This window comes from Eleutherodactylus coqui, chromosome 9, assembly GCF_035609145.1.
Source record: "Eleutherodactylus coqui strain aEleCoq1 chromosome 9, aEleCoq1.hap1, whole genome shotgun sequence".
NCBI lineage: Eukaryota > Metazoa > Chordata > Amphibia > Anura > Eleutherodactylidae > Eleutherodactylus > Eleutherodactylus coqui.
Window position 1 is genome coordinate 87,464,006 of NC_089845.1, and position 72,089 is coordinate 87,536,094.

General features: G+C 43.1%; 1 protein-coding gene across 2 annotated transcripts; it reads left to right on the top strand.

Annotated features, from left to right (window-relative positions):
- The first annotated feature begins 18,778 nt into the window (after positions 1–18,778).
- Positions 18,779–50,772, top strand: AQP4 (aquaporin 4). 2 transcript variants are annotated; one of them, XM_066578974.1, is made up of 6 exons: positions 18,781–18,806; positions 32,418–32,535; positions 41,857–42,271; positions 43,348–43,512; positions 45,213–45,293; positions 49,518–50,772. In XM_066578974.1, exons 3-6 carry the CDS (start codon positions 41,891–41,893, stop codon positions 49,776–49,778), a joined length of 888 nt encoding a protein of 295 aa, XP_066435071.1. In that variant the 5' UTR covers positions 18,781–18,806; positions 32,418–32,535; positions 41,857–41,890; the 3' UTR covers positions 49,779–50,772. The 2 variants fall into 2 exon arrangements, with proteins under 2 accessions (XP_066435072.1, XP_066435071.1); XM_066578975.1 differs by lacking the exon at positions 32,418–32,535 and having other exon boundaries at positions 18,779–18,806.
- Positions 50,773–72,089: the final 21,317 nt, after the last annotated feature.

Below are 72,089 nucleotides of genomic sequence, written 5' to 3' on the forward strand. Positions count from 1 at the left end.
GGCACAAAGATTTCCAGACTATGCACATAAAACAATGTTTTCATTGCACATGCCCTTGCTTGGATTCAGAACTTGCAAGAGATGTTTCAGTCTAATATCATCCAAAAAGAAAAGAAAATGAAAAAAATACTCAGCTGTGGAGTCCCGTTGTACCAGCATTCTTCCAATATACCCAGGGCTACCTCCTCCAAGCATTTAACAGGGTGATCCTTGTACTCATCACAACTTGTATCCAACAATGCGGGCTTCTGCTGCACCAGACAAATAAGAACCTCCATATCCATCCCTCTTGGCATGATGTATTCCTATGTACCATACATAAACTTTCTTCCAACATGTCTGCTGTGCTACTTCCTGTTTTCTTAACTTCACTAAACACGTTGCATATACACATGAAAATTCCATATTACACACACATTAACAAGCAAATAAGCAACAAAACATGCAGCTTATTTTTTTCGAAACGGACCCATTGAAATGAATGAGTCCTATTTAGAGATGAATGAGCGTACTCGCTAAGGGTAAATACTCGAGCAAGTATTGCCTTTTGCGAGTACCTGCCAGCTCGTCTCAAAAGATTCGGGTGCTGGCGGGGAGCAGCAGGGGAGAGCGGGGAGGAACAGGGGGGAGATCTCTCTCTCTCTCCCTCACTCCCCCCCCCCCCCCGCTCTCCCCTGCTCACTCCCGCAAGCTCACCCCCGCTGTCACCCAAATCTTTTGAGACGAGCGGGCAGGTACTCACAAAAGGCAATACTCACTCGAGTATTTGCCCTTAGCGAGTACGCTCGCTCATCTCTAGTCCTATTCGTTGCGTATTACACGTGCAAGATTTGATACGCTGCTCAAATACGCTTGTGTAAATGAGCCCTAAGTATACTATGCAGTGATCATTGTTTGCTAAGTATCCATTTGGGTATATATTAAAATGTTCCATTATGCAACTATGTCTGCTAGCTCATAAAATCAGAGAAAGAGTCCCAGTAAAGGTCAGTTCAATTACTCTTCCACTAGGCAAGCATTTTTAAATGCATAAAACAATATCTGTTATATTAAAGAAAGATGTGTTTTGCATCGTCAGGGAAATGTAAAGAACAGCATTTCATCACTTGCGCATGAAGTAACCGGAAAAAAATCTAGAATGCCAAATATTCATCACTAAAAATGCTAATAACACTTAGGATTCATATAGTTAAAATGGAAAATAAATGCTAATATTGTGGAAGTGATATAAGCTATTTTTATGTTTGAGACTTCCTGTCTGCACATGAACTTTAGAGCTTTTAATCCTCCTTCAGACACAAATTAATCGGAAATCTTTGTTCCTGTTGAAAATATGTCCATAGGGATTTACTTTCCACTTTAGCTTCATGTATAGTTTATAGCTTGAAGACAGTGATTGAGATTGTGTCTGACAAGTACTACTATTTCAAACATGGACCATATATGTAGTCATTTGATATATTTAACCCTTTATGACCAAACCAGTTGTGGTTCTAAAGGGACCTTTTAACAGGGGGAAGAATATTCTACAACAGCATTCTGGAATATTTAGACCCAAAATTTACGATGCTAATGTGCAGTTTTTGGTGCGGAATTAAAAACAGCAGAAACGTGATAGCAATTCTGCATTCAGCAGTTGGGATGTTGGTGTGGAATTCAGGGACGGCATATTCCTCAATGCTGTTGCAGAATATTCCATCCCGTGTGAAAAGGGGTTGCACAGGATTAGAAAATCATGACTGTTTTCTTTGAAAAGCGATGCCACAGCTAGTTGTAGGTTTTGTCTGGTATTGCAGCTCAGGTCTTTTAGCAATACTAATCATAGCCTGTGGACATGTGTTGTACTATTTATCATAGAGAGCAGATATGGTTTATTAATTCTGCACAATCCCTTTAAGGGCCTATTCAGATGGCCGTTGGCGCTTTTACGCGTGCCTACGTTTGTGCGCCCATTCAGATGGCCTGAGCACAGCGAATATACGCCAAGCCCACAATGGTGTTGGGCAGGGGAAGACAGTTTAGCTCTGCTAAACGGCTCTCCCCCTTGACTGCTCTCTGCAAGGGGAGGAAGTGGGACGGGGTGGGAGCTAGTGTGCAAAGCTCCCGCCCCCTCTCTGCCCCCTTTTTACAGCCAGCAATGGGAGGGGGTGGGAGCTTAGCAGCTAGCTGTGCCCCAATCCCACCCCTCCCATTTCAAACAGTCAGCAAGGGGCACAGAGGAGCAGGGAAGGGGTGGGAGTTTAGTAGTCACGCTGCTAAACTCCCTCCCACCTCCCTTTTCCGGCAGCTGTCATAGACTCCCATAGGAGTCTATGCAGCCGGTGGCAGCGGCGTAAAAACACACTATCTTGGCCGGCTGGGCGCTTTTATGCCACAGAAATACGCTCATGTGCATTGATGCATTGTAAACCAATACATCAGAGGGGCAGCATATATTGGCCACGCGTAAAAACCCGGCCAATTTACGCCCATGTGAATTCAGCCTTAAGGGCCGCATAATTGTTTTGCTATATCATCTTGGCTTTATTATCTTCTGGATCATGGAACTTTATTTTTCCGTTGACATAATTCAATGAGGTCTGTTTTTTTTTTACATTAAGGCCGGCTGCACACGGCCGTGACGGGCTCCGCCGCGAAATTCCATGGCGGAGCCCGTCACGGCGCCCCCCCAGGAGACTCCATACTTACCTGCGGATCCGGCGTCCTCACTCCGTCATGATGCTTCCCTGCCCTCCTCCGCTGCGTCATGTGACACGCCCACCGCGTCACATGGCGCGGCCGTGTCCCATGACGCGGCCGGCCGCGTCATATGACGCGGCGGCGGTGGGCGGTGAAGCGTTTTCACGCTATCTTCCGCTGTGCTACAGCGGAAGATAGCGTGCATGGACGGCTTCCATTGACTGCAATGGAAGCTGTCCGCGCGTACACCCGCGGCAAATGGAGCATGCCGCGGGTGAGGACGGGTGAATTCACGGTGCAGAATTCCGCGATGGAATTCCACACTGTGAGCACTGAGCTATTAGGTTGAATAGAACCTAATAGCTGCGGGCAACGCAGCGGATTTCCGCCGCGAATTACGCGGTGGAAATCCGTTCGTGGGAAGGAGGCCTTAGGGTCCATGCACACTGCCGTTTTTTTCCATCTGATTTTCAGACTGAAAAATTGGTCCAAAAATCGGATGGAAAAAGGACCTGTTCATTTGAATAGGTGTGTGCACATAGGCATTTTTTTTTTTACTCAGACTTTCAGTCTGAGTAAAAAAAAATAAAATTGCAGGATGTCCTATTCTTGTCCAATTTTCAGACGAGAATAGGATGTTAACGTATGTCCTGTTGCATTTACTGCCACCCTGCCAGTAGGTAAGCTTATGTCCTGTGGCGTTAAGGGGTTAAATAACACTGCAGAATTGACAGCAGGATTCAAGTGATTAACAGCCATGATTGGAGTTATCTTGGATCCTAGCTGTTGCAGGCAAGTCAGCTGACCAAGACAACTGACATCTGGCTCAAGAACCCGCTCCATACAATGGCACCTGACATGCATACATGTATGGCACTAGTCGGGAAAGGGTTAATAAAGTGCACACTGTATACAGGGGGTATGACTTAATATCTTAGCCAATCGCAAGCTATACATGCTAGAGCAAATGATAGAATAAAAAACATTAACTGAGACAACATATCCTGGTCAGGTGTAAAGATCAGGTGGCCGTTTTCAGGTTCAGAGTTGGGGCGTGGATACAAGTATCAGCCATTTGGCCGAATAAACAAAGCAGCAATGAAGCCAAGAAAACACACCGACCTGCGGTTTTACTGCAAATTAGTGCATGTTTTAAATTGATTGTTAACCCTTTCCAATCCAATTTGTATCCTGGTTTTCCTAGGGGGCTTACTCTTTTTCTGCTGTTATGCAACGGCGCTATATGCTGGCTAAAGCCAGTACTGCATGAGGTGACACGTTGGATAGGCTCTGACAGCAGAGAGGCTGGGAATACAGAGTAAGAGAACCCCAATGGATGTCTTTCAACATCGGAGCTATACAGCCTTAAATCATAATGTCTTCAGAGGTCAGACAGTGAATTAGAAAGGGTTAATGATTGCATGATTTTGCAGCTGAACAGCAATTTTACCCACAAAACCTTGTAGTAACTGGCAATTAGTTTGAAGACCATGCTGATTTGGGGCAAAACTATACATGAGTGCAATTCTGGGCTCCAATGCAGCAGCTATGACCTTACCCTTAAGGTAACAGGATCGGTCATCAGGTGATCCCTTGTGAGGTGAACCACCCATGTAAGCATCTTCATGTAATAGAAAGGCTTCTTTCCCACGAGCGTATATCAGCCGCTGTTTTCATGGACGGCCGATATACACTACGTTGAGAGAGATAAAACTGGCGAACGGGCGCACAAATCAAACAATTGTGTGCCAGTTCAGACGGTATGGGTCCCGGCGCATACACGCCGAAACTAACATGCCGTTGCCCCTTTTCCCCTCCCTCCCCATTGCAGGCTCACCTCTGCTCTCCTACCTGCTCGTTCTTTGTAATGGAAGGGGGCGGCGATGGAGCTAAGCACCGGCCCGTCCTGCCTCCTCCCATTGATGGCTATGGACAAGGGGTGGTGGGAGGGCAGGAGCTTAGCTCTGCCCCTCCCCACCCCCTCCCATTACAAAGAGCCAGTGGGGAGGAGAGCAGAGGAGAGCCTGCACGGGGAGGAGGAGAGCAGAGGTGAGCCTGCACAGGGAGGAGGAGAGCAGAGGGAGGGAGTTTAGCAGCCACGCTGCTAAACTCCCTTCCACCTCCGGCCACTGCCTTGGGCTCCCTTAGGAGCTCATGCAGCGGCCGATGTACCAGGACTATCTTTCGGGACCCGCGTTTTATTGGCCTGGACGGGCGCTTTTACATCTCAGGAATACGGCCATGTGATCTGATGCATTGGAATCCAATGCATTAGACCACAGCGTATATCAGCTGGCCGTGAAAACTTGCGGCCAATATACGCTTGTGGGTAAGAGCCCGAAGTCAAGGTTTGCGGGTCACTTCTGAGTACGTAGGTTTCCACTGTAATTTATAATCTATTGTTTTACATTAATCTTTTTTACAAAGAGCTTCAGTCTTAATGGACACCAAGACAACATAGTTTCACATGTATTGCTGTATAATCTAAGCTGTGTCTTGGGTATTGAAATAAGATACACTTGAAAGAGCTTATTACCTTCTCTACGTACAGTAGGCATTTTGCATGGTTATGTCTATTGTAACTCAATTGTTCCTTGGAAGTATATACTGGTATATGAATATGTATTCAGCTTCACTGCATATAAAGGTATAAATCAATAAAACGACAGTCCACTGTAACTTCTTAAAAAATATGCTAGCAAAAATATTTCATTTTCCTTTATACATAATATCTTCTACAAAACAGGCTTGATTTATGGTTTTTTTCTGATATGCCCGCAGGATATCAATTAAACCTTATCAGTGAGGGTATAAACAAGGTGCAGATGTAAGATATTCTTTAACCAAACATTTTTAATCTGATAAGCAAAAACAAGAAAAATATGTTCTGTGAAAATGTAACATTTTGCAAGTGAGATAATGCAGAGAAAAGATTTAGGGTGCTTTCACAAGGGGTGGAAAAATCCACAGAAAGGTCTGCATGTCTTACAAAAGGAGAAATCCACAGCATTTCCACTGCAAATCCACATCAAAATCCACATGTGATGGCTCTTTCACACAAGCGTATATCGGCCGCACTTTCACGGCTGGACGGTATACGCTGCCCATCTGATGCACTGGTTTACAATGCATCAGTTCAAATGGGCATATTCCTGTGGCGTAAAAACGTCTGGCCGGCAAAAATAGCGCATACGGTGTGCATTCCGATCAAGTGTTTTTTTACGCTAGCCAGAAAAGATAGTTCAGGAACTAACTTTCGGCCGGAATACGATGGCGGCTCCCATAGACTCCTATGGGAGCTGCCAAAGAAGGGAGATGGGAGAGAGTTTAGCATCGTGTCTGCTAAACATCCACCCCCTTTCCTCCTCCTCTCCGTCCCTTGCCGCTGTTTGCAATGGGAGGGGGTGGGACGGGACTGGAGCTAGTTGCTAAGCCCCATACCCTCCCATTGCTGGCAGCTGACAAGGAGCGGAAAGGGGGCGGAAGCTTAGCATACTAGCTCCTGCCCTGTCCTGCCCCCTCCCCTTCCAGAGAGCCGGTGAGAGGGCAAAAAGGGTGAGGCGGTTTAGCAGAGCTAAACTGTCTGCCTCCACCCAACAGTATTCTGGGTGTTTCATATAATCGCCACACTCTGCCGTCTGAACAAGCGTTAAAATGGGAGTTTTAACGCCCGTTCACGTGACTTTCAGACGCGCTTTGGCCGCTACACGGCCAGTTGAAAATTGCCTAAACTCATGTGAAAGAGCCCTAAGGGGGGAAAAAATCAACAAAGTTTTTCAAGGCTATATGGCTTTTATGCTGGAAAGAGTAGAGATGGAAAGTAATTCAGCTTGGTTCGAGAATTCTGGTGAAATCACTGTATTTATGACACTTACATAGCTGAGTTTAACAGTTCTACTCTTTGCTATTTCCATTTCCATAAAAAATATTTTATTATTTCAGACACTGGCAAATGCAGTGCTAGTAGGCATAGAGTTAAAATGAAAAGTAAGTGAAACCTTTGGAAAAACCCAGATTTCTGCATCAATTACAAATAACAAGTGGTTTGATTGTTATCTAAGTCACGATTTTATAAACAAGCACAATCTAATTAAACTAGTAACACACAAAACAGTTGCACCCTTCACCTCTTTTATTGAACATACTGAGTAAACATCCACCATGTAGGGAGAACATGTAAGTGAACCTTGAATGAAATAACCTATAGAGTACCCTATTACTGCAATCAACTCCAACAGGCATTTCATGTAGCTGCATAACCAATGACAAGGAATTTTGGGCCATTCTTCGCTGGAAATGTGTTTCATTTGATCAGTATTTCTGAGATGTCTTTGTGCACGGTCATCTTCATGTCATGCCACCGCACCTCGATATGGTTAAAGTCAGGAATCTGACTTGGTCATTCCAAAACACAAATCTTTTTTTTAATCATTCTTTAGTTGATTAACTGTGTCCACCATGCTTCACAGATGGGATGAGGGTTTAGTGTTGGTGTTCTTTCGAAGGACAGTGGGGGCAACCAGGTCTTCGAAACTCTTATCTGGACCAATTAAGGATTTACCCTACATCGGTTATTCTGTCCTTTTTTAAATTGCCAATTAATCACACCATATCTCTGCTCTTTTGTGTCTATTTACAGTATGTGTTTCTTCAGATATACTAATGAAGTAGTCTCGAAAGCTTGTGCTATGTAACACCATATCTATTTGTTAGCCATTAAAAGTGTTCAGTGTTTTTCTAATATTGGATACATGAAGAGAGGTTTCTACTTTGTAAAGTCTTCTGTGAGTCTTTTGCTGTTACCCTTGGATTTTTTTCTTACCTCTTTCAGGATTGTCCATTGTACTCCATAGAAAGCAAAGCAACCGTTCAGAATTTTATCTAGTTGTTGATAATTTGTCTATCAATGGATTGATGTACACACAGACAGGTCTTTAGCAATGTTTTTCTAGCCTTTCCAGTCTCATGCATCTCTATAACATGCTTTCTGAGGTCTTCTGATTGTTGTTAAGCATAGTTCACACTAATTTATGAAGAAGAGATTTGTCAGTAAGCAGGAATTATGTGCCTTTATTTTATGGGCAAAGCACCTGAATAATCCACACTTCAAATCTTATCTTCTCAACTGAAATATCTTTTGCCAATTAGCTCTAGGAATAGTCATTAACACAGAGGTTCACTTACTTTTTGTCCTTGCACTATGAATATTTACCTAATATGCTCAATTAAAGGCATGAACGGTACAACTGTTTGTGAGGTATTAGTTTAGGCTCACTATGTATGCAATATTTCAGGCAAGTGGAAACAAATGTGTTATACTTTAGGTGTGCTATGTTATAAATAGTCCCATATACTATCATTCTGCCAGTGATTCTGCTGCTGGGAATCTAAAGTCAGGGAGGGATGGTTACTAGCCCAAAAACTGATTTAAACCAGTGTTCATGTTGAAAAATAGTGGGGAAAGGGGGGATGTTCGTGGTTCAAACTGGAGTCCAATCCACTTTTTTCACACGGTTGAGGAAATCATGCAAGATTTGTAAGTTGCAAAGCGCAAAAATACTAACCCCATTCTTTTCAATGGAGTCATATACATGAGCAATGCGGGAAAAAATCGTTGCATGCTCTATCTTTGCCATTCATCGGAACGCATCAGCCACTGTGTTTAACGGTGCAGGAAAAGACCGCATAAAAAATAATGAGAAACACTTGTGGATCCTCCAATGTGGCTCACAGAAGTGATGGGCGGCATTTTTGACATCCACAAGCGCGATATCGGGCTGAGTTTCATGGTCCAATATCGCGCTCGGCCGTGTGTAGGTAGCTTCAAGCAGATCTGAGACCTGTTTTTAGAGGAAATCCGCCATGTTTTTTTAATCCTAAACAACCCCCTTAAAGTAGAGATATAGTAGAGAATATGTTCTTCCTCCTAAGAATTACTACAAAATGTAACAGATTTTCAATTGTAATAATGTAAAAGACTACACTGGTGGATAGATATTGCTGTTATGTACTTGGTATGGGGCCCCTTACTGTTCTTCTGATTCTTTTTTAGAACGTCCAACTAATGTGTCCAGTGCTGAAAGTCACAGATGATCAGCAGTTCAGTCATACTGTATGGCTCCTTTTCTACATGAGTGGAAGAGTAACCCCTGCTATTGTGCAGGCCTGACAATAAGAATCAGTGCCCTAGAGATGGCTTCTTCTCACCAGCACTGGTTACATAAGGTGAATGTTCTGAAAGCTAATCCAAAAGAACAGCAGGGGACACTGTAAACAGTATAGAAAACAAATATCTTGACACAGGGGGATTTTTTTTTCAATTAATACATTAAAAAATTTATGGTTTGTATGATTTAACAGAATAAATTAATATTTAATCGTGGTAAACCCCTCTAGGGTGGCTTCATACCCAACATTTTTCAAAAAAGCACCAAGTTTTTAGTGATGTTTTTCTGGATAAAAACACTGCATCCAAATGTTAGCTGTACACCAATGGAAAATTGTGAAGTGTGTTACAAACAGTGATTTTATTTGCATTTTTTAACATGCTCTACATTCTTTGAGGTAGTGATGTTTTTGTGCAATTGCGGCAGGATGTAGACTGAATTTTTTTTTTTGCCTTTTTGCATAAGCTTCACTATAGGATGCGAAAAATGACAGAGAAAAACGCATGATAAAAATGTTTGAATTAAAAAAAATGAAATAATATCTCTAAAAATGCATATACCTGTAAAAAAAATTGCTGTTTTTTATATGCATTTTTTTGGATGAGTAAAAAAGGCATAATCAAAAGGTCTGTGTGATAGAAGCCTTAAGGTCAAATATAAATTTTTCAACCTGTATATGAATTTCAAATATAAGTTTTCAACCTGTGGTATATATACCCCAAATAGTACTATATGTGCCATATGTCTAGGCGGTTCTTACACTGGCTTCCTGCTGTCCAGCACAGAGGATGATCATAACCTTGGGAGGACTTTCAATACTTAGGTTAGGAGCACTGAGGAAAAACTCGATAAATTGTAACTAAGAAGTTCACTAAGTTGTAATAAAATAAACCATGCAATGTGCCAGCTCATTTAGAACAGGACAAGCACATTTTCAAAAGTACAACTACAGCAAGCCAAGAACAGTCCAGTTAAATTGATTGAAGGTGTCAAGTGAACCTCTGGATAAGGTCCATGGATGTTAGCATTTCTTAAATTGTTGGACAGAAGATACTTGCATTGAATGTCAGGAGAGAAATATTAATCTAGACATATCAAAATACAACTAGTGGAGGGATATCCTAAACCAACACATTGTACCTTACTAATCACAGAATATTCAAAACATACATCCATGAAAATATTGTAGGGGATGTAGAAGCAAAATATAGATATTATAATGTTATAGAAGTCCTAAGAACTCATAAGTAAGGTTCTTCACATTGCATGTATGCAAAACTGTAAAAAGAAAATTATGCCCCATACCTATTTTTTCCTCTGTATGTATATACAGTTGCATATATCTGCCCTAGCCTACCATCTTTGAAAAAAAATAAATAAATTAAAAAAAATAATAATTATATATATATGTGTGTATGTATGTGTATATATATATATATATATATATATATATATATATATATATATATATATATATATATATATATATATATATATATATATGTTTTTGTTTGTTTTTCAGCACTGCCTTACCTGTACCTAAACACTGTGAAAAAAAGTAAATTCTAACATAAAATCACTACTAGACCATGATACCAGGGATAAACTTACATAAAAACCCAGAAATAAGCACTCCTACAAATAGGTATGCACACGTAAAGGAAAATGAACTTACTCAGATATAATGTGTGCTGTAATCAGTGCAAGTGTTCAGCTGAGTATGAGTATAAAGTTCATTTCTCTGATGTGAATAGCAATGAGTGGTATACAATGGCTGTATAGAATCACTTCCCAATGTGTTTTAGAGGCTCAAGTCTGATTTTGTTTGACTTTATCGCCTGTTTGTGCCACCAAACAATGGCTACTCTAGGTGAGGCAGAAGAGAGCAGCTAAACACCACATCCCAGGTTTAGGGCTAATTCAGACGAGCGTATATCGGCAGGCGTTTTCATGGTCGGCCAATATACGCTTTCCCCTTACCGGCTCTCTGCCTCTCTCCTTTCCTCCAAGCGGTTTGCAATGGGAATGGGCAAGACAGGGGCGGAGCTAAGCTCCCGCTCTCTCCCCGCCTCTTGTCCATAGCCAGCAATGGGAGTAGGCAGGACATAGTGGAGCTTAGCTCCGCCCATCCCACCCCCTCCCATTGAAAACGCCGGAGTGGAGGAAAGAGGCAGAGAGCTGGGGAGGTGGAGGGAAAGGGGGAACTGCTTAGACGAAAGTGTATATCATCCGGCCATGAAAACACCCGCCGATATACACTTGTGTAAATAAGCCCTTAAAGGGGTTGTCCCGCGCCGAAACTGTTTTTTTTTTTTTCAATAGGCCCCCCGTTCGGCGCGAGACAAACCCGATGCATGTGTTAAAAAAAAAAAACGGATAGTACTTACCCGAATCCCCGCGCTCCGGCGACTTCTTACTTACCTTGCTAAGATGGCCGCCGGGATCTTCACCCACGATGGACCGCAGGTCTTCTCCCATGGTGCACTGTGGGCTCTGTGCGTTCCATTGCCGATTCCAGCCTCCTGATTGGCTGGAATCGGCACACGTGACGGGGCGGAGCTACGAGGAGCAGCTCTCCGGCACGAGCGGCCCCATTCAGAAGGGAGAAGACCGGACTGCGCAAGCGCGTTTAATCGGGCGATTAGACACTGAAATTAGACGGCTCCATGGAGACGAGGACGCTAGCAACGGAGCAGGTAAGTGAATAACTTCTGTATGGCTCATAATTAATGCACGATGTACATTACAAAGTGCATTAATATGGCCATACAGAAGTGTATAACCCCACTTGCTTTCGCGGGACAACCCCTTTAAAGTGTGAATACCTGTGAGCCCTAGGTGTTGCTAGCAAGAGTGGCTGGTGCAAAGACTGATCATGGACATGTCTTTGCTGGACAGGCTCTTTGTTTCCTTAATTAATATTTTACATAGCGGACACAAACAGAATGGTGATTGTAATTGGATGATGATGAGGATCAAAGTAAGATAATGGAGCAGATGGTGATAGAAAAAGGAACATAGTCTGATAAAACATAACTTTAACATCAGCTCTCTCTAAGTATTTTCAGAATCTATCCCTGACCCTAACATCAAACCCACTCATCTGAAACACTAACCCTGCGAAACAAATAAGAGAGCACTTAGGACCAAGAGAGAAGAATGAAAAATGAACTAGAAACAATCAGGAAAGATACAAAGTGGAAATAATAAAAAAAACTACAATGCTAGGAGCAAGGACTGGAAATAAATACCATAGTCACAGGAACAAACTATACTGATAGGAAAACAAGTCTATAAACAAGAAAATAGAAGCATACAAGGAATACTAGATTCAAACGCACATAGCTATGCTATCACCAGCAACGCAGTGCAGAAAGGAAGAAGCCAGTAAAAGAGCGGCTAGCTAATGAAGAATTTCTCCACAGACAATGCTGGCCTGTGTGGTTAGGTGGCCCACTAATGGATCAGCGTTGGCACAGTTGCATAACAACTGTTCTAACAACAAGCTTAGTAAGTAAGATATGACGGAGCAGCAGGAGAATTCCTGTTGATCGTAACATAACCAGAGGAAAATAAATGTCAATCTGCAAGAAAGCACAATCCTTCAGTTCATATTAAAGCCATGAAATCATATATACACACATTTAGGCACAGTTAAATAGGTACAAACTAATAAAGATATAAATATAGCTAAGAAGTTCTAAACTATGAAGATGGAAAGCAAGTCCATAAAAAAGGAATAGAAAAAAAAAGAGGAAAGTAGCAAGCGAGGATGCCTTCATACAGCTGTATTAGTCTAGTGGAACATATTTACATTTTATTGTAAAACGTCCAGTTTTCTGTGAAAAGATTTTGTCTTAGGTCTCATGTCCATGGGTGAGTTAGATTCCGCATTTGGGAGCCCGCATCGGAATCTGACCCTGCCCATGGCCAATGACCCTGCGCCCCTGTCTATTTTCTGTATTGCAGATAAGTGCAGAAGCGCCAGCCGGTGCGGCGGCGCACATGCGAAGTACACTTTTTTCAAACTCCTGCTTTGCCACAAAATCCGTGGCCAATCCGGCTTTCATTGACTTCATTGGAAGCCATCTGCATGGAATCCGCAGTAAACTGTAGCATGCTGCATTTTGTTTTCTGCATGCGAAATCCAGAAAACAAAGCGCATGTGTAAATTCAAGTGCGGACGTCCGTGGTTCTCTATGGGTGGCTTGAACTGCAGATCTTCCATATGGGTGCCACGCGCGGATTCCCCAATTCAAATCCGCCCGTGGACACGAGTCACCAAATGGGGCGGTTGTCGTACAAGTCATAGGATGAACAGATTAAAACTGCACGGTACAGGGTTCTATTAGTTTAATTAAGCTTGATCAGTTCTCCAGCTTTCTAATATACGTTTTGGTTCAATTTGAATAGAAATGGATAGAAACATTCCTTTTTAGATCCAGAGCCTGAAGAGCCTGAAGACCTGTACAGACATATTACTTCTCACAGATGCAGATTTGCTACAACTGAATCTATGCATCTTCTGTCATCTCTGTCAGCTAAACATGGCAGCAGCAGCACAAACCTCTCTCATTTGACCAGAAGAGGATGTGGAGTCAAATCTGAAGGACGTGGCTGTTGCAGTCATGTAGAAGAGAGAGTAGCAGCAGCCGCATCCTTCCCATATCCTCATCTTCAGATATGACTAGAGAAAGCTCTGGGATGGACTGAAGCATCATACCATTATTGTATGAAGTATCTGAGCCATCGTCACACTTCTTTTAGATCTTGTGACTATTAAAGTGGATTTCACAATGATTGCATATTTTGTGGATTTTTTTTTAAATTGTGCTACAAACTGAAGAAACCTTCCAGCTTCCACAATGCAGCAAGGTCTGGACAGACATGTCAATACCCAGAGAAAAAAAGGTTGGTGATAGGACCATCACCTAAAAGAAGCTCCTTGGGAGGCGCTTATACACTTGGCACGATTTGCAGACTAGTGTGTAGGGGGGTGTCCCAGCCCTCCCCAATGGCAGGTTTCAGGGAGAGGATTGGGCATGTTGGATTTTATTCCCATGGGAGATTTTTGACAAATGTTCTCCCGCTCCTGAGGAATTGCTATAAAGTTTCAATGTAGTCAAAATGTATCAGCCTAGAGCCTTGGTTCTTTAGCTTACAAATAATTACCTAGACTGGATACAAACTTTCAGCTGTGAATAAGGCCGGCTGCACACGGCCGTGACGGGCTCCACCGCGAAATTCCGCGGCGGAGCCTGTCACGGCGCCCCCCAGGAGACCCCAAACTTACCTGTGGATCCGGCGTCCTCGCACCCGCATGACGCTTCCCCGCCCACCTCCACCGCGTCATTTGACACGCCCACCGCATCACATGACGCGGCCGGCCGCGTCATATGATGCGGCGGCGGTGGGCGGGGAAGCGTTTTCACGCTATCTTCCGCTGTGCTACAACGGAAGATAGCGTGAACGGACGGCTTCCATTGACTGCAATGGAAGCCATCCACACGTACACCCGCGGCAAATAGAGCATGCCGCGGGTGAGGACGGGTGATTTCATGGTGCGGAATTCCGCGGTGGAATTCCACACCGTGAGCACTGTGCTATTAGGATCAATAGAATCCTATCCGCGAATTACGCAGCGGAAATCCGTTCGTGGGAAGAAGGCCTTAGTCTCGGTCTACACAAGTTTTCAGCCTCTGAATGCAAACGATAATTTCTCCATCTACTGATAGCAAACAGATTTTAAAATAGTTATGGAATACAAACATATGCAGTATATTAAAAAGTTGCCGAACTTCCCCTTACATCACAGTTAAGCCATAATCAAATAAGATTGGAAAACCCCTTTAGATCATCTAACATCTACCATACAATAGTATTCCCAGTGCAGTGACAGTGATTATATCTATGAGAAGCTAAAGGATAATTTGGTGCTTTTGGCGGGTTTCAGATAAGTGTATTGGGGCGTAGTTTTGCACCCATATAACTGCCAGAAATATATAAACTGGGGGCAGTTTATCAGATTTCTAATAAGTAGGAAAGGGTGGCTGTAAATATGATTCAGTGTAAAGGCAAAAACAGGCAACCGTTTTCAACTTTTCAACAGTGGGAAGATAGGTCCTGCACATACTATTAATGGGTGAGAATACCGCTAATGAAAACGAAACTATTGAAATCAGTGGTTTTGTTTGGTTCCGTTAAGCGGCCCGTAAGGCTTAAACAAATTGGCGTGATTTTGTCCTGTTATAACAGGACAAATTAAACCTTTTAATGGTTTTGTTTTCACTAGCGTAATTCTTGTGCGTAGCATTAAGGTGCCCAAGTTTTTCTATGTGTAAGAAAAAAATAGGGCAAAACCTGCTTTTTTTTAAACCACACAATAGCGCAAAATTCGAACTGTCAAAATCAAAAAGGATTTTGACTGATTCATGCACTAATACAGCCCGGAGCAGACTGTATGAAGCCCTTAGGTCCCGGAATTAGGCCTCTCTCACACGGGCTTATGTGCAGCGTATTATGCATGTCTTTTTAAATCGTGAGCACTCATGTACATGTGTACTTGCACGCTACAGCCTGCATGCGCCTAATCCCCATAGCCTATGTCAGGGTGTATGCACGAGTAATACGCTCCAGGATAGGACATGCCCATATTTATTTGCACGTGTATTTTGCGTGCATCATGTGAGCAGCACAATTAAAGCCTATGGGATACTGGTACTGCGTATTACTGTGCACGTAATACGCAGTGATAATACACTCATGTGAGAGAGGCCTTACAATGTTGTCCAGAACCTTGTGCCGACATTTTTTCAAAGATGTGAAATAAACTTCAGGATTTTATTTTATGTGGAATGCTGGACGTTATATTGATCTGTGGTCCAATGACTCAAATGAACAGTATTATAGGTCCCTATATCCAACACCCCCTCAGGCGTGGATTTGGGGGGTGATATGGATGTAAAAATGCATCCCTATTATGCTCATCTGGATGCATCCTATACCTCCATGACATGATGGGACTTAGAGATGTATGGATGTCGTTCTAAAATGCAGTAATTGTGGATTTAGAAAACTTCAGTTGAGTCGCTTCATAGTTCCGGAAATTGGTATTTGTGCTTATACAGATTTATGGTTTATTTCTTAAATAAATGGCCATATAGATAACATAAGGCAATGTCGAGGAACATTGAGCTTCTTGTCTCATTTGGATGCATTCACTCCCATCAAGATGATGAACAATTTCCTGAGAAATTCTACACTGCTTATTAATTTTAAAACTTAGAGAGCAACGTGTGCCTTCTCTCCAAGTAGTCTGCGCTCGATACAAAGCGACAAATCCTGCTTTACATGGAGAATAATTGGAATATTATGATCTTTATGCAGGAATGAAAAGCTTTTGTTTTATAAATGGTGAACACAACCTTCCTCTCACACTTACAGACTACTGAAATGTATTTGTTAGACTGGCCAATAAAGGAGATGAAATAATACCTCCACAGTGCCACCTATTGGATGGCAGCAATACCTAAAGTCAATGTTAGACTCTTTATACAAGCCTTGCAACAATGACCAGGAATTGAAAGCAAAGTCAGAGCCCATGCACATACAGCTGTTTTAGGGGGGTTGCCCTTCATCAGTCTGGATTGATTTTAGGTATTGCTGCCTTCCAATAGGTGGCACTGTGGAGGTATTATTTTATCTCTCTTATAAACTATAAAATTGCATCGTTTGTAGATTACTAAGAACTTATTTTCACATTACTATGTACTACATTCAAGCATTATTGGCCTGGTAAGTCTTCAGTGCAGTAAAGGAAGACAAGAAAATCTGGACCACATCCAACTCTCATTGGAAACTAGACCTGGAGGCCATAAACAGTGACTATTTTGAATGGAGGGGTGGTCTAAGCTGGTGACATCACTCATCATCACCTACATACCCACTCCATGTTGAAATTGAGTTCTAAGAGATTTGATATGGAGGAGCAGAGGAGAAGTGAGTAATTTTTTTTTACCCTTTAACCAGTTTATTATACCCTAAAGGTGGTGGTGTTTTTTGGCGGGTGGGGTGGAGTTTCATCTGCCTTATTTGCATATTACCCAGAGGAGCCAAAATGTCATTTTAAGTCTCCCCACTCACTCTTGGTGCTCTCCCTAAGGAGAAAATATAGCATTTCTGATTCTTAGACTGGCCATGCAAACGAGAGCTGTTAGTCAAATTCCTGCAGTTGCCTTCCTCATTGTTGAAATCCAACACGACGGATCGTCATTTCTCCAACAGCTAGTGCCGTGGAACAGTCAAGCTGCATTTATTCCCATGCACCCATATACATTTCATTGCTGAATGCTGTTGCTGAAGTAGGTCTTAGACAACATGTAATGTATGGCCAGCTTTACTGTTAGTGGAATTTCTGGCTTAAGCTCTACCCTCCTTTTACAGAAGTCTGATGCCTCATCTACTTGCACCGCTCACTAGAAGAAATTATTGTTCAGGGGCAAATGATATAGGCACTTGTAAGCCATGACTATCAGGACGGACTCACACGAGCATGTTTGCGCGTGTATGGGTGTGGCCAAAATCTGTGTTCACAATACGCAGAAGATAGAACCCATTTTAACGGGTTCGTTCTCATTGCTCGTTTGAAAAAAACACAAGATGCTCTATTTTTGTGCACATTTGCACAACAACAACATCCGTATCCATTGCATGTGTCCAATTCTTATGCCCATGTGTCATCATCCATTTCTTTCCTGCATGCAAAAAAACTGAAGGTGACATGATTTTTTTGTTCTAGAATTGCTAAGTATGATCAGTGTAAGGGTACGGGCAGACGAGCGTAGGCGTATTTACGTTCGCACGAGCGCAACGTATAATCGCCCGAGCGATCGTTTTTCACCAATCACGACCAGAGCTAGAAAGCGTATTTTCGTTTGTTCCTACTTTGCAAACGGTCTTTTCGGCGATCGAATATGCGTTGGCGCGTATTTCGGTCGCATATGTTCCGGTTTTTTTCGAATTGCCGTTTTTACGCGCCGTATAATCGCCCATGTGAACGAATACATTCGAAACCATTGCCTCAGATGGTCACGTATATACGTTTGGTCGCAAAAACGCGCCGTTTATGCGCTCGTCTGCCCGCACCCTCAAGTGGAGTGCACATGAATGTACTCTATGAGCGCTCGGTTCCTTTTTTCTCTTTTGTGCACCCATTGACTTGAATGGGTGACTGTTGTGTGACAAGTTTGTCCAAAATAGGGCATGCTACAATTATTTTCAGTCCATGTAAAAAGCACATGTCCTTATAGCCCAATTGATTGTAATGGTCAGTGTGCTGTCTGTGTGCAGTTAGTTACAAACATGGACAGCAAACTGATGTGAAAATTGCTCATATGAGTAACCCCTTAGCTGGTCTGGGTCTCATATATTCTCTGACAATATACTCTCTTGCACAGAGTAGGGCAGCACATATGGACTGTATGGCTCTTTATCAATTAACTAACTATTATGTGGTACATAGAACATCTAAACACAGAGCACGCAAATACAAGTGCAGCAGTATCCTCCAAACCACATGCACCTCTCCATAATCCCCTGGTTGATCACCTAACTCAGACATCTCAAAAAGTAAATCCATACTTAAAAAAAAGTTTGGATTGTACTTTATGCGTTATTTCTTCTTTTCACTTCTGCAGGTTACTTACACTGGATGCCTCTGATCCTCCTAGCTGTACAAATGAATAGTATTGTGTCATAAATACAAATACTATTTGGGATGAATATTCCAGTTACGTCACACCTGGAGCAAATAGCACAGTCCATTTCCTCCCCTATCCTGCAAAATCCAATCAGACAGCTTGCTGTAATCTGATTCCCTGTGTTCTTCTAGTGTGGGCTAATAGAACATTTTATTCTATATTAAGGAGGAATGAGTGACAGATCTGATACAAGAGTTCGAGGGTAAGTACTTCAAACTCCATATAATACATCATTTCTGTGAAAAGGTGCTGATTGAATGGTTAACTATATACAGGTGTCACTTGCAGCAGTTTATCAGCATGGTTATCAGTTAGTTTGATGCGATGCAAAATTTTATGCACCTAATGGTTAATATTGGCATATATTGTATTAGACCTACAGTATGTGACACATACAACACTTAGGTAAAGCTAATCAACAAAGTAGCAACTTACTGCAACTAATTGTCTTATCTACAATATCTTGTCTAGATCCAAAAATGTAGGTGAAAATGTCTTATAAATAACATGTATGGTGCAACACAAAGTAGCATTATCTCCTATCCATATTAATATACATTTGTAGCAATTAATTGGTTTGAATTGTTTGTTGAAGTGGAGCAATAAGCTGTCAGAGTAATGCGGTCTCTCTGTCTGTAGGCAGCAGAGGATAGAGATGTGAATACGGAGCTCAGAGGCATGTAACTTTATGGAATTCTGTATTTTCATGTAAAAAGCTGTGTAAATGATGCCAGAGCTTATAAAGAAAGCCTGTGAGATCTGCTTCACTCCACTCACACACAGTTGAGAACTTTTCTTGTAGAAGTTTGTATACAGGACGAGCTGTCAATCAGTCTATGTAGATGAGATAGTGCAGGACTCACAGGCTCAGTTTATGAGCAATAGCAGCATTTAAATAGCTTTTTACATGAAAATATTGATTCTAATAATTGAAAGCTATGTACACTCTGCCAAAAAAAAAAATCAAGCCCTTAGAAGTTGTTGTCTTGATGCAAAACTCGACATGCAGATATGCAAATCATTAGCGTTGTGGTGATTAGATGAACAGTCTTGCCACTTGAGGTCCTAAAAGGGCTTCCACTTTGGCCTATAAAAAAGTTATCAGAGGTTGTTTGTATGTAATGGACCTCTTTTTCCGCTTGTGTAGAGCTTGTTGACTACTAGATGCCCCTACAATGCAATCAAAGAGATTTCACCTAGTTGACAGAGTTTGAGTTGGGGTGCGTTATTGGAATGTGAGAAGCTGGTTGGTCATATTGACAAATTGCCACCACCTGGGCCGTTCTGACCAGACTGTGAGGAGGTATTGGGACCAGTGGATGTCTGAGGGCACACAAGGTGTCTGGGCTCAAGACACCCTCGACAGACTACCAGTAGAGAAGATCATCTGATCATCAAACAAGCAGCTCCAACTGTTTCCTTGTCTGCCATCCAGAGATAGGTGGCACCATTATTACCGGCCCCAGTAGTAATAGATGTAGTACAAGCAGCACTCAGGAATCTTCTTGATATAAAATCACAAACCTCAGATGTATCTTTATTAGGTCCACATAAAAGCAAGGTTTCGACCAACGTACGTGATCTTTGTCAAGCTCAGTTACATACACAGGCAATAAAGGCAGAATACACAGGCAATAAATAGTAACACATATCCAATCAATGTTGTAGAAAGAGAAAACACCCCCACATACCAAATCCATGATAGGCCATCCAGGAGGGACCCCAGGTGTATGGAACACGTTGCCCATTACCTGCTCCTGTGTCTGTCAAAACCATTTCCAGGCGCTTGGCTGAAAGACATTTGGTCTCATGGTACCTATCATGTGTACCGCCTCTAACACTCATGAACCATGTAACTGGACTGCTACAGAGTGGATTTTTGTTGTCTTCAGTGAATAATCTAGGTTTATTTTGGACACTAATGATGTTTGTGTCTGGAGACCTCGGGGTGAGCACCTCAATCCTGTCTTTGCTGTGGAGTGGCACACTGCCCCCTGATGGTGTGATGATCTGGGGGGCATCGCATATGACAGTCGGTCACCCCTAGTAGTGATGTGAGGGACAATGACAGCTTAGAGATATGTTCAGGGCATCCTGCAGCCACATGTGTTCCTCTCATGGTGGCTTCCAGCAGGATAATGCTCGGCCGCACATACATGGGGGTCACAGGAATGTTTCCACCATATTGTCACACTTCCGTAGCCTGCCCAGTCACCTAATTTAATGGCCAATAGAAAATGTATGGGGCCATCTGGGAAGCCACCTTTGATAGCCTACAAGATTGATTGATCCAGAGCAGAGGTGCACAACTCCTGTCCTCAAGGGCTGATCTAGAGGCTTAGTTACAGCAAATGTGGAGTGATATGTCACAGGATACTATAGGGAACCTGTATGCCTCCATGCTGCCTGTATCACATGCAAGCTAGAGGTGGTACTAGAGACCCCCGTCAAGTGTTCAGTTTTCCGCAATAAATTATCTTTTCGCTCTGATATTGTAATCACTTACTTATATCAACGTTACAATCCCACAGAGAAAGTTTAATTTCATTCTGACAACTCCTTCTAGGTGCTTGATTTTCTTTGACAATGAGTGTATCTATCTTGAAGATTAGTGTCACACATGTTACATAGCGCAGCCTAGAAGACCTGAGAGATGTGCTTCAATACACTCTATTTCTTCATGGTTACTATTCACAGTCATTTCATGTAATAGAAACTATACACGAGTAATAACTTACATTTAATAGTTTGTTTCAAACTATACACTCTTCCCATTAATATGCTTTAATGCAGATTGTTCCATAAACACATACATGCATAGAGTAAAATACATGCAGTAAAAGTTGTGACCAACAAAGTCCAAGCCAAGACTTAGAGTTCAGAATGAATTCAATGTTAATGTTCAGTAATAGAGAACTCTGAATCCAATGATAGCAACTAGAGATGAGCGAGCACCAAAATGCTCGGATGCTCGTTACTCGGGACGAAATTTTCGCGATGCTCGAGGGTTCGTTTCGAGTAACGAACCCCATTGAAGTCAATGGGCGACTCGAGCATTTTTGTATATCGCCGATGCTCGCTAAGGTTTCCATTTGTGAAAATCTGGGCAATTCAAGAAAGTGATGGGAACGACACAGCAACGGATAGGGCAGGCGAGGGGCTACATGTTGGGCTGCATCTCAAGTTCCCAGGTCCCACTATTAAGCCACAATAGCGGCAAGAGTGCCCCCCCCCCCAACAACTTATACTTCTGAAAAGCCCTCATTAGCAATGCATACCTTAGCTAAGCACCACACTACCTCCAACAAAGCACAATCACTGCCTGCATGACACTCCGCTGCCACTTCTCCTGAACCCCCCACCCCGCACGACGCAGTGTCCACAGCGCACACCAAAGTTTCCCTGCGCAGCCTTCAGCTGCACTCATGCCACACCACCCTCATGTCTATTTATAAGTGCGTCTGCCATGAGGAGGAACCGCAGGCACACACTGCAGAGGGTTGGCACGGCTAGGCAGCGACCCTCTTTAAAAGGGGCGGGGCGATAGCCCACAATGCTGTACAGAAGCAATGAGAAATATAATCCTGTGCCACCGCCATCAGGAGCTGCACACGTGGGCATAGCAATGGGGAACCTATGTGCCACACACTATTCATTCTGTCAAGGTGTCTGCATGCCCCAGTCAGTCCGCGTTTTTTTATAAATAGTCACAGGCAGGTACAACTCCGCAATGGGAATTCCGTGTGCACCCACAGCATGGGTGGCTCCCTGGAACCCACCGGCTGTAAATAAATGTATCCCATTGCATTGCCCATCACAGCTGAGGTAATGTCATGTTTAATGCAGGTGGGCTTCGGCCCACACTGCATGCCCCAGTCAGACTGGGGTTCTTTAGAAGTGGACACATGCAGTTACAACTCCGTGTGGACCGACAGCATGGGTGGCTCCCTGGAGCCCACCAGCTGTACATAAATGTATCCCATTGCAGTGCCCATCACAGCTGAGGTAATGTCATGTTTAATGCAAGTGGGCTTCGGCCCACACTGCATGCCCCAGTCAGACTGGGGTTCTTTAGAAGTGGACACATGCAGTTACAACTCCCTGTGGACCCACAGCATGGGTGGCTCCCTGGAACTCATTGGCAGTACATAAATATATCCCATTGCAGTGCCCAGCACAGCTGAGGTAATGTCATGTTTAATGCAGGTGGGCAAAAAATTAATTGGATTACACTGTAGGCGAGGGCCCCAAAAAATTGGTGTACCAACAGTACTAATGTACGTCAGAAAAATTGCCCATGCCCAACCAAGAGGGCAGGTGAAACCCATTAATCGCTTTGGTTAATGTGGCTTAATTTGTAACTAGGCCTGGAGGCAGCCCAGTTAAAATAAAAATTGGTTCAGGTGCAAGTTTCAACGCTTTAATGAGCATTGAAACGTATAAAAATTGTTTACAAAAATTATATGACTGAGCCTTGTGGGCCTAAGAAAAATCACCCGTTCGGCGTGATTACGTCAGGTTTCAGGAGGAGGAGCAGGAGGAGGAGGATGAATATTATACACAGATTGATGAAGCTAAAAGGTCCACGTTTTTGATGGTGATAGAGAACAATGCTTCCATCCGTGGGTGCAGCCTACGTATTGTTTGCGCTAGTGACGGCTGGACTGTGCGCTGAGAGACATTGGCGGATGGGGCCGAGCACAGCGGAGGTGAGGGTGTGGGTGCAGGCCAGGAGACGGTAGTGCCTGTGTCCTGAGAGGGGGGTTGGATCTCAATGGCAGGTTGGGGCACAGGGGGAGAGGCAGCGGTGCAAACCGGAGGCGGTGAACGGCCTTCGTCCCACCTTGTGGGGTGCTTGGCCATCATATGTCTGCGCATGCTGGTGGTGGTGTTGGCTCCCCGGCTGATCTTGGCGCGACAAAGGTTGCACACCACTGTTCGTCGGTCGTCTGCACTCTCAGTGAAAAACTGCCAGACCTTTGAGGACCTCGGCCTCTGCAGGGTGGCATGGCGCGAGGGGGCGCTTTTGGAAACAGTTGGAAACAGTTGGTGGATTATTCGATCTGGCCCTGCCTCTACCCCTGGCCACCGCACTGCCTCTTCCAACCTGCCCTGCTGCTGCACTTGCCTCCCCCTCTGAAGACCTGTCCTCAGTAGGCGTAGCAAACCAGGTGGGGTCAGTCACCTCATCGTCCTGCTGCTCTTCCTCCGAATCCTCTGTGCGCTCCTCCCTCGGACTTACTCCAATTACTACTACCTGAGTGATAGACAACTGTGTCTCATTGTCATCATCCTCCTCACCCACTGAAAGCTCTTGAGACAGTTGCCGGAAGTCCCCAGCCTCATCCCCCGGACCCCGGGAACTTTCCAAAGGTTGGGCATCGGTCACAACAAACTCCTCCAGTGGGAGAGGATTCGGAACCATTGCTGTCCATTCTGGGCAGGGGCCCGAGAACAGTTCCTGGGAGTCTGCCTGCTCCTCAGAATGTGTCATTGTAATGGAGTGAGGAGGCTGGGAGGAAGGAGGAGCAGCAGCCATAGGATTCAGAGTTGCAGCAGTGGACGGCGCAGAATTCTGGGTGGTCGATAGATTGCTGGATGCACTTTCTGCCATCCACGACAGGACCTGCTCACACTGCTCATTTTCTAATAAAGGTCTACCGCGTGGACCCATTAATTGTGAGATGAATGTGGGGACGCCAGAAACATGCCTCTCTCCTAATCCCACAGCAGTCGGCTGCGATACACCTGGATCAGGAGCTTGGCCTGTGCCCACACCCTGACTTGGGCCTCCGCATCCTCGCCCGCGTCCACGTCCTCTAGGCCTACCCCTACCCCTCAGCATGCTGTATTACCAGTAGTGCAGAAACAGAACGCTGTAATTAAATGTGCCGCTTATTGGCCTGTGGTTGGAGGCTGACTTCCCTTACGGAACGCACAGCAGAGCCAGGAAACAATTTTGCGCACGCCTGTAGTGAGACGTAGGTGCGTATGACTGAGCTAGTGGAATTCACAGCGCAGAAGCAGTCAAGTGGCCGAAGGCCAGTAGTAGGCCTTAAGTATTTTGCTTCTATTTTTTTAAAATGCTGAGCTGATACAGCAGACAGATACTGTAGACAGCGTATAATATTATGTATACTCTTTCCCTCTGGCGGGATGACGGCGATCATGTAACAGAGACAGCAGATCCAGGAAACAATTTTGCGCAAGCCTGCTGTAACGCTTAGCTGCGTATTAATTAGGACTACTACCCCCAGCAGATAGATACTGTAGGCAGCGTATAATATTATGTATACTGTTTCCCTCTTCTGGGATGACAGCGCTGAAGTAACAGAGACAGCAGATCCAGGAAACAATTTTGCGCAAGCCTGCTGTAACGCTTAGCTGCGTATTAATTAGGACTACTACCCCCAGCAGTTAGATACTGTAGGCAGCGTATAATATTATGTATTCTCTTTCCCTCTGGCGGGATGACAGCGCTGATGTAACAGAGACAGCAGATCCAGGAAACAATTTTGCGCAAGCCTGCTGTAACGCTTAGCTGCGTATTAATTAGGACTACTACCCCCAGCAGATAGATACTGTAGGCAGCGTATATTATTATGTATTCTCTTTCCCTCTGGCGGGATGACGGCGCTGATGTAACAGAGACAGCAGATCCAGAAAACAATTTTGCGCAAGCCTGCTGTAACGCTTAGCTGCGTATTAATTAGGACTACTACCCCCAGCAGATAGATACTGTAGGCAGTGTATAATATTATGTATACTGTTTCCCTCTGGCGGGATGACGGCGATCATGTAACAGAGACAGCAGATCCAGGAAACAATTATGCGCAAGCCTGCTGTAACGCTTAGCTGCGTATTAATTAGGACTACTACCCCCAGCAGACACGCAGTAAACTGAAGACGGTCACAGGCAGCCCAAATATAGTATTTTTCCCCAATTTTTTGGAAAAAGTCCACTGCCTATATAGCCTGAATATCTCTTTCCCTGCCTCACCAGTACTGGCCTTATACTCTGTACAATGACTGCAGACTGAGGACGCAATGCTCTGCACGGTCGATATACAAAAAAAAAAATTGTGCAACACTGCTAAAAGCAGCCTCAACAGTACTGCACATGGTCAGATGTGGCCCTAAGAAGGACCGTTGGGGTTCTTGGAGCCTAAAATAACTCCTAACGCTCTCCCTATAGCAGCTGCGGCATCAGCAGCACTTTCCCTGATCTCTGTCAGAATAAATCTGTGGCGAGCCGCGGGAGGGGCCGATTTATATACTCGGGTGTCACCTGATCTCGCCAGCCACTCACTGCAGGGGGGGTGGTATAGGGCTTGAACGTCGCAGGGGGAAGTTGTAATGCCTTCCCTGTCTTTCTATTGGCCAGAAAAGCGCGCTAACGTCTCAGAGATGAAAGTGAAAGTAACTCGAACATCGCGTGGTACTCGTCTCGAGTAACGAGCATCTCGAACACGCTAATACTCGAACGAGTATCAAGCTCGGACGAGTACGTTCGCTCATCTCTAATAGCAACACATCATCATCTTATCACATCTAGCTCTATGCAAAAGACAAGCCTCCTATTGTACAGGTACACTGTGTAATGTAGGGGCACATCTGAGTGAGGTCACCTTGTAGTGGCAGGAGGGCTCACACAGGTAGGTTGAATGAAATATACAAAGGAGCCTCACTTTTATCAGTACAGTACATACTTTACAGCAGTAATGCAGTTTAAAATAATAACACATTGACATGCTTGCATATATCTTAGCACCCTGCAGGGTGTTGCTGCTGCACTGTTCTGTTTACTTGCTTTATCATATTTAGTTATGGTTATAGTAAACTGGAACTGATAATGGAACTCGTGATCCTTTTTGCCTAACTAGATCATCTAAGAGTCCTTAAATACACATAAACTTAAAGGGGTTGTCCCGCGAAACAAAGTTGGGGTATACACTTCTGTATGGCCATATTAATACACTTTGTAATGTACATTGTGCATTAATTATGAGCCATACAGAAGTTATTCACTTACCTGTTCCGTTGCTAGCGTCCCCGTCTCCATGTTGCCGTCTAATTTTCGGCGTCTAATCGAAAAAACTTTTATAAACTTTCAGCACACACACAAACTTATTGTTTGCACCTCCAAGTGACTGAAAGAAAGCGGAAACATCTATTAAAGATTTTTAAAAAGTGGAAGTTATTTGCTGGGACTTCAGCACCTGACTAGAAGAACACTGTGGTATAATCACATTGTCGGTTCCATGAGCATCAAAACTCCCACATGACTGACCTATGCTATTCTAGAATTGCTTTTATTAACTCCAGTCCTCAAATACAGGTCATGATTTGAGGATATGCTATAAAGAACAGCTGTAGCACTGACAATAATAATATTACCTGTAAAATACTAGAGAGATCCTGACAACATGCCCTGTGGGGAATACTTAAAGAGTTGCAATAGTGTTTTAGCACATTTATAGCACAAGGTACTTTAATAATAGTGTTTTAAAGTGTACAAAGCCTGAAGTAGCTCCATTCTGCATTTCATAATTTTGTCACCAAGTTTGTCCAAGGTGCAGACATGTAATCAACGTCAACGGCATATGATACTATACAAACAGTACCGCTGGGTTGATGAAATGATACTTTGTGAAAACAATATCACTGCTAAAATAAATGTCCTACATGCTGTATATATTATTGTATCTGTAACATTCTGCTTACACAGATCATACGCAGCAATACCTAATGGGGCTCCGCACTTAGGAAAAACCATGATTATTAGAAGGATCCTTTAACAAGCTGATCACAATGAGTCCCCCTACTAGAACCCCTAGTGGTCAGTTGTGGGAAAACTCAGGACTGTTTGATTTCCCTGTAGCTCCAAAAAAAGCAGGAAGATAGGTCCTGTGCTATCTTTTTCGCACGTAGTATTAACTATATGTGAGAAAGATAGGGCAAGTCCTATCTTTTCTTGCCCCTACTATTAACCGGCAAGAATACCGCCAGTAAAAATGAAAGCATTGGAATCATATTCACAAATTGTCTTATCTGTGGCTACATCATGATACACTACTTTCCTAACGATAAACAGGTAAGCATTCAGCATGATATTGCCTGCCGTTATAGTACTTACTGGAAAATTAGCTATTTCATCTGTATACTTGAACAGCAACTATCCATTGTGTGCCACTATTGCATCGTAGTATGTACACTTGCAAGAACAAAATAAGTGAACCCTTTGCATTAAAGGCCCCTTTACACGTAACAATGTTGAGCGATAATCTTTCAATGTAAATGCGAAAAAAAGTATCACTCACTATCTGTTCGCAGTTGTCTATCAGTGACTTTGAGTCAGGGAAAAAACTATTGTTGGATCACTGGCTTCCTGTTGCGTGTAAGCACTCCCCACTCAGCACTTCGCATAGGATCCAGCGAGAACCCAGTGATGAATTTCAGTCTAAATGTTCTGCACGCTACGGTCGTCAGTGCACGTACAGTCATTTAAACGACTATTGACCCGTGCAAAAGGGCCATTAGACACTTGGATTTCTGCATTGATAAAATATGATCTGGATATCACAATGAGGCCTTAGTCAGACGGGCGTTTTTTCGCGCGATTTGCGGATCGCATGACGGATGCGCATCCGCAAATCGCGTGACCGGTGCCCAAAAATCGCCCGAAAATCTGCTCCTAGCCGCGTTTCATTAGAAACGGGCCAGAGCTGTCCAGCGCATTGCATTCAATGGAGCCGGCAATACAGCCGACTCCATTGAAAGCAATGCGCTGCGGGCGAGTGTGGGATGAATTGTCGGGAAGGGCTTAAATATATAAGCCCTTCCCTGCAATTCATCCAGAAAAGTGTTAAAATAAAAAAAAAATATATACTTACCTGCTCCCGGCAGCCGGAGTTCCGCGCGGCCGGCCTGCAGTGGGTGTGAAGGGGGTGTGAGTCAGACCTGCCCCCTGATTGGCTCAGCGCTGAGCCAATCAGGGGGCAGGTCTGACTCACACCCCCTTCACATCCACTGCAGGCCGGCCGCACGGAACTCCGGCTGCCGGGAGCAGGTGAGTATATATATATTTTTTATTGTAACACATTTCTGGATGAATTGCAGGGAAGGGCTTATATATTTAAGCCCTTCCTGACAATTCATCCCGTGCACGCCGGCAGCCCATTGCTTTCAATGGAGTCGGCTGTATTGCCGGCTCCATTGAATTCAATGGGCAAACATCGTTCTTCTCTGCCACAGCTGTTACAGCTGTGGCAGAGAAGAAGGATTTGTCTTCTATATGTTCTCAATGGGGTCGGCGCTGCTGCCGCCGGCCCCATTGAGTGCATATAGAGAGGAGAACGGGAATCGCAGATCGCAGATATGTGCGATCTGCGATTTCTGTTCTATAATTTATCGGACGAGCGCATAAAAAGCGCTCATGTGTCCGATACCATTGCAAAGCAATGGTTTTATAAAATCGCCGGACGCATGCGCATGCGCAAATCGCGGCAAAAAACGCCCGTCTGACTAAGGCCTTACAGACAAATACAATCTAAGTAAACTATTCACACACAAACAGTACAATGCATGTGTTTTATTGAGCACTTTGAATAAACAACCACGTTGCAGGGAAAAAAATGTAAGAGAACCCTTGAATTTAATAACTTGTAGGTTCCCATGTACCAACAATCATCTCTACTAGTGCTGAGCGAACTGAACCAGTAGAACCTTGTTCTGGGTTCAACATTCATGTTTATTGCCATTCAGAGAGAGGTAAGTAGCAGCCAGAAGTCTCTAGCACCCCTTACTGAGGGGGAACAAAAGATCAGACATGTTAAATTATAACCTGACTTACATACCTTTTATATTGTAGTTTACCTACACTGAGGTTGGTTCTGAATGAAGTCAATAGGAAAAATGGCCCATTTAAAGAATAGTACATATTAATGCAATTCACTATACATCTAGTACAAGAAAAAGACTGCAGAAAAGAACGCCAAGTTTAGAAACACGGGTATACTCTCAGGCAAAATATTTAAAAATAAAAGACTATTACATCAAAATAACAGACTAATAAATGCAGGGACATGTTATTAAAATGGAAGCTAAATATCAAATCACTTACTGTATAAACATCTAAACATATTTGTCCATTTAATGTTATATGAATAGGAATTGAAAGCGCACTGAATTTATTAAAACATTGCTCAGTGTTACCAGGGCAGGGGATTTTTAAGGCAAAAGCGCCCTCTATTGATGAATATCTGATATTAACATTCACAAGAATTAAATAAAGTAGATGAGCGTTAGGATATAAATAATATCTACTTATTTTCTGCCTTTATAAATTCTAATACAGAAATATGACTTTTAAATGTATTTATCTACAGAATTGATTTTACTTGGGGACTAATTGTTATCCGTTTGGGCTTTTCTGTTATTATCATTTTTTATTGTTTGTTTCTTCATCGTTAATTCACATAAGGCTACCTAAACATGTCTAAGGGCTCTCTCACACGAGCGTTTTTTTTACAAAGTATTGCCTGTGTGGGTTTTGCGCATGTAATACACGGTAAGAAGCTCTACCTTACTTTCAACTTTGCCTTGAACACACAATATATGAAGGTCGTGTGCAAAAAAGATTGCAACATGCACTGCATTGTCATGTATTACACGTGCGTGCACACCAAGATGGTGTATGAGGGATTGTCAGCATGCAGCAAGTACGCAATGCATTGCATACTGCAGCATGCTCGCCACGCAGGAGAAACGCTTGTGTGAGAGAGCCCTAGATTGCTTTCACCCCTCCATTTTTGGAGCAGAGAAACTGATACTAAATAGAAAAAAACTGTTCCGTTTTGCAGAATGCACTATTTTTCCTTCCAATAAACAGAAATCTGATGGAATGAAAGCAAATAGAAGTTTTTCCATTTTTTTTGTTTTGTTTTGTTTTTTAAACTCCATTGAAATCAATAGGGAGAAAAACTGATCCATTCTTTTAAAGTTTTATTTTAGTTTCTCTCCTCCAAAAATGGAGCAGAGAGATGAAACTGAGCCCTAACGCAGGTGTGAAAGCAGCTAAAGAAATACTGATAATGCCAATAATATTACTATTTATTTTTTAATGGTATATTCCCACAAGGCAGATCTGTTGCAAAAATGTAGGCAAATGTCCTATGTAAGGTATGATGTTTGCAAAAATGCTGCACATTCTGCAAAAACAACCCTATCGAAATGTATGGAACATATCTGTACAAATGTCTGCAGCGTGGGAAAAGACTTAGGAGAATTCTATTATCTGCTAACACAAGAATAGATAGAACAATACCTCTGCAGCGCCACCTATTGGAAGCTCATGTCAATGTTAAACTTTTTAAACAAGCCTTGTAACAATGACTGTAAATTGTGAGCCAAAGTTGGAATAACCATGCACAGACAGCTGTTTCGGGGTGATTGCCCCTCATCAGCGCACAGCAGGTTTCTGGCTTGTATAGTAAGAGGCCTATAGACATGGGTCAGGAAGGGTATACTTATGGTTATCCTCACTTTGGCTCACAATTCCAAGTCATTGTTATAAGTCTTGTTTAAAAAGTCTAACAGTGACTTGCAGGAATGCTGCATTCCAAAAGGTGGTGCTGCAGAGATATTGTTACATCTTCCCATTTGCATATTTCCCAGAGGATCCAGATGGCCTTATAAGTCGTCTCACACCCCTTCTAGGTGCTCTCCTTAAGGTGAAATGATACCCTTCCTGACAACAAGAATAGATGTACACTGGCTAGTTTAGCAATAAAACAAAACTACTAAGTATGCGAACATAGCCGCCTCACATCATGAATTGACAATGTTATAATTTCTAACTATACTGAAGCTATAATCGCTAATGATAGATAGACCATGGATTGTGCATTAGCTCATTTGTTTTAAAATGGTAAATAATATACAGCAAGTAAAAATGCAATTTTAATAGATATTCAAACCAGTGATGAGTGGAATAAAACAAATGGTTCATTCTGTTCCCATGCAAGAATAAATGGAAAGTGAAATTATGGGAGCAATCTATTTCCACTCTATACCCATGTGTTTAGCTGGTGACAGTTGTGCCTCAACAGCTGATCTGTCGGAGTCCTTACAGGTGGACCCCAGCCAATCAGCTATTGTAGACCTATCCTGAGGATCGGTCAAAAAAAAAATGCCTGGAAAACCCCTTTAATATAAGTGAGGTCATACAGAATGTGACTTTTATCACTTGTAATGATTTCAGAGTTCCAGCAGCACCAACATGAGTTCTTGCACTCATTCTCAATAACCTCTCAGATATAGATGTGCCTTAAGACACAGGAGCTGCTGTTCTGTATGTGATGGGCACAAGTTCATTCTTTCACGCTGCTGGATACTAGAAGTCACTCTGTGTGCTTGGGGATAGGGGTGGCAGGTCTTGGGGTTATTAGAAGTTCATGAAATTGGTCAGAGAAATATGTACTATTACCCAACCCCTTAAAGAATAAGTGGATCGCTGATAATGCCACATGGGATTACAGTCATCCCATAGTGACTTACCTTTCAGTTCTTCAGACTATTAGGCTTATTGTCCAAGAGCTGGTCTTGGAGATTTACCTAAAGAGCTAATTTCCTCCCTGTTTGTACTTAGTTTAAATTGCTTCACTACCCTCTATTAGTAAACTGCTCACTTGGTAAGTGGTTTATGGGCTTATACGAAAGCCTCATTCACACGGGCAATGCGTTCGTCTGAAAATCGCATCAGTAAACAATCGGGTTGTGAGATTAATTAGCGTTTTCTCGTCCATTCACACAGGCATATCAGGTGAAAAATACACTACAGCGCGGAATTCCATCGGTCAGCAGAAATCTTCAAAATGACTTCTAATGCTTAAATAGAGCCAGCTGTCTTCTTTTCCGTGCGCCGGACGCAGGTAAACTCCATCCCCCTTCCTTTTCTTTCAACTCCCATAGGAGTCTATCAGAGCTTCTGCGTTTTTTGTCAAAAGATAGGTCAAGACCTATCTCTTGACGCAGCGTGAAAAGTCGCCAATTTGACATTTTGACAACGTGATTTTTTCACATAACCAAAAATAAATGCATCGGAATCCAATGCTTCACATTGTTGCGATTTTTGGCAGATATTTTATCGCTGCTAGATAGTCGCGTAAAAGCACTTGTGTGAATGAGGCCTTAGGGTTAGGCTTATATCTTGTATCATAGGTGAATTGACTTGTGAATACAGCATGTCTATCATCCCTCAACAGAGCAGCCCACCTCAGGAGCGTCAGGCAGTTGTACAAGTAGTTAATAAAGTCGCTTACATTGTAAAAATACAGATAAATCATTGCTGATCTTTGAAGAAACCGTAGAAATTATAACTGGTCTTACAATGTTACATAAAAAATAGAGATGAGCGAGCACCAAAATGTTCGGGTGTTCGTTACTCGGGACGAAATTATCGCGATGCTCGAGGGTTCGTTTCGAGTAACGAACCCCATTGAAGTCAATGGGCGACCCGAGCATTTTTGTATATCGCCAATGCTCACTAAGGTTTTCATGTGTGAAAATCTGGGCAATTCAAGAAAGTGATGGGAACGACACAGCAACGGATAGGGCAGGCGAGGGGCTACATGTTGGGCTGCATCTCAAGTTCACAGGTCCCACTATTAAGCCACAATACCGGCAAGAGTGGGCCCCCCCCCTCCCAACAACTTTTACTTCTGAAAAGCCCTCATTAGCAATGCATACCTTAGCTAAGCACCACACTACCTCCAACAAAGCACAATCACTGCCTGCATGACACTCCACTGCCACTTCTCCTGGCTTACATGCTGCCCAACCGCCCCCCCTCCCCCCCACAGCGCACACCAAAGTGTCCCTGCGCAGCCTTCAGCTGCCCTCATGCCACGCCACACTCATGTCTATTTAGAAGTGCGTCTGCCATGAGGAGGAACCGCAGGCACACACTGCAGAGGGTTGGCACGGCTAGGCAGCGACCCTCTTTAAAAGGGGCAGGGCGATAGCCCACAATGCTGTACAGAAGCAATGAGAAATATAATCCTGTGCCACCGCCATCAGGAGCTGCACACGTGGGCATAGCAATGGGGAACCTATGTGCCACACACTATTCATTCTGTCAAGGTGTCTGCATGCCCCAGTCAGACCGCGGTTTTTAATTCATAGACACAGGCAGGTACAACTCCCTATTGTGAAGTCCCTGTGGACCGACAGCATGGGTGGCTCCCTGGAACCCACCGGCGGTACATAAAAATATCCCATTGCAGTGCCCATCACAGCAGAGGTAGTAATGTCATGTTTAATGCAGGTGGGCTTCGGCCCACACTGCATGCCCCAGTCTGACTGGGGTTCTTTACAAGTGGAAACAGATGCATTTATAATTCCCTGTGGACCCACAGCATGGGTGGGTGCCAGGAAGCCACCGGCGGTACATAGAAATATCCCATTGCATTGCCCAACACAGCTGAGGTAGTAATGTTGTGCTTAATACAGGTGGGCTTCGGCCCACACTACATGCCCCAGTCAGACTGGGGTTCTTTACAAGTGGACAGATGTAGGTTACACTCCGTGTGCACCTACAGCATGGGTGGCTCCCTGGAACCCACCGGCGATACACAAAAATATCCCATTGCATTGCCCAACACAGCGGATGTAACGTCAGCTGTAATGCAGGTGGGCTAAAAATTCATTTGATTACACTGTAGGCGAGGGCCCACAAAAATTGCTGTATCAACAGTACTAATGTACATCCAAAAAATTGGCCATGGCCAACCAAGAGGGCAGGTGAAACCCATTAATCGCTTTGGTTAATGTGGCTTAAGTGGTAACTAGGCCTGGAGGCAGCCCAGTTCAACGAAAAATTGGTTCAAGTTAAAGTTTCAACGCTTTTAAGAGCATTGAAACATATAAAAATTGTTTAGAAAAATTATATGAGTGAGCCTTGTGGCCCTAAGAAAAATTGCCCGTTCAGCGTGATTATGTGAGGTTTCAGGAGGAGGAGCAGGAGGAGGAGGAGGAATATTAGACACAGATTGATGAAGCAGAAATGTCCCCGTTTTGGATGGTGAGAGAGAACAAAGCTTCCATCCGCGGGTGCAGCCTACGTATTGCTTACGTATCGCTGCTGTCCGCTGGTGGAGAAGAGAAGTCTGGGGAAATCCAGGCTTTGTTCATCTTGATGAGTGTTAGCCTGTCGGCACTGTCGGTTGACAGGCGGGTACGCTTATCCGTGATGATTCCCCCAGCCACACTAAACACACTCTCTGACAAGACGCTAGCCGCAGGACAAGCAAGCACCTCCAGGGCATACAGCGCGAGTTCAGGCCACGTGTCCAGCTTCGACACCCAGTAGTTGTAGGGGGCAGAGGCGTCACGGAGGACGGCCGTGCGATCGGCTACGTACTCCCTCACCATCCTTTTACAGTGCTCCCGCCGACTCAGCCTTGACTGGGGAGCGGTGACACAGTCTTGCTGGGGAGCCATAAAGCTGGCAAAGGCCTTGGAGAATGTTCCCCTGCCTGCGCTGTACATGCTGCCTGATCTCTGCGCCTCCCCTGCTACCTGGCCCTCGGAACTGCGCCTTCTGCCACTAGCGCTGTCGGATGGGAAGTTTACCATCAGTTTGTCCACCAGCGCCCTGTGGTATAGCATCATTCTCGAACCCCTTTCCTCTTCGGGATGAGAGTGCAAAGGCTCTCCTTATACCATGGATCGAGCAGTGTGTACACCCAGTAATCCGTAGTGGCCAGAATGCGTGTAACGCGAGGGTCACGAGAAAGGTATCCTAACATGAAGTCAGCCATGTGTGCCAGGGTACCTGTACACAACACATGGCTGTCTTCACTAGGAAGATCACTTTCAGGATCCTCCTCCTCCTCCTCCTTTTCCTCCTCCTCAGGCCATACACGCTGAAAGGATGACAGCCCAGCAGCATGTGTACCCTCAGCAGTGGGCCAAGCTGTCTCTTCCCCCTCCTCCTCATCCTCCTCATGCTCCTCCTCCTCCTCAACGCGCTGAGATATAGACAGGCGGGTGCTCTGACTATCCAGCGACATACTGTCTTCCCCCGGCTCTGTTTCCGAGCGCAAAGCGTCTGCCTTTATGCTTTGCAGGGAACTTCTCAAGATGCATAGCAGAGGAATGGTGACGCTAATGATTGCAGCATCGCCGCTCACCACCTGGGTAGACTCCTCAAATTTTCCAAGGACCTGGCAGATGGCTGCCAACCAGGGCCACTCTTCTGTAAATAATTGAGGAGGCTGACTCCCACTGCGCCGCGCAAGTTGGAGTTGGTATTCCACTATAGCTCTACGCTGCTCATAAAGTCTGGCCAACATGTGGAGCGTAGAGTTCCACTGTGTGGGCACGTCGCACAGCAGTCGGTGCACTGGCAGATTAAACCTATGTTGCAGTGTCCGCAGGGTGGCAGCGTGCGTGTGTGATTTGCGGAAATGTGCGCAGAGCTGGCGCACCTTTCCGAGCAGGTATGACAAGTGGGGGTAGCTTTTCAGAAAGCGCTGAACCACCAAATTAAACACATGGGCCAGGCATGGCACGTGCGTGAGGCTGCCGAGCTGCAGAGCCGCCACCAGCTTACGGCCGTTGTCACACACGACCATGCCCGGTTGGAGGCTCAGAGGCGCAAGCCAGTGGTCGGTCTGCTGTGTCAGACCCTGCAGCAGTTTGTGGGCCGTGTGCCTCTTCTCTCCTAAGCTGAGTAGTTTCAGCACGGCCTGCTGACGCTTGCCCACCGCTGTGCTGCCACGCCGCGTGACACCGACTGGTGGCGACGTGCTGCTGACACATCTTGATTGCGAGACAGAGGTTGCGTTGGAGGAGGAGGAGGAAGGTGCTTTAGTGGAGGAAGCATACACCGCCGCAGATACCACCACCGAGCTGTGGCCCGCAATTCTGGGGGTGGGTAGGACGTGAGCGGTCCCAGGCTCTGACTCTGTCCCAGCCTCCACTAAATTCACCCAATGTGCCGTCAGGGAGATATAGTGGCCCTGCCCGCCTGTGCTTGTCCACGTGTCCGTTGTTAAGTGGACCTTGGGAGTAACCGCGTTGGTGAGGGCGCGTACAATGTTGCGGGAGACGTGGTCGTGCAGGGCTGGGACGGCACATCGGGAAAAGTAGTGGCGACTGGGAACCGAGTAGCGCGGGGCAGCCGCCGCCATCATGCTTTTGAAAGCCTCCGTTTCCACAAGCCTATACGGCAGAATCTCTAGGCTGATCAATTTTGCAATGTGCACGTTTAACGCTTGAGCGTGCGGGTGCGTGGCGTCGTACTTGCGCTTGCGCTCAAACTGTGGCACTAGCGACGTCTGGACGCTGCGCTGAGAGACATTGCTGGATGGGGCCGAGGACAGCGGAGGTGAGGGTGTGGGTGCAGGCCAGGAGACGGTAGTGCCTGTGTCCTCAGAGGGGGGTTGGATCTCAGTGGCAGGTTGGGGCACAGGGGGAGAGGCAGTGGTGCAAACCGGAGGCGGTGAACGGGCATCGTCCCACCTTGTGGGGTGCTTGGCCATCATATGCCTGCGCATGCTGTTGGTGGTGCCTCCCCAGCTGATCTTGGCGCAACAAAGGTTGCACACCACTGTTCGTCGGTCGTCAGGCGTCTCTGTGAAAAACTGCCACACCGTAGAGCACCTTGACCTGTGCAGGGTGGCATGGCGCGAGGGGGCGCTTTGGGAAACAGTTGGTGGATTATTCGGTCTGGCCCTGCCTCTACCCCTGGCCACCGCACTGGCTCGGCCTGTGCCCACACCCTCACTTGGCCCTCCGCGTCCTCGGCCGCGTCCACGTCCTCTAGGCCTACCCCTACCCCTCAGCATGCTGTATTACCAGTGATTTGATTTCCCAGGCAGGAAAGAAATTGGCGCAAGGCTGCACTCAACCGTAGCTGGTTGCGTCTGATTTTTCTACGTTCTCCACGCAGCACAGACGTACCCAGAGCCCTTAGGACTGACACAGGCAGGCCAAATATACTTTCTTCCCTTTTGTTTAAAAGGATAGGCCCACTGCGTCTATTCACTGAATAATAAGTTTAATAACTGTGTTGCGGCCCTGCAAAACTGTCACAGAACTTTACTGTTGCAGAGTTACTAACTGTGGCAGAGCAGGTATTTCCCAGGCAGGAAAGAAATTGGCGCAAGGCTGCACTCAACCGTAGCTGGTTGCGTCTGATTTTTTTACGTTCTCCACGCAGCACAGACGTACCCAGAGCCCTTAGGACTGACACAGGCAGGCCAAATAGAATTTTTTCCCTGCTTTTTACAAGGAACACCCACACTGCGTCTATTCAATGAATAATGTATGTCTTCTGGCCCTGCCTACACAATTCTATCCCTGTAGTATTAATGCCGGGTGCAATGCTCTGCACAGCCGGTTTTGAGAAAGAAAAAAAAATATGCAACACTGCTAACAGCAGCCTGGACAGTACTGCACACGGATAGATGTGGCCCTAGAAAGGACCGTTGGGGTTCTTGAAGCCTACACTAACTCCTAACACTCTCCCTGCCTAACCCCCACTTCTGTCCCTATTGCAGGGCGCAATGCTCTGCAGATCCAATTTTGGAAAAAAAAAAAAAAATACTGTGCTAACACAGTACTGCACACTAGTAGATGTGGCCCTAAGAAGGGCCGTTGGGGTTCTTGAAGCCTACACTAACTCCTAACGCTCTCCCTACAGCAGCTCCAGCATGATAGTACCTTCCCTCAGCTAAGTCACAAGGCATGTGTGGCGAGCCGCGGGAGGGGCCGATTTTTATACTCGGGTGACATCTGATCTTTCCAGCCACTCACAGCAGGGGGGTGGTATAGGGCTTGAACGTCACAGGGGGGAGTTGTAATGCCTTCCCTGTCTTTCAATTGGCCAGAAAAGCGCGCTGTCTCAGAGAGGAAACTGAAAGTAACCGGAACACCGCGTGGTACTCGTTACGAGTAACGAGCATCCCGAACACCCTAATATTCGCACGAATATCAAGCTCGGACGAGTACGTTCGCTCATCTCTAATAAAAAGCTATTAACCATTTTACAGTTTTTAAAGCATTTGCTATTTGATATGAATAAATAAAAAAAATACTACAACAAAAAAGTTGGTTTATATAGAAATTGATTAGAAATTCTCCTACTTACTAAGATACTAAAGGAAGGATCTTTGAAAATTGATAGAGAACAGAAGTCCCAAAAGATTGGAAAAGGCAAAGTGTTGTCCATAACTTCAAAAAAGGAAAGAAGGTGGACCCAGGAAACTACAGACCTGTGAGCCTGACTTCTATACTGGCAAAGATCTTTGAACAAATTATTAAACAGCATGTATGCAAGTATTTTGATGAGAATGGAGTAATTAACCAGAGCCAGCATGGGTTTTTAACAAACAAGTCATGCCAGACAAATCTGATTTCCTTCTATGACAGAATCACTGACTGGGTTGATCAGGGAAATGCAGTGGATATGCTTTAGTAAAGCATTTGAGAAAGTATCTCATACCATCCTTATTGAAAAAAATGACCAAATATGGGATTGACAAGATAAATGTCAGGGCTCATGTCCACGACCATTTTTTCACTACGTATCACACAGCAGTGCAAAGCATGGACACTTATTGATCCATGCACATGTGTGTGTGGATATGTACAAGAAATAGATCGCAGCATTCTCTATTTCTCTGTGTACCATGCAGCGTGAGTCTTATACATTTGTATAGGCAGTATATGAAAATAATTTGCATATGGGTGGTGTTTTCATACGCAACCCCACTAAGAAACAACGCAGGGAATAAAACAAATGAAAAAGAGTCATGCTATGCATGTCTGTGTATATTTGATATGCAGACATGCATAGTACACTCGCAGCCAAACGCCGTCTCTGAATGCTCTCTGGCGGTAGACCTGCTCTTTACAAAATAGGTAAAATGATACGTCCGTGGTCATAAATGACTGCACATCCAATTGGAAGAAAGTGTCACGTGGGGTACCACAAGGTTCTGTCCAAGGCCCAGTGTTGTTTAACATTTTTATAAATGATTTAGAAGAGAAAATTGAGGGGAAACTGATCAAATTTGCTGACGACACAAAGCTGAGAGAGATATCTAACACTAGAGAAGAGAGAGAGCATTGAAAAAAATCTAGAAAAGCTTGCACAGTGGGCGGCGACTAACAGAATAGTATTTAACAAAGAGAGATGCAAGGTCCTACATCTTAGCTAGAAAAATGAAAACAAAAAACACATACAGAATGGGAGGAATTGGGCTAAGCAGCAGCACATCTAAAAAGACTTGTGTATACTAATAGTTCACAGACTGAATATGAGTCAACAGTGTGATGCAGCAGCAAAAAAAGCAAACAATTCTGGGATGTATTAAGATTAAGAGAAGCATAGAGTCTAGATCACTTGACTCTGTTAGTCAGACCTCATCTGGAATACTGTGCCCAGTTCTGGGCACCCCAATTTAAAAAGAGGCATCAACAAACTGAAGCAAGTTCAAAGAAGACTTGCCAAGATGGCGAGCAGTCTGCAAATCATGTCCTATAAGAAACGGTTAAAGGATCTGGGAATGTTTAGCTTGCAAAAAAGAAGGCTGAGAGGAGACTTAATAGCGGTCTACAAATATCTGAAGGACTGTCACAGTGCAGAGGGATCAGCCTTATTCTCATTTGCACAAGGAAAGACTAGAAGCAATGGGATGAAACTGAAAGGGAGAACACAAATTAGATATTAGAAAAAACTTTCTGACAGTGAGGGTAATCAATGAGTGAAACAGGTTACCACAGGAGGTGGTGAGTTCTCCTTCAATGGAAGTTTTCAAACAAAGGCTGGAAAGACATCTGTCTGGGATTATTTAGTGATCCTGCACTAAGCAGGGAGTTGGATCCAATGACCCTGCAGTTCCCTTCCAACTCTATCATTCTATGATTCTAATGAGATGTGTTCTGTTTTCACTGAATTATGCAACGTATTGCACATTTGCGCATGTATTTGGCACCTCCCATAGACTTCTATGGGGGCCTTTGCTACACAATACGCCAAAAAGATACAGCCGGTCCTATTTCTTTGCAAACATAGGAAACACACGCACAAAAGACGAATGAACCCATCAACAAAACTCACGCAAATATGAAATCTGTTCTTTTAATGGGATCTTCAAAGACATTGCATGGCACTCGCATGCCATGTGATATGTATGCAAGTGCGATGTTTTATATTGAAGTCAATGGGAAATACTTGCAATCCTTTCACGCACATGAGGATCACAATTACACAGAAGTGATGATCAAAAACACTTCACGTCGCGGTGAAAAACTCACGTTGGCAAGTGTGACATCAGGCTGAGAAACGTGTCCCGATATCGCGCAAACCCATGTGATTAAGCCCTTAGTTGGCACAATATAAATGTCTTTTGTTTTCAAGTACAAATTAGCATTTTATCTCCATAGAACTTTGCTACCACTTTTGTAGAATTTGTAACTTTACCACTTTTTTATATAAATGCAAATAACTTGTAATTTATTCCATATTTTACGTTACAAAGAATCCGTTGTGAACGAGAGTAACCCTATATAAGAAGAGCTATCAGATACCTATAAAGCATTAATCAAGTGGGTGCTTAGCTCACAGAAGGGGGTGAACGGGGGGCTGTACACTGCATCTGCTGTCTAGGTGAATGCTGGAGAGGACAGGCAAGGCAAAGTCCGTGTCAGCATTGTAGCACACAGAACTGTCAAGTGCTCAATAAAACATCCCCATGTATTTATTAATATTTACAGATTAATTCATCAAAGCCTTACAACCAGGTTGGAATGAATCCATGTTGATTCACACTCTGGTCTAATATTGAGTCTTGCAAAGCACTTCCTCTGCAAACATAGTGTTGATATGTGTCCAAAATAATAAGCACAAGTTCATCTATATTTAACCACAACTTGGAAAAGCATCAGAAGATGTGTACAAAACTCGTGTGTTTTAATGTGATAAATCTTCCATGGTGCCCCTAAACTACATTCGCCTGGCAGAATTGCCAAGAGCGTTTTGCAAGGAATAAATATGTTTAGCAACTACACAGCTTCATGAGGCTTAAGAGACTTGTGTTTCATGCATTCAACTTCTAGCGGATATCTACACCATGTGCAATGTTACTTCTTTTACTAATGAGAACAATCTTTTATATTAGAGAATTCCAATTTAAAGAAAATGAGACTATGTCAGCTTATGGGACTCATTCTTTCTATTTCAGCAAGTGTGGTCCACTGTGCAAGTGCGAATCAATCATGGTGGCATGCAAAGGCGTCTGGACACAACCATTTTGGAAAGCAGTGGTTGGCGAGTTTATTGCTATGCTCATATTTGTTCTTTTGAGTCTCGGTTCGACTATTAATTGGAGTCCTAAGGAAAATCGCCAACCGGCAGATCTGGTTCTTATTTCGCTCTGCTTTGGACTTAGTATTGCAACCCTAGTACAATGTTTTGGACATATTAGTGGAGGTCATATTAATCCTGCAGTCACTATTGCAATGGTGTGCATGAGGAAGATGAGCATTGCAAAGTCAGCTTTTTATATCGTCGCACAGTGCTTGGGTGCTATTGCCGGAGCTGGAATATTGTACCTTGTTACTCCATCAGAAGTTGCTGGCGATTTGGGTGTCACCAAGGTAATTATCATTAGATATTTCTTTATTTCATAATATTAGTTTTATAGCTCATAGTAACTTTGGTTGTTTAGCAGTATGCAGTCTTTGCAGGGCACATTGCTATAGCCCATATTAGCCGCCCATATTGACTAAACCATTGTATTGCACTCATATAGAAGCTAGGATGCATAGCCAATACAGTGAAGCTCCCATAGCGATAAGCATTTCTGATACAAATAGATATCACACTGAAAATATTTGCTCCAACGCTATTGATTGAACATGAAAAGGATCAATTTATGCATTATTTAATAGTCACAATTCATGTCACTAAATGAATTCCAAAAGCCAGTTATAAACAAGGAGTAGAAAATTACTATATTTTCTAGTCTTTTTCATATAAGGCCAGGATTTCTAAGGCCATATGCAAGTTGCGCCTGAGATTCTCGGGTGAAAGTCACATCGGACACATGTTTGTGTGCTGTCCGATACCCGTAGACAATGGACATTGCATCTTTGATTGTCATCTGTGATATGGCCGAAAATAGGACATGCTGTGATTTTTTTCACAAAGACCTTCGGTGTGCACAGCCTAATTGGTTATAAATAGAGATGAGCGAGTATACTCGCTAAGGGCAATTACTCGATCGAGCATTGCCCTTAGCGAGTACCAGCTTGCTTGGAAGAAAAGGTTCGGCTGCCGGCGGTGGGCGGGGAACGGCGGGGGAGAGCTCTCTCTCCCTCCCCCCCCCCCCCGCTCCCCCCTGCTTACTGCCACAACTCACCTCTCACCCGCGCCAGCAACCGAACCTTTTCTTCCGAGCAGGAAGATACTCGCTAAGGACAATGCTCGATCGAGTAATTGTCCTTAGCGAGTATGCTCGCTCATCTCTAGTTATAAAGGGCTCGTATGCTGTCTGTAATATACACAGAGGCACACATACAAAAAATACACCTATTTGAATGTGCTCATATAGATTTTGCTAGATTCTGCCCAGGCATCACATAGTTCCCTAATGCATTACCTTTTTCATAGTTTCTTTGCAATAAATTGGTGTTACTTGATATTATGGTTGTTTTCTCAAACCCACTGATAGGTGAATGCTTTGCTTTCTCCTGGTCATGGGATCCTTGTTGAACTGGTAATCACCTTCCAACTGCTGTTTACAATTTGTGCAAGCTGTGATGGAAAACGCAGTGACATCACTGGGGCTGTAGCTTTAGCCATTGGATTTTCTGTGGCCATAGGACATTTATTTGCTGTGAGTATAATGTATTATTAATATTTTTATGACAGTTTTTGCATAATGCTATATTTACATATTTAGTGTCTGCTTCGTACATGCAATAACTGCAAACCAATGTTCAAACTACCAGGAACCCCCTGCAGTACGAGGAAAAAGTAAACAAAGGATGAAAACTTTCCTTAAGGGGAACTAGAGGGTGACAATCCCTGACTACTTGTGGATGGCACACCCTGATAAGGAGGCATTCATCCTCATGCCTGTGCCACTCACTAACCCTGATAAATGACAAAGGAAAAAACACCATAAGAGTAAACCAAAACTTTAAAGAATAAATCTCAGTAATAAATCTCAGAACTTATCTGAAGAGCCACTGAAAGAGCCACAGAAACCATATCCAGAGATGTTCTCACACCACAGCAGAAGAAGACTGCGCTGAAATTGACCAGCAGGGAAGCCAGGACAGAAGGAAACTAAAAACCCTCCCTAATTGCCCCAGGTGTACACCAATAGCTGACACACCTATCAGAGTCAAAGAAGACCAAATGCACAGTCAAGCTCAAACTGATACAATATTTAGATTATTTTGTAGTCAATCTCCCTTAGGACATATGGATGTTGAATAGAGGTGACTTGTTTCTGTTAGTCAGAACAGAGAATTAATGCAAAGTGCTCCTTCCATGCCATGGATCTCAGTGCAACCATGGTCGCCCATAAAATACACATTTTCCCTACAGTGGCATGCAGGAAGGTCCTTCAAGCATATTGGTTCAATTGAATGGGCATCCATGTAATATATGGGTGGCTCAAGTCTGCAAGAACCTCAGCTTATTAGCAGCTCCTCTCTTTGCCTCATGGAGAGGGTCCAAGTAAAGAAATTCCCCAGTATTATGCCCCTTAGCCCTAACAGATCATATGGACAGAGCATGTCTTCATGAGATATTGCCCTGAATAGTGAGCTACTGGTAGTTCTTCTTTAACACTGAAATGGCACTACAAAGATAGCAAAAAAGAGGGAAGCAACTTGGTATTAAAAGGGTTACCCCAAAATAGAGTTTTATTACCACTGGGGCCCCTACTGATCCTGTTCCCCACATTGTGGGTGCGCTGTAATCCAGGTCTTCCACAGTGAGGAGATTGAGTGGAGTAGTGGTTGCGCATGTGCAAAGCTACAATATTCATTTTCAATGGGACAGCCAGAGATAGCAAAGCACTCGGCTATTTCCATCGGCCCCATTGAAATAAATGGAGCAGCAACCACACAAGTGCAGCCACAAGTCTATTCATTATGATGTCTCTGTGGGTAGCACAAGTGACCCCATAGTGACGAGAAGAGGTAGACACAGGGGTCCTCAGGACTGTGGGTCCTGAGAACAGTCCTGAGACCCCCACTGATTAGACTTTTATCACCTATCCAGTGGATAGGTGATAAAAGTCTACCTTGGAAATACTCCTTTTAATTCTAATAATACTATTGGAAGGAATCAAACAATATAAATCAATTATTTCAGTGAATCAAGAACAATCATTGTCATCGTTACTGATTTGACTTACATATGGATAACAGTGAAGAATTATGTGTAGATATGTATATAGTCCTAGGGTGTTACATAATGTCTACTTCCTGTAATCCATCATCTTTATTAGAAATATTGTGTTTGTTTTTAATTTAATGCCATGTTCCTAACATTCTTGTACGTATGCCAACCTTTGATTAGATCAATTATACAGGAGCCAGCATGAATCCAGCTAGATCTTTTGGACCAGCTGTCATTATGAACATATGGGAAAACCATTGGGTAAGATCAATTATATTCATTATATTATTACTATTGTTGTTGACTTAGATTTAACTGCGTTCTCCATTTTAGTAGGCATAAATCAGTATTTATGTGTTCTGTGAACCTGTATAGAGGCGCAGAGTCTCTAGTATTTAGTACTATAGCACCATAGGCGCTCTGTGTGATACTGTATATTGCCTCAATAGGATTCCATATATGGAGATATTCTTTCTGAGAAACAATAGTCCATATTTACGAAAACTGCAGTATATCCCACCAAGCGGCAGATGTAGTTAGAGTCATTAGCAACTAATTTATTAAAAGTAACATGCTTCTAAATAAATTTGGTGCTTTTTGACATCCCAAGCAGGTAGACTCAAACCTGCACCTACATCAGGGCTCAGTGACACGGGCGCATCGGCACCCGTACACCGGCGCCGATGCGCCCGTGTGACTGACAGTTAGAAGACGGCCGTACCTGAAGACGGCCATCTCTTTCCAGAGCTGATGAAAGAACACATGACCGGCAATGAAGAGAGACGTCCGTCTTCAGGTACGGACGTCTGCTGGCTGCAGTAACATGGACGCCGATGCGCCCGTGTAACTGAGCCCTCAATTTGAACCATTTTGAAATTATTTACTTCATACATTTTACAAAAACGATGCCTCCTTGAAGACCATGCCTATTTTTCTCATCACTTTTCAAATTTTAAAAATAACAGGAAAAGTTGAACGCTTCTGAGCAAATGTGTTACACATCATGTCTGTGATCTTTGGGTGACAAAAACGTGTGATCTGCAGAATGTAAGGGGGCAGGTGGGGCACTTGCCCCAAGCACAGTTGGTCTGGTTTCACACCGGTGAAAAATTGCACAATTTTCACATGATGCGAGAGTGAGTGAAAATGCAGAATTATGAAACCCATGCTTTTCAATGGTTTCCTTCACATTTGAGATGTTTTCACTTATGTGACGTTGCGCGAAGAAACATTGCGGCATGTCTTATCCTTCTGCGTTTTGCTCTTTTTTTATCGCCTATGTTTCCCTATGGTGCCTTTGTTTTATTGCATCGCAATGCTCGACCTTGTGATTTTCGTGTGATGCAATGCGTTTTTAACATTAGAAAGTCCTACAAGAAAATCGCACAAAGAAAACATGCAAAAAAATCGCAAGCGGCAGCAAGGTTTTTGTGAGAAAAAGCAGTGCTGATGCTCAAAAATACTGGGTACCAAGACACAATTTTTGCGGTGTTTTTTTCAGGGCGATATCATGATCGCCCATGTGAAACTACCATTAGGGAAGAAAACAGTGCCTGTGTTCCTTTAAGTTCAGCAGCGGGCAGTTGTAAGTTGATCCAGGAAGTAGCTCTGTCAGGGCAGATGGAAAAGTAGCAGGGAAGGTCTGCAGAAAGGCTCTCTCTCCACTGCTGGGATGTGACAGTAAGCTACCGGAGAGGTAAATATTAGAGATGAGCGAGCGTACTTGGAAAAGCACTACTCGCTCGAGTAATTTGCTTTATCCGAGTATCGCTGTGCTCGTCCCTGAAGATTCGGGTGCCGGCACGGAGCGGGGAGCTGCAGGGGAGAGCGGGGAGGAACGGAGGTAAGATCTTTCGCTCCCTCTCTCCCGCCCGCTCTCCCCTGCTCCCCGCTGCGACTCACCTGTCAGCCGCAGTGGCACCCGAATCTTCAGGGACGAGCACAGCGATACTCGGATAAAGCAAATTACTCGAGCGAGTAGTGCTTTTCCGAGTACGCTCGCTCATCTCTAGTAAGTATGTGTAAAGTGCATATATGTGTTTGTGTCTGTGTGTTTGCAATGTGTGTATGCAATGTACGGTATGTGTGTACTATATATTAGTTATCCATATGTTTGTATATGATATAACTGTACTATGAATAAGCATGGTATAACAGTATGTATGCTACATTATACTTTATGAGGGGAAATTTGATTACCAGTTGTGCATATGTATGTATGTCCTGGGATTGCCACACGAAATCTTTCCCTTGGGGGATAAAATGCATAGCTACAGTTCTGTGATCTGATTAATAAATCTGGACAAAGGTTCCAGGAGAGAATACCTCTGTATTATGGATTCTGAAGGAAAACGGCACAACACGTGTTCTGGCAGAATTAGTATGAATCCAGGATACAACAGAAAAATCTCTATCCTTCCATACAAGATCTGACCATTTAGAAGTACAATATACAGTATCTCTGGGTATTGTATCACAATTCTGTAGTTTGTACAAAGCCATACTATTGTCATGTGTATGAGGTCTAAAAGGTGGTCATACTCCTATTCAGCCCACAGCTATTCTTTGCAAATCCACATACGTCCTTTGGGCTTAGTGTGTATGTGTTCTCAATAGGGAGAGAAGAATAAGCCACTGCCATATACCTCTGGTGGCGTCTTACCTCTCTTGACAACAAAGGATCAGGCATGTTGAAATCCAATATGTCCGATCCTTCTTTCCTCCAATATTTGTCATCAGGAGAGAAGCAGGACACCTTCATAACCAGTAGATATTTCTTTCTCATAAATGCATGCTACGATGTGCTTCTTAGAATATAGCACTGCCAATCACACTGCTTAATCTACAGACCTATCCAGTATATTCAAGAAATAATAATCTTTACTTGTATAGCGCCAGCTTGTTCCGCAGCGCTTTCAAAGCACATGAGGAACAAAAAAAAAAGAGGCCCAGCTCATCCACTGGGAAAAATGTATAAAAACACTAAACTTTAATTTGATATGCTTCTAAAAAAATATTACGGTGATGTAGACCAAAAATTTCCATAGCGCACAAAATTAGCCCAGCATCACACTCTTCTGAAAGCTTTATAATAGAAAATCTTTGATGCCCATACAACCAATTACAATGCAGCTTTCATTTTATCTTAGCAGCAAAAGAAATGAATGATGTGCTATGGGCAAAAAAACAGATTTTTGTTAGATAGCTTTTAGAAAAATGTGATGCCAGGCTACTTTCCATGGCCCACCCTATAAATGCTATGGTGATGATGAGTGAGTGAGAGGCATACCATGTAGTTACATGATGTATACACATGAGTGCAGAGTTGTTTTGAAATCAAGGGGGCAAAATAGCAGCACATTAGGCAAAGACCTTATTCACATGAGAGTTCTTACGTGTCTAATTTAGCCACGATAAAAGTTGCGACCATCTGAAGCATTGGATTCCAATGCATTCATCCAGATGACCAGTTTTTAAGCTGTGTAACAAAGTTGCGGCTGAAAAGATAGAACATTGGCGACTGAATACGACAGTCGATATTATACGGAAAAATTGGTCTTGCACTATCTTTTAGCCGATATACGCTGGTGGCTCCCATAGACTCCTGTGGGAGCTGCTCAAAAAGGGAGAAGAAGTGTTGCAGCCGTTCTGAGGCCTGCACCTTGCTTGCAAGCCAGACGAGGTTTTGGGTGTCCCCTTGCTTCTCCTGGAGCTGAGGGGTGTGGTAGTTGCAGGAGTGATGTCAGTCAGCACCTGGTGCTGAGTAGCTCAGCTCCTATTTAAACTGTGCTAGCATTGACCCCCGTGCTGGTCAATGCTTCAGTTGCTGCTGGACAGCGACAGAGGAGCACATCCTGGCTGGAGCTCCTCTATTCTAGCTAAGTCCTTTTCTGCTATATTTGGTTATTTGTTTTTGCTTTCTTTGGTGCTAGGACTCCTGGGTAGGGACTTGTCAGTGGCCCAGGCACGAGTGCAGGCTCGCACCTATTGGAGCGATCGGCCTGCCGAGTAGGCAGGGCCCCTTCCCGGGTTAGGGGTTTATAGGGAGAGAACTCCCCTTAGATTTTGTTCCTTCGCGCAGTTGTGCCTTTTTCTTTGTTTTGGAGGTTGCACTCCTAGTGGGACGCAACAGGAAGGGAGTTTAGCAGCGGCCAACACTGCAAAAACATGACAGGTGGCTCTATTCAGACATTAAAAGCAATTCTGAGGATTTACGCCGACCGAAGGAATTCCAGGCTGTGGCATATATACACCACACCCAGCCGTGTGAATGGACGAGAAAATGCTAATTTTAGCCGCGACTCGATTGCTGCTTTTTTACGTTCATGCAATTTTTGACTGCGATGCGGCCAGCGTAAAAACGCATTGCCTGTGTGAAAGAGGCCTAAGATGTATATATTTTAGATTATTAGTACATCACAAATATGCCATAGTTAAATAAGTATTTATGGATTGGTGTTAATAAGCTACTATATTTTCTCCTAGGTGTACTGGGTTGGCCCCGTGGTAGGAGCGGTTCTTGCAGGCGCTCTCTATGAATATGTATTCTGTCCAGATGATGAACTGAAGAATCGCTTAAAGCAGGTCTTAAGCAAGGCAACCCAATCCAAAAGGAAGTACAGTGAAGTTGAAGAAAGTAAAAGCCAGATAGAATCAGATGACCTACTACTGAAACCTGGGATTGTCCATGTCTTAGAAGAGAAAAAAGGAAAGGATCCCTCTGGCGAGGTGTTATCTTCTGTATGACTAGAACCAGAAGCCAGAGAAGACCCTCCACCATCACCAACATTTTTCTCAATCAGGGAAACCGATATATTATAAAGCAGCTGTATTATCTAAAAATACTTATATCATTCAGCAAACAATATTACCAAAGCTTGAATTCAACACAGTGTAAAAACTACCGCTATATAAGACACGCACGTAATCTTTGGACACTGTCCTTTTGGCAAATCTAAGGTAAATAAGAGTGATCCTTAATTTAACAAGAAGTCAATATTGAGCCTCAAATCTGCCCGTTTAGCATCTAGATTGACAACGCACATTAGTTTAAAGTACCCACCGGCAAATTCAAACAAATGGTTTTTCCTCTGGCATATAATTGGTTGTTGTCAGCGCTGATTAAGATATCCCCCTATTTAATCACTATCTGGAGAGCAGCAATTGCACAACAGAACTAACAGTTGGGATGAAATATTATTATTAGAGTCTTTTTTCGTATCTTGAAAAAAAAATATGTATTTTTTTTTCACTTTTTGTTTATGATAGTAAACTTTTAAGAAAGTACTTTACAGATGAAGAAGCAGCCGCAGAAAACATCAAATGGCTTGAGGAGGAGAAAAATCTTTAGGCACCATTTTTTTTCCTGTCCATGTCTTTTTCCCTTTGTTTGATCTGTTGAAGGGCTAGCAATTTATCAGGACCATACAAAAAAAAGCTCTAAAAGACACTAAAAATAGACGAAAGCCTTTCTCTTAGTTTAATGTGAAATGCGCTTTCATTGTATAACGTAGAGATGGCGTCTTACTTTAGTCTTTAATTACTCAATTGTTCTAAGATCTGATCAAGCATGTTAGTATTTTCCAATTGTCTGCTCCTTACCAGTCTAAGAACCCAACATAGGCACCTTGTACAGTATTTAATGGGAAGCCTCCGAATTACTCAGCTATAATCTTATAATATCCATTGTACAGTAATCATACACTTGCAGTATATGTATATAATTAATAAACTTGTAATATTTACTCACTATTCTAGTAATAATAAGTGTTTCATTTGTTTGAGAAACCTAACTGAAAATCATGGTGGGGTTATTGCAGTGCATCTCATGGTGGGGTTATTGCGGTGCATCTGATATCATCTTAGCATTTGACACTGCATTGCATTTTAAAACAATTTATTGCAATCATATATATGATACGGCTCTAGTTGACTATGTGGTGATTGAATGGCATCTTGCTATTTCAAGAGGGTAAGCTGATATGTGGCATCTTGCTTGTCTGTCTGAAGTCATCATGATGCAATTGCAGTAGGAAATAGAGATCTTCCTCGCACAGAAACACTGCTCTGTGCAAAATTGTGTATGACATCAATATTCATTAAGGGAAATTAGAAAGGAGGCAATCATCCTTTCTAAATATTGCAATTTGTATAATTAAAATGTTGGGCATAGTATTATTTCCATTGCCAACATTAGACAGGAACCTGTGCGCAGCAGTAATGCATAAAGTACATGTATGTAACTTGATGCTCCAAGACCAGGTTTCTGCCTAGAGCAGCTAAGGCTGAAAATATCAAAAGCAGCTCTTAAGGCATAGGCATTGCCCTTTATTGTGACACACTTTACATAGTATACATGTACATATGTGAAAATCATAGAAGCACAAAACACACGATGAGTCCCAATGAGGGCGCCACTAAATATAATATACTTATATTAATGTTGCTGTTTGCCAATCTATTTTAGGTCTAAAATTCTATGCTGACCAACTTCATACTATATATCTGTATATCTGTATAGGGACATTCTGTTTTTCTGACATGATAAATGATAGAATTCTGGCAGCCTGCAGCCACCACTAGGAGAAGCTTATTACATATGGATTAAGGGTGGTTTCACAGCTGCGCTGAGGATTCCGCTTTCTTGCTCCATTTGGGGAGTAGGTAAGGGGAATTGGCGTGGCTGAATAGTTCCGTCTGTGGACGGAACTGAACAGCGCTGGACGGATCCCACTGACTATAATGGGGTCAACCTGCTTTCTGCCTACATGTCCAGCTTTTGGATGTAAGAAAAATCTCTGTATTCAGTGTTTTTTCTTCTGGTATTTTCAGCCGGATCTGTGATAAAACCTTCGGCCGGAGGTTCCGACGCAGACATGAAATCAACCTTATATAAATTATACTAGTAATTATTAGTAAAATATAGGAGCAGTATTTCTAGTGGCCACATACCACACAGCTCTGCTACAAGTGCGTCACACACATCACACATAGCTCTGCTACATGTGCGTCACACACGCCACACACAGCGCTGCTACATGTGTGTCAGACACACCACACACAGCTCTGCTACATGTGTGTCACACACACCACACACAGCGCTGCTACATGTGTGTCAGACACACCACACACAGCTCTGCTACATGTGTGTCAAACACACCACACACAGCTCTGCTACATGCACGTGTGACATAGACCAGACCACACACAGCTGTGCTGTAACACACACCACACACAGCTCTGCTACATGCATGTGTGATACACATACCACAACACACACAGCTCTGTTACATGCATGTGTGACACACCAGACCACAAACTGCTGTGTTACATGTGTGTCACACACACCAAACATAGCTCTGCTGCATATATTTGTCACCTGCCTCTGCTGCTTTAGGATCTGTGATGAGGTCACAGTCATGTAATAAGGGGCAGAGCAAAGAGCCATCATCAAAGGGGCAGAGCTAAGAGAGGGTGAGTGATCACATGACAATGACATCATCACAGGTCCTGTCAGCACACGGCTGCTATCCGTCTCTGCAGGTCTTTTTTTAATAAAGTGAAGCTGCATCTGTGATGACGTCACCGTCATGTAATCAGGGACGGAGCTAAGAGCCGGTAACTGATTGCATGATGGTGATATCATCATGGGTGCTGTCAGCACATGGCTCTGCATGTTTTATGCTATAAGCCCTCCGATGATGATGTTACCATCATGTGATCGGGGTGGAGCATGTAACTCATACAGTCAGGGGCGTAACTATAGAGGGTGCAGGGGATGCGGTTGCACCCGGGCCCAGGAGCCTTAGGGGGCCCATAAGGCCTCTCTTCTCCATATAGGGAGCCCAGTACTATGAATAAAGCATTATAGTTGGGGGCCCTGTTACAGGTTTTGCTTGGGGCCCAGGAGCTTCAAGTTATGTCTCTGTGCAGCATGGTTTAGGTATGGGTACGGGTACAGATAGAGGGGGGGGCCCAGCTCATGTTTTGCATCAGGGCCCCTGAGCATTTAGTTACGCCCCTGCATACAGTCACACATGGACTAGTGCTCATTAGCACTTTGATTGAATTCATTGGAAGCTGTATATATCAGTACTCAGTGAGCTCTCTCTAGTGTTGGCTGCATTTTGTGGATTCATACAGTACCCTACAACAATGCTGGGACTGCTTTTAGATTTGAAAACATAAAAAACAAATAACTTTTAAAACAAGAAACCATAAAATTCAGCCTTAGGGCTGAGTCACACGGGCATTTTCACGCACGTATATACGCGCGTAAAAAAACGCATGACCATGTCCATTGCCACCCATATGTTCTATCTTTTGTAGGTGCGATTTTTTTTTTTGACAAACGCAGTACGAAAGGAGTGTGAACGTTTTTACGCACGTATATATAGCGTAAAAATGCCCGTGTGACTAAGCCCTCAGCTCATAAGGAAGACACTTACAAAACAAATGAACATATCAGCAATTTGTATGATTATCTTTTTTAGTCAGACATTTACAATGGTTGTAGCTTAGATACTCCTAGTCATTAGAATATTACACCTGATATACAGGTTTTTATTTTTGCTTCTTTTACTTGTATATTAGGAATTTACCTTATTCAATGCAAAATACACTTTACCCAAATCCCTTTATTTATCAATTTAAGTAATAAGGAAGAACAGTCCATGTGGAATAGAATTCTCTATAGCTCTTTTAAGAGCCACTTTATAGAGAGGAATCCCTAAAATGTGCACCAGCACCACTCTGTAGCCAATGACAGGAGGAGGCGGAGCTATCCATTCTGTTTGATACAATCTAAATTTTGGTAGGAAAAAAAAAAAAAAAAAACTGCATCAAAATTGTTCTGCAGACAAAAGCAGTACTGAAGTCATTTTACTTCACATGGCCTGGGTTAAAGTGGATCTATCGCAGGAATATGTTACCCTATTTAAGGAGACCATATTATCATGACAGATTCACTGAAACATTATACCAAATGGCACAAAATATATTGCGCCATTTGGTTACCAGCCTATAGTGATGTATATGCTGTATCCATGTGTTGGCACTGCCTCCTCTGCCCTCACCAGTCGCGGCCTCGCCCGCTCACCCGTCATGTGTACAGGTGGATACATTTGCAATTGTCAAAAATTGATAAAGAAGTAGAACACATGATTACAGAAGATTCATAACTCTAGGTACACTTTAGTTTTTGTTATTGGCTATTAACCAAATAGTACATTACTGTCTTGAACCACTTGGTATAACAGTCACTATAATATGCTGCCCACAGTATGTTCTCATGAATAATTTGCTTTACATTATAAAATTCTCATGACCTGAAACCACCACTAGGGAATCATAGAGCTTCCATTGAACTCAATAATCATCAGGATACTCCTAAACTCCTCTACTGATGGCTGAGGCAGACAGAATTTTTTTTATCTCTTTAGCTGTGTGGAGGGAAGTAGCAGATGAAGATCTCTCCAGTAGGAAAGTAAAGCTCTGACTCCTGAACAGATATATTCGAAATGAATCACCATAGTAAAAAAAATTGGAGTCAGACTTTATTAATGTTGTGTTTTACTTAGGTGGACACTAAAGTGAATGGATACTGTGAACTTTCATAAAGCTATATTTCCACCAAGCTCACTTTCTATTCTATTCCTTGGGACCTTAATTATAGAATAGTATATACATTTTATTTCTAAGGGTAGAGACTATTCAGTAAGAAAGACCTACATAAAATGTTAAAGGGTAATTCAAATGATATTTAGTAATGGCATACCTCTAGAATACTCCCAGAATTGAGGGTCTGCATCAGTAGTTAAATGGCCACTCCAGCTAAAATACTTTTTTTCTATCCCTGCACCTAACATCTGATTGCCTGTCATGCTCTGGGGTTTCCTCTGTGTATTGCAACCACTTCTGTACAGTGCAGCCCCCCCTGTAAGTTTATCTGGCACTATCTCGATGGTGAGATTTTTTGGTTTCACTTTTACATCTATCCCCATGATGCATCAGCATAGCATTAGCTACAGGTTGCATCATTTCTGCTTACTAGGAAAGCATTTTAAGTACCATTGCCTTCTATATTCACCTAAATAAGCTTCAGACCATAAGCATGCAGTCAGGAGGATGAGCTGTGATCTCCTCTATTATAACTGTGCGACAAGAGCTGTGTGATCATTATCCGTAACTGTGATAGAAGAGTCTACATCCCCCCTTCTATACAATTTCTGCTGTAGGATCCATGTAATAGCATCACACAGACTGACAAATTGACTAGTAACTGAACACGTAACCCCAAGTAAATCTTAGCTGGTCAGAATTGAGATCACATGACTACATCAGGAAAAGGACTCCAGGAGTTTCAGATAGAAAGGTATAATTAACTAAGGTAACACTAGCTAACTTTATATTATTTACAGGCCCAACCATACTCCCATCCATGCACCATGCAGAGAAATACAACCCAATCCTATTCAGTTGAATTGTGCTGTATTATAGTTCTCCACACAGGGGGCCCCAGACCTCTTAATATACAGGGAACTGCAACACATCGATCCCTTCATTGTCATGATCAGAAGGGGCCCAGAGGTTGGACCCCCATCAATCATAACGTTATGGCATATCCTAGTGATATGCCATAAGACTATAAGATGGAAATACACTTTTAGCACAAATTACTCTACTAAAACTTTGCTAACAGATTTCCTACGTATCTCTGCTTAGTGTTCTGCTTCCAGTCTTGTGAAATTCCATGTTTCCTGTCCTGGAAATCATATGCCAGATAATCTGATTATTTATATACAGAGTGAAATTTATTTTATTGTAGTTAGTAAATAAATCTGGCCAAAGACGTTAGATAGAAATATAAGACCAATCATTTGTGCGACTACAGTTTTGCACTATACCTGTACATAGATTTGCATAAAAATGATCATCAGACTGAGAATTATTAAAAGAAAAAACTGTAGGCAAGAAACAAATTGTCAGGACTTGAACCCAGGACCTCCTGCTCTCAAGTTGGCAGCTCTCACTGCCAAGCTATTTAGCCACCTGAACAGTTTCCCTGCTGAGCTTAGCCATGATCCTATACTCCTTGTCTGGTTCCCTGTCCTGGCTCGGCCCAGTTTCTGATTAGAACTTCTATAATGTGACCCAAGACTTCCTGGTAACAACTCCTGGCTTTCCTTCCAACAACGCTACCCACCACCTCCATTTTTACTGTGACCCAAGACTTCCTGGTAATGACTCCTAGCTATCCTGACTACTCTCTACTGACCTGCACGGCCACTACACCCACAGCTCCTATCCAGTGCCAGAAGACGCTACACAAATTGTCAAAAGCAGTAAATTAGGTTCTTCACCTACATTGAAATGGTTGTCCCATTACTTATGGTTATTTATCAGATGATATGAACACTATCAAGTATCAGATAGAAATTTGAAAATGCAGATCAAATTTTCATCTTTTGGGAGCTAGTTCACAGGAAGAAAAAAATTCAGAAGTGCATATAATCATAATGCTCAGTTTGGCCTCTCAGTGTCACTTTGAAGACAACTTTTCCTTAAAAGGAAGTTTCCCCATCAAACATTTGACACAGCAGCAAGTATTGCTTCTGAAATCCTCAGTGGTCTGTAATAAAAGCATGGTTTTGGTGTTATATCCAGAAGGCAGCTCAGAATTTAAACCACAATCAAACATGTATAGTACAATACTATACAGCGCTATCTAGAGGTAGGAATAGTTGTGCCATATTTTTAATTTCTGCTCAGTAAGACATAATAAGCAGAATGCAGGAGATTCATTAACACCACTGGAGGACAACTAGGGGAGTTCTCTATAGCAACCAGTCCAGTTCCACTTTTCACTTATCAAAAGGCATCTGAAAAATGAGAGTTGGGATTTGATTGGCTGCTAGGGATAACAGCTTTAAATTTCCTTTGTACTCGTTTTGATAAATTTCCCCATTGTGTCTCCTTAAAAATATTTATAACATCTGCTGTCAAACAACAATTTGATGCATGCCATACATAAGCCCACGTATCTACAGATTTGGGAAAGTCTAAAGTGTACGCATATTGCAGATTCTACTTGATGATAAATTGCAATCAAATTAGATTGACACTGCATAGTTGACGGCTATGGAATTCCTTCTAAATACTGTACTTTTGCGCACTTTTGGATGACACGTCCATTTTCCTGGAAGATGAAATACTGAAATAAAATTTATTCTTAAAAAAACATAAAATAAACTGGCTCGTGTGTGAAGTTCCTTTGTTGCTGTGAGCAAAGAATTGACAAAGCAAGATATAATAGTAATAAGGTATGCATTTCAACGGGATTTACTGAAGCTAGCAGTTAAGCCATTTATATCATAATAATTATTGTTGCATGCTCAATAATTCTAATAGTATATCTAGTATTACTACATTGTTGGTTATTAGTCATTAATAGAATTAATAAGCAGTCATTAGTCCCATTATACACAGTATATTTGTATTATACTATACATTACTACCAGTAGTTAAAGGGGTTGTCTCGCGAAATCAAGTGGGGTTATACACTTCTGTATGGCCATATTAATGCACTTTGTAATATACATCGTGCATTAAATATGAGCCATACAGAAGTTATTCACTTACCTGCTCCGTTGCTAGCGTCCCCGTCGCCATGGTTCCGTCTAATTTCGGTGTCTTCTTGCTTTTTTAGACGCGCTTGCGCAGATCCGTCTTCTCCCTTCGGCTCCGCTCGGCAGCATCTGCGTTTTGGCTCCGCCCCCTTGTACGCGTCATCGCGTAGCTCTGCCCCCGTCACGTGCCGATTCCAGCCAATCAGGAGGCTGGAACCGACACACGTCATGGGGTGGAGCTACGCGATGACGCGTACAAGGGGGCGGAGCCAAAACGCAGATGCTGCCGAGCGGAGCCGAAGGGAGAAGACGGATCTGCGCAAGCGCGTCTAAAAAAGCAAGAAGACACCGAAATTAGACGGAACCATGGCGACGGGGACGCTAGCAACGGAGCAGGTAAGTGAATAACTTCTGTATGGCTCATATTTAATGCACGATGTATATTACAAAGTGCATTAATATGGCCATACAGAAGTGTATAACCCGACTTGATTTCGCGAGACAACCCCTTTAAAGTAGAACTTTGTTATTTAAACTGAAGCCTAAACCACTAGCCCCAGTATTGATGCAGTGCCTGCAGAGGTGTCTAGGGATGAGCGAGCATACTCGGTAAGGCAAACTACTCGAGCGAGCATTGCCTTATTCGAGTACCTGCCCGCTCGTCTCTTAAGATTCGGCTGCCGGCGCGGGTGAGAGGTGAGTTGCGGAGGTGAGCAGGAGGGAGCGGGGGGGAAGGAAGGGAGAGAGAGATCTCCCCTCCGTTCCTCCCTGCTCTCTCCCGCCACTCCCCGCCTCCTGCCAGCACCCGAATCTTTAGAGACGAGCGGGCAGGTACTCGAATAAGGCACTACTTGCTCGAGTAGTTTGCCTTAGCGAGTATGCTTGCTCATCTCTAGAGGTGTCTCCTTGTACACTGACATTTAAAGGAACATTTAAGCGCTCCTCCAGTCCAAACCTAAAATTTGACTATCCACTGCAAATTTATAGTCAACATACCTGGTGCCCTCCGTTCCTCTGCTCTGCTCCCCCACAAGATGGACAGCATTGTCTTAGACAACTTCAACCAGAGCATTGGAGGAAAGTCTGAGGCACATCACCTCCTCCACCTGCCGTCACCACAGCCATTGGATATACCATCTACAGTCAGAACCCATGAGATAAGACCTTCAAGGGAAGACACATGTAGGATGGTAAATCTGAGGACAACGGACAAAAAGCAGCAATTCCTCACTTATTATTCTCATTTTGTATCCTTAACCATTTCATATTACAATCAAAATAGCGCAAAATATATAAAGAATTCTATTTGTGTACTGTGGTGCCCACAAGCCGGTGGTTCTGTGGAGGGGTCTGGGTGTTAGTTAGAGCAGCAGCCGTAGCTCCGCTATTTCCCCTCTCATGAGCCATGGTTGCAGGAAAATGCAGCAGTGTGAAATGGTCTTCTAGTTTGGTGGTTGCTGCTGCCCGCGAAGTCGGGCGGAAAAAACTGGTGGTTTGTCAAGTTCGTGACACCAGTTCATATATAGGCCAAAACCTACTCTGGACAAAATAATAATAAAGAGGGAAAAAACAAAATAAACGGGAATTGTTCTTTCCCTCCTGAAGTGTAGTGTTGTAGGTGGTAGGAAGGGAGTCCAAGGAGACAGGATTAAGCAGTAAAACAATAGGGCATTTTTTTGGCAGAGGGATCTTCACTTTGAAGTAGTTATACAGGTTACCATAGGTTTGCTTCAGGCAGATGATTAGAATTTGAATACAAGGATTACCATATCTTACACTTTAGCAGTTACTGATTGGGATACACCTTTAACCACTCTGCTTAACCACCTTTAACCACTCAGTTTGGCTTTCTGATATAGTCTATAAAGATTGCCTTCACTCTTTCTCTCTTGCTTTCTCAATTTTCCTGCTTGTGATTTCTTATCCTTACTTCTATCTTACTTAACACTTCTCTTCTACTGGCTCTCTGTCCATTATTTTGGATGTAGTACCCACAGTTTTCCACTCCCCACTTCACTCGCTTCTTCCTTCTTCGCTTTCTCGACTTCCTCTGACTGAATTCTGGCTTAGACTCCTCTTAGACTCCCTAAACTCCATCCCCTCTCTCATTTTATGCAATCACTCTAGCTTAACCCATGTGGAGGACTCATTACCCAATCACAGGCACTCTTTCTTTTTGCTGCCTGGCTAATCCCTTTCCTTAAGCTGTTGCTAGGGGATGAGAGACGCAATGGGGAGCGGGCCTGCCAGTGAAACACAGCACAGTGGTGAATGGAAAGACAGAATATGAGCATTAACCATAATTTTCAACATTTAATATAATAAATACCTTTTTTTTTTATTATTAATTCACTTTTTATTGAAAGTTTTTCCTTTACAGAGGCAAAGACAATAGAATAGGAGCACTTCGCAAATTATCAGCTTAACATTGTGTCATTTGAACAGGTTATTTAGAGATACATAGCATTCAAACATAACGGTGCATATTGATTGTATGTAATGGTTGATCACAGCCGCCCCCCCCCCCCAACTGAGCCATGTACGCTTGAAGGCTTTATTCTCTAGTCCGGGGTAGGCGGCGGCGACCCTTCTATGAACGTAAACTGTACACCTCAAAAATCGTGTAAACATTGTAAGTTGTTAAGAGAATAATAACGGGGGGAGTGGTTAAGGGAGGGGAGAGGAAGGGGAACAGGGGAGGGACCTCTTTTGTCAGCAGTCTGAGATCCAACTTCCTATCCTGTCTTGCTTACGCCACCCCTGGCTTCAGCGTCCCCGTCGGTGCACCCGCTCCCGAGTTGCCCTCCTCTCCTCTCTCAGAGTTTTTGTGATGTCCTGCCTAAGCAGGAATAATCTAGAGTAAGTAGCTGCGTCTCCGCCATGGGATTACATAGGAACAGCCAATTGAGGGAGTAATCGACTTGCTGCTCCTCAGGTCGGGTCAGCCTCGGGGGACACCGGAGGAACTTGATATAATAGAAGAGGAAAGTAGTCATGTCTAAGGATTAGGAAGGGTGGAATGCGGCAGAGCCGATATAGGGGTGGAGTAGGAGGGGTGGGGGTGCTTAATTTCCACCAAAGTTTAGATATTTATTATTTTGAAGTTATATTTGATGTATAGGTTAGAGTTAGGTCATCTGGTATCTTTTCTAGTTTACTAATTAAGAGTATCACCAAACCATTTCGACTCGTATTATTACTCCAGGTGAGTGGGTGTGGTATGATGTAGTGAGTGTGAAGTTGGGGTTAACTCCCCGAGTTGAGGTGTCCTAAATCTGGGGAGCTAGGATTCTGTTGTGGTATTTGAACGATAGCTTTCCCAAGGCGACCAAAGATCCAGAAATGAGGTGTATGTCGAATTTGTCCAGCTAAGAATCTCTTCAAATTGGTGAATTTGACTAATCTTTTCTTTCCACATCTTTATGGAAGGGGGCGTTGTGCTTCCCCAGTGAAGGGGGATTAGCGCTTTTGCTACCTTTAACCATGAAATGACCACATAAGTGCTGTAGTGACCCTAATCCAAGTCACTACAGTACTAGAAAATCAGGTATTTACTTCCAGTGTTTTAAGAGGTGTCTTTGTCTGTAAGATAACTGACTTAACTCCTTCAGTGGCAGGTTTAGGTAGTCTTCAGCCCATTTCAACCCTGGTTTTTAGGAGATTTTTTGGGCGTGCCACTAAAGGGGTTAAAGGGGTTCAGTCATTAGTAAAAAAAAAAATTCTATACTTACCTATTCTTTCCTCATCAGTCTTCTTACCACATCTTCTCCTCGACGATCTTGTCCTGGCTCCTAAAGTCCCCCCGGGTCACCTCACCTCCAGCTGGCTGATTCTTCTTCTTCTGGTGATGAAGCGTACATTCAAATGCAGTCTCCTACCTACAGAGCGATGTACGCTACATCACTAGTGACACAGCACTCACAGCATAGCAGGGAGTGCTAAGCTATTGCAGAGACTGAGCATGCATGCTGTCTGTCTGCAATAGTATATAAACCCTTGCGGCAAGATAGCACGTATGTGCCGTCTTGGCAATAGCTTGGTATTACTTGCTAGGCAGTGAATGTTATGTCACTAGTGATGTAACCTACACTGACCTCCCGGAAGAAGAATGCCGAGAAGGGACACTCCAAAACAAGAGGAAGAGGTTCCGGCCAGCTTGCGATGAGGTGACTCGGGGGAACTGGAGATGACCAACGAGGAGAAGGTGCAGTAAGAAGACTGCCTGGGGAGGAATACGCAATTATTGAATTTTTTTTATCTGATGACAAAATCCCTTTAAGCAGAAGTCCTCTCCCACTGTCCTATCTGTGTCAGGGAAATTCTGTGTACAGCACCAATCAGGCCCACCCTAATGCCCCATTGCCGGCGGTAAAGAAAAAACACCACACACGGAGGTCTGGTATAGTTCCTCACACGGGGTGTAACTGCGCACTTTATGACAAATTACATGGGGCTTTATACTCCTTGTCACGTCACTAGAAATGTGTAACTGTTCTTATTGGCCCAAATCCACCACATAACCACATATGTGATGTCCGCAGTTCCACCTGAGGCAGTGTTAGTCACATAAGCAGTCGTTATCTATATAAGCTGATTCTGGGAAAACAGCCAAGCATGCGGCCTTCGTATCCGGTTCTGTATCATCTCTGAATTTCTGGACACATCTCTCTCAGCCTTGCAAAGCCTTGGCATATCTGATATGATTTTTAAGGCTATATATTAAGGTTTTTTTGCATTTTAGCAATGCATAGAACTTGCATACAGGTATAAAAAACATATGGCAATATATACATATACCCTAATATCTGGAGCAGGACAAGCATATAGAAAGTCTTGCCTCTTAAAAAATTCCTGCCCTCATCAATCATTTGCGAATTGAAAAGGGAAGGGATCATGAGGAAATTAACAGCTCTGTTTTCTGCAAGATTTATACAACACTGTTACAGGAGCATTCTGAAAGCTGACAAACATTGTAGTTTTACTCTTATCAGTCACTTCTAGGTTTAGTGTTTTTTAATAGAAAAGAAAAAATGACTAGAGGAACCCCCATTTCTACTACTCCCAAGTACGTCACTGCTAGATTTTGATCATTCTTTCATTGCAGCATTTTTTTTTGTGATCATGAACATAGTTGGAGGGAAATAGAGAGCGGTATCGACTGTTCATTGACAAGCCCCTTCCAAGGACTGCCAACCCACAATTCTACCTTACTTTGCCAACACCAGCTATCAGTGAAACACATGGTCACTGTCTTAACTACTCCATCAGTGCCGTCATTCACCTATCTGATCAGCCTCATCGTCACATGAGGAAAAAATAGACCTATGTAGCCATCCTAAAGTATTTGTAGGAGGCGTAACAGAGGAATGACACAACACCGAGTTCTAAGAAAAGTTGTTTCATGATTGTTATATTACAGAGAATACAATTATTTACTAAGACAAGCCAGGAGAACTGACAGCTCCCCTTTATCTGATCTACTTCTTGTAAGTGGGACCAAATTATCTTCATTCATTTTAATACAGTAATTCAGAAATATTTAACAATTATACAATTGTATTAATTTATGGTCTTTTGGTGTACGTGCCATTTTTTACAGGCAAGTATATAAGTAGTAAAAAATAATTACAGTGTATGTAGGCAAAATACTGATATATACATACAGTTGGCTGCTAAAAGCATTGAAAATGTTGCGTGTCAGACCCAAGACCGATGACCTCTAGAAAAAAGTGATTAGAAAATTTCCGAAGTACATAGTTGTCTTACTTGTCCCTTCATCTTGCACATACAAAGACCAGTAGATTTACAATAAGAGAAAGGTGTCAACCAAAGAGTAAGATTTAATGATTAAATACGACAGACCGTAGATAAAATGGACCAGAAGGATCAGGAAATGTACACAAGTGATGGGCTACGCTGTTCCTTGCCTCAGGTACAGCTCCAGAGAAACAGCTGCATAGACTCTATCAAGAAACAATTGAGGCAGCTGTACTGTCTATTACATATACAGAAAACCACATATGTTACTAAAAGGCTTGTTTCTTGAGACAAGAGACAGGAAGAGGTCACTTGCTAAGATATATAAGAATATTATGCTCCATCGGCTTAATGTTTTGACATGTAGTCTCTTATCTTGAAAAATAATATCTGCTATGATGAAAATCTGATCTAATGATGCTAAAGCCATTGAACAAATAGATTAACAAACACATAGATAAATCTTGTCATGTATAGATGCATTGGCAATATTCTACATCTCAAGTTGACCAAAATAGAATGTCTGTTGGTAAATGATTTTAGACAATTATTTTTCAATGGCAGAATACCCCAACAATAAGCTGATGTTGTCCCGCTACTACCATTCCTAGAAATCAGCTGTAATCTATGAGAACCTGGTTAAACTAAGTGTTACTTCTTGATCTTAGTCTCTGTTGCGAGTCTCCTCTATTGGCCACAGCTTTTTCTAAAGACCATGTCTGGTCGTTTGTCAACCAGACATCTTCCTTGCTTCTGTGACATCCTCTGTCTTCAGATGTTGTCCGCATACATGACCTAAGACCCTGTCTGCCTAATTTAGGAGACATACGCTGCAGCATGCCACTTGATCATCAAGTTACATCTACCCCTACTCCTGGTTCTGGGTATTGGCTATCTCCTGACAAGGTTCCTGCTTATTCTTTGGCTTGTCAGATCCTGACCAGTCACCTGCTGATGACCCTTGGCTGTGTATCTGACCATGCCACTGTTCTATCAGCACTATCAGTGCCAATCCATGCCTATTCTGGAAACTACGACCTGGGAATCCTCTTGCAACAAAGTCTAACCTCCTTGCAGAGGTTGAAGAAAAAGGAATTCAGAAGACTCTGCACCACAGTCTATCCAGTGTCAAATGGATTGCAACTTAGAGAATCCACATTCTGGTGTATGACCATAACAATAAGCATCGCATGGCTTTTATTGCAATGGATGGGTTGTCTATGTAATGCACAAATATGTCAGTTCCTCAGGAGCAAGAGACGCTCTTTGCAGCCACTCTTTGCTGTAGGTATTAGATGGTGGTCCTACACAGAGAACTCCCCAGTATTAACTCAGAATTCCCTAAAATTGGGTATTTGAAAATGGGTTTTGAAAACCATAACAGGTGGGCGAGTATAAAAAATACATCAATCTGCTCCCTGTTACATCCCCTCACAGCACCATAACTTAAGTTTATAGTGTTGTGGGGACGTGATAGGTTTCTTTTAATGAAAGGTCTTTTAGTCTGGTAATTTTCTAAAGTTTTCAAAAATCCTTCAACTTAATGTTATGTGGAGGCATAAAACACAGAGAAGCATTTAGACTGGCAAAGCCTACCAAGAGCAAACTATTTTGTTATGAAATACCTGAATTTAAAGAAAACTAAAATTATGACAACTGCAAAAATGGCCAAATTCAAATCAAAATCGGCAATGAGGTCAAAGAATGCTGGCGAGACTTCATCTTCCTTGGCTCAAAAATTGACCAGGCTGGAGAATCTATGCCGGAGATAAAATGTAGGATAGCATTGGAGTGAAGTGCAATGCTAAACATGGACAAAATCTGGAAAAGTAGGGATATCGGTATAGAAACTAAGCGCAGGATAGTGCAAACCACCGTTTTCCCCATAGCCATTTATGGATGTGAAAGCTGGATTGCGAAAAAGCTGATAGGAGGAGGATTGATGCGTTTGTGCTGTGGTGCTGGCGAAAACTGCTGTGTATGCCCTGGACAGCAAGAGTAACAAACAGAGAAATCCTGAATTGTATAAGACCCGATATATCACTGGAGGCCAAGATGATCGGGCTCAGACTCACATATTTTGGCCATGTAATGCGAGCAGAATCACTAGAAAAATCTATAATGCTTGGACAGATCAGAGGTGAAAGAAGACCTGGCCGCCAAAGAACATGATGGCCGATACTGTCAAAGCTGATACTGGCATGGATATCACACAACTGAAAGAGGCAGTGCAAAACCGAAAAACATGGAGGGAGGGAGCCTTTAGGGTCACCGGAGGGGCGTGAACAACTAAACGGCTAACAACAACATGTGGTATGCTGTGGATTGCAGTAGTATTGAAGAACATCATAAGATTTCTTATTGATGAACTTATCACGTTCATCAATATGTGTTGCTAAATGAAATTCAGTGTAAAAAATCTATTCTTAAGTTCAGCAGTCAGATAAAGCTTGGAGGTTCCTAAATCTTTGATAAAGCCGGCGAAACACAGAAAGGTAAAACACTTCGATCCAAACACTGGCAATTTTCTATATTTTCCATGGTATGTTCAATGTACAAGAGCATATTACTATACATTCCCCACTGCGGGATAACCGATAATATGTGTGTATGTAGGATATTTAGTATAGGGTAACAAAGCAAACTAGACCAATGCTGGTGTTTTGACAGTAGCAACCCCTTATATAAACTTTTGCATGATTGAAAGCATTGACCTTAAACAAGATATACTGCAATATAATAAAATGTGATGCAATATATAAAAAAAAAATAAAGATGACATATGCAAAAATATTTGAACCACTGAAATAAAACTCAAGCGATTTGCCCCTTATAAGGCTAAAGACTACAGCAAGCACCTAGCATATCTAGCACGTCTGTAAACATGATTTCAGGTACAGTCATTAAAGGGATTGTCCTCCAAAAATAAGTTGCTGATTAGTGGAGGGCCAACCACTGGGATCCCAATTGAGTCCAAGAGCAGGGTTCCGGAATATCTTGCAATGAAAGCTACAGAATTTGTACACGTGCAACGATGCTCCATTCATTTCAATCAGACTGCTTGGTATACCCTTTAACAGTCCCATTGAAACAAATATAATGGTAGTGCACAGGTGTGCCTGCCACTGCCTTAAAGGCGGGATGCTCCAGACCCCCAATCTCAGTCCTAGTAGTTGGACTCCCGCCGATCAGCAAGTTATTCCCTATCATGTGTATAGTGGATAACTGTTTTTCATGAAAGTCTTTTTTTTTACAGTATATTAAGCCAACTAGTGTAAAATCAAACAGGAATAAAAACACAATCCATCTAGATTGAGGAAGAGGAAATCACAGCAGCTTGAAATAGGTAAGCATATTATTATAGTTGATTTTGACTCTTATGAAGACACGATAGATATGTGAATACTGTGGTTGGCACTGTTAAGAAGACATTGTGATTAGCCCTATTTTGGGGGAACTATGACTGGTTAGGTTAGAAGGTCGTGTGGCAAGCTCTATTATGGCTCTGCATGTGCTGTCATTGATGCCCATCTGCACTTGCAAGCTGGCACCAGTAAACCACATTTCACGATTCCCAGTAATACGAGCAGTATCTAGTGGAGCCACCCCATGCAGCAGTTCAACAGCCTTTCACATCAAGAAGGACTGAAGGTATACAACAATGTGAGGTACAGCATGATGGCACACAACAAGAGGGTGACAATAAACTTTCTCAAAGAGAAACACACAAGCAATTTACTATAAGCGAAGGAATTTGAGGCATACCCCCCTCCCCATTAACAATGATGCTTCAAGGGGAGCACTACAAGATTGACTATAATTACAGTAATTTTTTAAATTGGCGCTTTAAAAACATTACTACATTTTTAACTTTACAACCTTTAAACATTTTGAGTCCTTTTACCTTATTAGTGACACATTTGCGTGTGGCCCGTTGGCCGTTAGATGCACATTCGAGTTTTCATGTAAAGCATTTGGCTGTTACGCTGTTGAGACACAATTAACATTTAAATTCTGTTTTATTTCACTTTTAAAAATAGAACGATTACAAGAGGCAGAAAGCATAAAGATTAATGTTGGTGTATTATTGCTAATTGCTCATTAAGCTTCAAAGCAGGTTTACATTCACCCACGCTATAAATAAAAAATGCATATGGTCTGTTCTAAAATACATATATTGCTTGCAGAAGACATGGACCACCAGGAAGTATTTGTCTCATCTGTGGCTGGCAGAAGGATATAAATAAAAATTGTTGGTACATTTAAGCATGCTTTGCTAAAAGCATCTTCGGGCAAAACAAAGTGCATGTTATCAATATGCATATGGAATGTCTCTGAGGCAGAACTGCCTGTAAGTTATATTGTCAGCAGGGCAACATTTTCCCATGTGAGACATTGAACAACACTAAATCATATGTGTGGGAGGGAAAGCCTGCAAGCTATGTACAGTATCTATTCCCTTTTGTGCCTTGCTTTTCTCCCTTTCTTTCTCCTATTAGTGGCTTCTTCAGTTTACAGCTGAAATAGTTATTTTACAGGCAACGTAGTGACCATATAAGATATTTTGTAACTATAATTTACTGAATGTTCCCACTTCTAAGGAATGTATTTTGTTTTTTCACTTATTAGGAGTGCTGGACATCAAGATTACCAGTAGTACTATTGATACTTTTGATACTGAACTTGTTGCTTCACAATAAGAACATGAAAGGTTCATGGTGTAAATGGAGTTGCCCAGTTTGGAGAATTTATTTATATACTGTACATTGGCTATTCAAGTCACAATATTAATTTGCTTGGGAATGATCATTGTAAGGCCTAATGTCCACGGGCAAATTTGATTTGCGAAATCCGGGCAGGAGATCTACAAATCAAGCCACCCATAGAGATGCATGGGCATTCACAAATGGATTAAAGCATGTGGATTTGATTTGCGGACCTTTTGGTCTGGTAGACAAAACACAGCATGCTCCGTTTTTGTGCGGTACCCGCACGGACGGCTTTCACTGAAGTCAATGCAAGCCGTCCGATCTGTGGAACATCCACGGATGTGCCGCTGATCTGCGGGAAAGCAGGAGATTTAAAAAAAAACATATTGCGCATGTCCAACGGCGAGCCATGAGGACCATGCGCAGTACATTTGCGCTGACACCGCTACCGAGAAAAGGCAGGCAAGCAGGGCTCACTGGGCGTGGGCAGTGCTGGATTCTGTGCAGGATTACCTGCATGGAAGGTGCGCGTGCCATGGACATAAAGCCTAAGTTAAAAGCATTGCAACTTGAGACTATAACTTTATGGATCAATAGTAATCAGCCCTGAAGCCTCTAAATACAAATACAGCAAGTCCTTTTGTTGAGGACTCCTGAGCTTCTTTGGGGCCCTGTGACGTATACAGTGCAATCCGTGGCAGCATGAAGGTTACTCACTCACAGGAATCACTATCTTCTCCATCTACAATGGTTGGTACCACTCTCAGAGAAGAGAGACTCTAGACAACCGGATCTCTTAAAACTCTGGCTTCGGACAGCTTTATTGGACAAAGCAAAGGCATCAACATAATGCATATTCACTGCAACATAACACCATTTCTGGGTTGACAAGCTACAGTGTCTTTGTCATTATCCCCAACCATTATCCTTGACTATGACTGACTCCTCATATGACCTGTGCTTTTTCCTCCCAACTTTTTCATCATCTCTATTCCTGATCTCAGATTGTTTTTGGACCATGTTATACCTGTCTGCTGCCTGCCATAATCCTCTGATAGTCTTATCATTACGCAAGAAATCCACTTATCCTGACCTCAGCAGTCCCTGCCTGCTCCTCCAGTATCATGCTACTGTTACCTTTATCAATTTACATCAGCTGACACAACACCAAGACTGTTCCTGGAGTAATGGCCTGGGGATCCCTGCAGTGAAGACCAGTTCCTGATTAGTAGGGCTAAAAGGTGAAAACCAGGGGACCCAGGTGCTGCCCAGGAATAGTCCAAAGACAAATGAGATCGTGGCACGCTGGGCCTATAGACGCTGCTCTGGCAACAGGTTCCAAACTAAGCATATAGATGGTTCCACTCTTTCTTTGGCTTAAATTTCATTTAAACATTTCTATAGCTTGTGATTAAAAAAATGATACATTTTCATGCCATCCACTTAAAAAGGGTGCGTTAAATGTTTACATTTTTCAACATATAAGCCTATGGTTGACACGCCAGGAAGATGACTGCTCCAGTAAGAAGAAGATGGGGAGCACAGGGCAGGCTAGACAGGTCCTGGTAGTGGGGGTCTCAATTATAAGGGGGATAGATAGGGCAATTTGCCACAAAGACCAGGATTGTCGAATGGTGTGTTGCCTTCCTGGTGCTCGAATTTTACAAATCGTGGACCGCGTTGACAGATTACTGGGAGGGGCTGGTGAGGATCCAGCAGTCATAATGCACATTGGCATCAGTAAACAAATTAGAGGTCAATGGAGGACCCTCAAAACGATTTCAGGGACCTAGGATCTAAGCTTAGGGTGGGAACCTCTAAGGTAGTTTTCTCAGAAATACTACCTGCAGCATAGGCCACAATAGAAAGGCAGCAGGATCTTAGTGAGGTAAACAAGTGGCTCCGGAGTTGGTGTAAGAAGGGGGGGTTTTACAGCACTATAATCTCTTCAGAAGAGGCGGTGGGAACCAAAAAGGGAGGTGGGTGTGTCTTTATGTTAAATCCCACTTAATGCCAAGGCTATGAGAAGATATAGGTGTAGGGGATGAACACATGGAATCTCTGTGGCTAGAAATACAAGGAGAGAAAAATAACAAAATCCTGATTGGGGTTTTCTATAGGTCACCAAAAATAAGAGAAGAAAAACTATGACAGACGTTAATTATCCAGATATAATATTTTTTTCCTCCAAATGAGCTAAATTGGCTTGTTGTTTTTTTTTTTTTTGCCTTCCTCTAGACCAAAAAGGGGGGTTGAAACAGGCTGAACTAGATGGACATTGTTGTTACAGAACTAGTAGGGTGCACAGGTATGCACGGCACGGGACTCCCTTACCCTCACCCATGCCATTGTCCCTTCCTGGAGGTAACCCCAAAGGTGGACAGGTCCAGGTTGCCAACACTGACCCTACGCTGCCTAGTGGCAGGACAGGAAGGAAACGCCGTACATATGCAGATGGCAACTTACTAGTACCAACAGGCTAGGCTGATGGAATAAACCAATACGACAGGAAAGCCACAGAACACAGGCAGAGCTGGATCGAGACAAGGTAACTGTCACTGGAGCAGGACCAAAGTCAGACACACAGGGAACGGAACCAATAACTGGCAACTGCTATCAGCAGCTGCCAGACTGTATTCAGGAGTCTCTGCCCCTTAGGCGGAGACCAATCAAGTTGGCTGGCTGGAGCTCCCAGCCAGCCACTATAACTAACAGAGGTAGAGCATGCACGCCTCTCATAGCAGGCAAGCGTGCGCACCACACGCCGCGCCCGCACGCCGCTCGCGACCCGAACATAAGAGCAACACCATACCAGAATGCCGCAGCAAACTGCGCCACTGCACCCGTGGTCCCTGACCGGCCTCATGGTAACAATTGTCTTTATTCAGCCTGAAATACTATGTTACCTACATATTTGGTTTTGTTTTTTATCTCCCGCTACATATCTTAGGATATATCAAGTTATTGGCCAAGTTAAAGGAGGACACATCTATAAATCACATCCCAGTTCTCTCTCTTCTCTACAAAGGGGCCTGTAGTGTAAATCATTAGACCTGAACTATAGTGCAAATGATGGCAAAATGAAAACTGACCACCAATTTGGCTGACTTACTTCTTGGAGAGTTGTAGAAAAGAGATTCATCTATTTAGATGGGAGAATATATTAGCTAGCTTTTGGATTTATTGCCTATTAGGCTACATAATTCACCTCATTTAGAATCAATGCAGGAGATTTACCAACTCTAGAATCAGATGATTATGCAATTCTTAGATTGGGTCTTGGTCCATACATAATAAGCTCGATTTTTCATTATATGAAATAGTATAAAAGTAAAGCACATAACATTTGCCTGAATTCCTGTGCACTTGTCCTTACCAGCAAAGCTGCCCTGAAGTCCTTGTTTAAATGAACCCAATGCAGATCTTGCGGAAGACATCCACCTGTTATGTCAGCTCCCGGCCATCTACACTTACTGCTTTCATTTGCTTATACTGGTTCTATTTTCTATATGTATGATGTAGCCACTGATTCCAGTGACAGAACAATAAAAGTACCAACTAAACTTTAGATTTATACACAATGAACTGATATTTATGTAACTACATAAATATAATTTTCACAATCTGAGTTTATTATTCAAATTGCACCCTTGACAAGTTTGAACTTTGCAATAATAATGCAGGTAAGTTGCCTTAAAAGCCATACATACCATTGGGGGCCAACGTTTTTGCAATTAAATGCCTATATTTTGGGCTGACAATCAATTTTGCAACAGAGTTTTGGTAAAAATTTTGCGCCATTTAACTTCTGCAGCTTCTATATTGCATATAGACACTGATGATCGCAATAAAGTTTAGCTGATTGGTGGCGGGCCAACCACAGGGACCCTGAGCAACACCCAATCATAGCTTTGCAAGAAAAACCAGTGAAAGGCGCATCACTGATTTCAAGTCAAAAACGACCC

Coding starts and splice junctions, on each gene's coding strand:
- AQP4 (XM_066578975.1), top strand. CDS start 41,891: ATGGTGGCATGCAAAGGCGTCTGGACACAACCATTTTGGAAAGCAGTG. Junction 42,272..43,347: donor GCGATTTGGGTGTCACCAAG/GTAATTATCATT, acceptor ACCCACTGATAG/GTGAATGCTTTGCTTTCTCC. Junction 45,294..49,517: donor ACATATGGGAAAACCATTGG/GTAAGATCAATT, acceptor ATTTTCTCCTAG/GTGTACTGGGTTGGCCCCGT.